This window comes from Aulostomus chinensis, chromosome 19, assembly GCF_037954235.1.
Source record: "Aulostomus chinensis isolate RoL2024-O1b breed Wild chromosome 19, RoL_Achi_v1.0, whole genome shotgun sequence".
Classification (NCBI taxonomy): domain Eukaryota; kingdom Metazoa; phylum Chordata; class Actinopteri; order Syngnathiformes; family Aulostomidae; genus Aulostomus; species Aulostomus chinensis.
In genome coordinates, this window is record NC_141338.1 from 1,296,856 (window position 1) to 1,365,704 (window position 68,849).

At 48.8% G+C, this 68,849-nt stretch overlaps 5 protein-coding genes across 11 annotated transcripts in view; 1 reads left to right on the forward strand and 4 right to left on the reverse strand.

Moving 5' to 3' along the window:
* Positions 1-2,867: 2,867 nt before the first annotated feature.
* Positions 2,868-28,233, reverse strand: vcanb (versican b). Of its 3 annotated transcripts, none has more exons than XM_086188394.1 (16): positions 28,086-28,233; positions 26,207-26,284; positions 24,874-25,227; positions 23,553-23,727; positions 23,078-23,205; positions 22,417-22,713; positions 17,857-18,504; positions 14,808-14,986; positions 13,740-14,703; positions 12,471-12,584; positions 12,267-12,380; positions 9,616-9,774; positions 7,323-7,405; positions 5,374-5,518; positions 5,104-5,286; positions 2,868-4,679 (listed from the first exon to the last, which is right to left on the reverse strand). In XM_086188394.1, exons 2-16 carry the CDS (start codon positions 26,271-26,273, stop codon positions 4,468-4,470), a joined length of 3,822 nt encoding a protein of 1,273 aa, XP_086044520.1. In that variant the 5' UTR covers positions 26,274-26,284; positions 28,086-28,233; the 3' UTR covers positions 2,868-4,467. The 3 variants fall into 3 exon arrangements, with proteins under 3 accessions (XP_086044520.1, XP_086044521.1, XP_086044519.1); XM_086188395.1 differs by lacking the exon at positions 28,086-28,233 and adding an exon at positions 27,059-27,174; XM_086188393.1 differs by lacking the exon at positions 28,086-28,233 and adding an exon at positions 26,366-26,460.
* On the reverse strand, positions 28,120-49,378 carry xrcc4 (X-ray repair complementing 4). 4 transcript variants are annotated; one of them, XM_086188397.1, is made up of 9 exons: positions 46,554-46,931; positions 46,095-46,238; positions 44,735-44,925; positions 41,258-41,424; positions 40,485-40,616; positions 39,696-39,817; positions 37,205-37,346; positions 28,465-28,482; positions 28,120-28,255 (listed from the first exon to the last, which is right to left on the reverse strand). In XM_086188397.1, exons 1-9 carry the CDS (start codon positions 46,642-46,644, stop codon positions 28,240-28,242), a joined length of 1,023 nt encoding a protein of 340 aa, XP_086044523.1. In that variant the 5' UTR covers positions 46,645-46,931; the 3' UTR covers positions 28,120-28,239. The 4 variants fall into 4 exon arrangements, with proteins under 4 accessions (XP_086044523.1, XP_086044524.1, XP_086044522.1 ...); XM_086188398.1 differs by lacking the exons at positions 28,120-28,255; positions 28,465-28,482; positions 46,554-46,931 and adding exons at positions 28,847-30,983; positions 49,268-49,378; XM_086188396.1 differs by lacking the exons at positions 28,120-28,255; positions 28,465-28,482 and adding an exon at positions 28,847-30,983 and having other exon boundaries at positions 46,554-46,928.
* A 7,597-nt stretch (positions 49,379-56,975) lies between these two features.
* zcchc9 (zinc finger, CCHC domain containing 9) lies at positions 56,976-60,778 on the reverse strand. 2 transcript variants are annotated; one of them, XM_086187232.1, is made up of 6 exons: positions 60,701-60,743; positions 59,034-59,514; positions 58,567-58,717; positions 58,370-58,462; positions 58,219-58,287; positions 56,976-57,693 (listed from the first exon to the last, which is right to left on the reverse strand). In XM_086187232.1, the coding sequence occupies exons 2-6, from the start codon at positions 59,409-59,411 to the stop codon at positions 57,581-57,583; spliced, it is 804 nt and encodes a 267-aa protein (XP_086043358.1). In that variant the 5' UTR covers positions 59,412-59,514; positions 60,701-60,743; the 3' UTR covers positions 56,976-57,580. The 2 variants fall into 2 exon arrangements, with proteins under 2 accessions (XP_086043358.1, XP_086043357.1); XM_086187231.1 differs by having other exon boundaries at positions 56,977-57,693; positions 59,034-59,432; positions 60,701-60,778.
* A 951-nt stretch (positions 60,779-61,729) lies between these two features.
* Positions 61,730-66,610, forward strand: ddx56 (DEAD (Asp-Glu-Ala-Asp) box helicase 56). The gene is made up of 14 exons (XM_086186920.1): positions 61,730-61,887; positions 62,773-62,934; positions 63,090-63,244; positions 63,435-63,605; positions 63,805-63,895; positions 64,305-64,546; positions 64,639-64,779; positions 65,193-65,306; positions 65,391-65,485; positions 65,605-65,678; positions 65,763-65,852; positions 65,931-66,036; positions 66,121-66,221; positions 66,320-66,610. The coding sequence occupies exons 1-14, from the start codon at positions 61,831-61,833 to the stop codon at positions 66,401-66,403; spliced, it is 1,683 nt and encodes a 560-aa protein (XP_086043046.1). The 5' UTR covers positions 61,730-61,830; the 3' UTR covers positions 66,404-66,610.
* Positions 66,611-67,636: 1,026 nt separating this feature from the next.
* Positions 67,637-68,849, reverse strand: part of aebp1a (AE binding protein 1a) — an 11,818-nt gene continuing 10,605 nt past the window's right edge. Inside the window, exons 20-21 of the mRNA XM_086186919.1 lie at positions 68,542-68,641; positions 67,637-68,459 (exon numbers count right to left, since the gene is read on the reverse strand). Of these exons, the coding sequence (XP_086043045.1) occupies positions 67,894-68,459; positions 68,542-68,641 (666 nt within the window). The 3' untranslated portion in view covers positions 67,637-67,893. The remainder of the gene's footprint in view (positions 68,460-68,541; positions 68,642-68,849) is intronic.

Genomic DNA, 68,849 nt, shown 5'->3' on the forward strand with positions numbered 1-68,849 from the left:
AGAAACTTCTGTGAGTCCCAACATGTTTGCAAAGCTCCTCCCCTCCTTTTGTTCCTGTATAGATAGCGTGCTAGCAAAAATAAGCTAACGGGCTATTGCTACCTCTGCGGTAATCTGACATATTTCATATGAATATTAAACATTTAAAGTTAAACATTAACCTCCCAGCTCGAGGTTACAAGCAGCCCTTTTTTAACGCCTCCCACTCCTCGTACTGTACCAGAACACCGGGTGTACGGAGACATTTTAGCACCATCTGTTTTGCATTGGGGAGCTAAAATGACAACAACCAGCAGCCTCAAAACACACAAGAAGGCACAAAGAAAACTGGTTTAACAGTTTGGATCTTCGCCGTTCGTGAGTGACAGGTAGAGTGATGACTGACTAAACCTGCTGACGTGAACCTGGTGTCCTGGCGGTAAAGGATGCCTGTCCAAGTTCTGCAGGACTCAGCTCATCTCTGATGCAGCAGGCAACCAGCCAACCTGAATGAGACAGAAATACAATCCATTCAAAATACCAATAATTCCTGCTCGCAGGCCCTTCCTCCAGGCACAGACATCCCAGGGTAAAGGGTGCACATTGATTAAGTGTTAGCTGGTTGTGCAGCCCAACCCAGCGGGCCTCCATGAGGTCATCGCTCAGGCTGAGTCAGGGTTCGCTTTATTTGGCTCCATCATCTACGAGCCACGAGTCCTGCAACACTTATCACCGAGCAACCAACTCATAAAAATAGCTCTCCGGGATGATTAGCCGCAGCCACGGAGCGCTGGTGGACATCTGTGAGGAAGCACAGTCGCAAAAGTAAAGCGTTTGTTCCTCTAACTTGTCATTCCTGTTGATTTTTAGTGTAAATCAGTCAAATGAATGGAGTGACATTTTATGGACGTAACAAATATTTAATGTCCACCAGCGTCGTCAAACATCAGTATTTGGTTGAATGTAGGATGTGGAGTCAGGTGACCAAAATTCCAGGTCGACACCTGTTGTCAACAGCAGTTTTATGTTGAACGTTGACGTGAGCGAATCTTTTGTCAGTCGTTTTCTGAAGAACTCAAAGCCAAATTTCCCCATTACATGAAATTTTAGTGTCTTTTGACGTTTATATTCTCCAACCTCTTCCAAATATTATTACATAATTGTCCAATTTTTATTTTAGCATGTTTTAAACATTGATATCTTGTTTGGTTTAAGTTCAATTTAGGGATTTAACGCCTTAGACTTTGATGTCAACTGATTGTCTTGTCCAGTGTCTCTCATGTTGAAGGTAGCCTGTGAAACCACAACTTTGACTCAACATCTCTGCTGGTGAACACAGGAAAGAAGAGCAATCCTCATTTCTGCTGTTGTCTGCTGACTGTAGCTTCGTGCCTGGTCTATCAAACAGGGTTCTAGCAGGAACCCTATTTTCCTTTCATGGTTTCAAACTAATTCATTAGGTTTTGTTCATTTGTCCGGCTAACGTTCCTCACCAGGAGTTTTGTTAATATTTGCCACATTCAAGGAAACTTTAGTGACCCAAAGACAAAGGACATTAAGACGCCGCACGAGCACCGGCCTCTTTCACAGGCGTCACCGAGTTCAGGATTATCTGAAATACATCAGGACATTTTATGAGCAATCACACTGCAGTTGCAGTAGAACCCCGGAGTCAGCAGAGTTCATGTCGGCGCGTGTAATTGACTTGGGGAAGTTTGCGGCGTGCCAGGTAGTTCCCTGGTCATGCAGTAATACGCCCGCCGCACGTCCAGAGGGAGGGGTGCTTACGCAAATGTTTTCCTGCCAGGAAGACTCAGACCATTCACCGCTCCGAGCTGAGTGAGTAACTGGAGTACAGCACGCTGCCAAAGCACACGGCTGCCATGTTGGTGACGTCTTCATGTCCCTTGCTGCTTCTTTGCTGGAGGCTGTTGGAAGGTGACGCTGTAGGTGCCACTTCAGTCAGGGTGGGAGACCGGGACACTTGATGATGTGATACTGCTGTATCTTCTCAATATGAAGGTGGGATTTATTATCAGTTCTTCACTTCCTGGTCGACCAGGAACTGAAGAACCAGGAGATCGTGGCAACCTGTGTGACAGCGTATTTTATAATCCGTTAGCTTCCGTTAGCCAACAGCTAATGGAGGACCCAGGCAAATCCTTGCTAACATTGCCGGATGTTTTATGTTAAAAAGTAAAGGGAGTGAGTTTCCATTGTGTTGGATTTCTGTCACGCCTCAGCGGCTCAGGCAGCGTTGTACCTGATCATTACTGCGCACAGACATAAATGAAACCCTGGAATGACTTTCAGAGTGATGCCCTGACCTCAGAACTGCATCGAGTCAAAGGTTGAAACTCAGGTGGGACTCAACACCCTTTCCTCTGCCTCAGAGGCGCCATCTCCTGGCAGTGTGACGGCACGGCAGCTTCAGAGGCAGAACATAGCATCAGTTGTCATCAGGTACCAGGAAACCATCAAATGGTGACTTTAGTCCACCGCTGTGTTCCAGAGTGCAGGCTGGAACCCAAGAACAGTTCCCAAGTGCCTTCAAGTCTCTTTTCCATCTTCTGCCTCTGAAACTCATTTACTTTACAAATTAAGGTTTTTGAAACACAAGAACTGATCAAACCTGGACATTCATCGTGTGTAGCTACAATTACTGCGTCTGAATACTTTGTCCCTCTGTGACACACACACACACACACACACACACACGTGATCGTTCCATCCTGCTGTCAGAAATATGGACGCACCTTCCTCATGTGGTCATTTCCTATTCTTTATATTCAGGGAACTTCCAGGAGTCAAACACGCGTGGGTTTGTTCTGGGGGGGAACGCCACACATCAGCAGGGTGAAATAAAACCGCACAACCAGGACGTGTTGTGTTTTAATTGTTCTCATTGTTGCACACACAGCTGACGGACACTCACAGTAACTTGAGATGACAATAATTTCATAAAAGCTCCAGAACTACAGATAGAGTCCATTAGCCATGTGGAGGAGGGACACAGTCACATGACACACACCACATCATACACAGCCTCAGAGGAGAGCGGACAGACGGCGTCCTCTTAAAACCCATCACATCTCTGCGGAGACGAGGACCGGACTCGTGTTTAAGCGCTCATCAGACCTGTGAGAACTCACCAGAACCGTCTCTACATTCTGGAGTCGCCTTCTGCTGCTTGTCGAGTCCAGAAAAATGAAACAAAACAACTCAGAACCGTCAGTAGAAACTGTTAGGAAGAAGCAGACTTTTTGGTGACGTAAAAAACCCCTAAAACACGCCAACATCTGGACAAATGCAGCAGATGGAGGAGGCAGCGTCACATGACTACATGAAGGAGCGCGACAGAAGGTGTAAACAGCGAGGAAGTCACCAGTAACAGAGCCTCTTTATTAATATCACAGTCCATTCTTAGATGTCCCCTACACAATAAGTTAAGTTCATATGGCTTCACGTGTCTAGAATAGAAACCCAAGAGGAAGAGCACACGCTACACATTCATGATATAGAACCGCCTCCTCGTCCAGCGCCGCCCTGTCAAACCCCCTCCTTCCCTTCAAAACTTTGCTCTGCTACAACAGTTTGTGAAAAAATCTTAACTGGAAATCAACCAGAACCACGGGTCCAAACCAGCTGCACAAATGAAACATGACAATAATTTAATTCCACTAATTAGCTACTAGCTAATGCCGGCTAAAAGCCTTCACGGTCATGCTGATAAACTCTGAGCTCTTATTTTGAAGGGCAGGGAGAGTTGAGAATCAAATCAGCCCTCGTGTGACTGGAGGACACGTTTCCATGGTTACAGACAGCACAAGGACATAGCATCATGTCAGGTAAACTGTCTCACTAAGTGTAAGAAATGGAGAGCTAGAGTTACGATGTCACTTCCTGTTTATTCTCGTTCTGGTCTGAATCTGATTTCCCAAACCACGTAGCGACCGGCGGCTACAACAGAGAGGAAAGGAGGAGGGCGACAGTGCAGACGCCTGAACGACCGGGAGGTGGTTCACTCCCTTGTGGTGATGTCACGGACGCGGGAGAAGTCGCCGAGGCGGCGCCTCAGCTGTGGAGTGGAGACCCTGCAGAGGCTGACACGACCGCCGTGGTCGTCCTCGCTGTCACAGCTCATCTGGAACTAATCAAACCTGGAGAGCTGAGAATGAAGCTCATACGTGGAAAGAGTCCGACTCCGGTCGGCGAGGCGAAGGGTTCACTCTCCCGTGATGTCACAGGAGGCGCTGAAGTTAGAGGAGCTTAAACATGCAGGAACCCGTGGGCCTGCAGGGAGTCTTGACTGTACAAAGGAAACTAAATTCTCTGGTGTTCCTGCTCAGATCTCGGCGCGTTGTGGAGTTCGGCCAATGTGCTGATGAACATCTCCGGGGTTCTGAGGAGAACCATCGACAGACAGTGCTACTGAACTGTCTGTCGATGGTTCTGGACGCGGCCGACACAGCGCTGGTCTTCGGAACCTCAGTGGTGCCTCTTCTCTCTCAGCAGCTGCTGGAAGCGGCTCTGCAGGGGGGTCCAGAGGTTCTGCAGGAGCCCATGACTCTGCTCCGGCTCTGCTTGGCTGTGTTTCGGGTGGCTCTTGGTGTGATGGGTGTGATGGGTGTACGGCTTGTGCTGCTGCTCGTCAATCTGGTTGCTGCGGCGACGGAGAGTAAACGACTGGAAGGCTGCAGCTGATGAGACACATCAGAAGAGAAAGTTAGAGGTTAGAACAGCCGCCAGCCTCCCTTCCTCTGAGGGAACGTTCTCAGAGGAAGGGAGGCTGGGATCTACAGAAGCACCGCCTTCATCGGTGCTCCCGTCTCCAGGCTGTGGGGCATAAATGTTCTACCAGGAAGAACTTGTATGAGTCGGTCCACTTAGAGAGTAAACGGGTCAGAACCCTCCTGTCATCCAGGACACCGGCTGGGGGTGGAACCCCGAGTGAGGCGTTCAGTTACGTGATTGACGGCTTGTTTTCAGACGATCACATCCAGCGCCAACAAAAGACAACAAAACTACGCGTCATTTTGCAGCTTTCAAGGTCAATGGGAAAAAAAAGAACTGAGTACAAAAAGATGAACCCTTGCAAGTACAGAACTGACAGTGAGTACTCACGACTCATGCAGGTGACTTTGGGGACGTCCCATTGGCCGTTGGGACGGCAGCGTACAGTGGGGGTGTGTCTCTGGATCAAGCCCTGTTTACAGTGATAGCGAACCAAAGAGTTGATCTCATAGCGCGGCTTCAAGGCCCCGAACACTCGCGCGTCCTTCACCACCGGAGGCTGGCCGCAGGACACTGGAGGGCAGAGAGCAGGTCAGGCCGTCTGTCAGAAACAGGAGCGGGGGGGTTAACTGGCTCTGGGAGTAGAACCCGGGTTCCTACCTGTTCCCTTCTTGCAGGTGAAGGTGAGGTGATAGTTGCAGGGAACATCGTTCCACTGTCCTCCCTCGTGCCAGATCATCACCACACAGTCCTCTCCTGACTGGAAGAAGCTGTCCGGCTGGTTGGGCCTCCAGTGCTCGTATTGCTGTGAGGACACACACTTCACTTTCACACTTTATTGTGAAACACCCAATAAAAACTCTCATAAACACGGGTTTACTGATGATCTCATTCCCCAAAACCAGAGGCCCTGCGATGCAGCGCCCCGTCAGCTGATCCTGCCACCGCTGTTCTCACAGCTGCTGTCAGAACTCGTCCAGCTGCTGAAGGCCAGGAGTCCACGCTCATCACCCTGACAACAAAGCTGGGAATAAGTTCTGATAACGCCTGGTGCTGAGACCGGATCTATGAACCAGCTGACCAGATGACCAGCACCACCAGCAGAGCTGTTGCTAAGTAACCTGGTGGATCAATGGATCCGTGGCATTTTGGCGACTATGGGAGTCGGTCAGAGTCAACAATGATGCTCTCAGATGATTGACGACATTGAAATAATCCCAAAGTTTTCATTTAAATCTCACAAATCTCAGTCAACAAACTCTCTCCTCGCTTCAACACGAGGTGGGATGATGGGAAATGTGGTCCCATCAAGAGAACGGGCCATCAAAACTGCTGCCTGACATTTGTGATCACAAGAGAGAGAAGTCTGGGATGGGACATTTTCTCATTTTCTCTGGTTGGCCGACGGCGGCGCACGGAGATCCAGTCCTTTAAATGCAGCTTTTAAACATGATAAGTAGAATCTTGCTGGCGTTGAAGTGACCTCGATACACGAGGCACTGAAGGTGTGAGGGGAGTGACATCAGCGCCTCTGAGGAGACGCTGGTAATCAAACACATGTGACTGGATGTAATTCACAGAGAGACCAGAGAGTGGCGCCACTGAGGCGAGCTGGTCTCCCCTCGCTCGGCTCCATCAGCCCACAAACGTGTTGCTGCCGTGACTTTAAAGGGAAGAGAAGAAACTACATGCAGGTGGACAGGAGTTAGCATGAGGAGAGACATGTCCTCACGTGTGGAGACAAGCGCTGCTGCTGCTGTGGGGGCGTGGCCTCCTCCTCCATGATAACACATTACAACAACCCCAGTATCAGATGTCCGGCTCTCATCCAGCCCTGTTTTCATAAGTCAGCTCACATGCTTCAGCAACTCTGTGTGTGTGTGTGTATGTGTGTGTGTGTGTGTGTGTGTATGTGTGTGTGTGTGTGTGTGTGTGTGTATGTGTGTGTGTGTATGTGTATGTGTGTGTGTGTATGTGTGTGTGTGTATGTGTGTGTGTGTTTGTGTATGTGTGTGTATGTGTGTGTGTGTGTGTGTGTGTGTGTGTGTGTGTGTCAGACGCTGTGACCCATTCAGGTAGGATGATGTCATGTAACGTTTTCAAACAAATACATGTGGAAATGTATTTGTTGGAGTCGTGCAGTGCGGCCTTGTTAACCCAGCCTCAACCCTCTGGCACACAGGATGTTCTTTATGTTCCTGCTTTGTTTCAACCAATCAGGAGAGGAGTCGAACGCCCAGAAAGGGAATCCACTCTTCCTCTGGTTGACCAACGGCGCAGGGGGAGAATGTCACTGTCAAGGTTGGCAGGGTCGGTTTAACTTGGGGTCCAGAACATGAAAAACTTTGAACTTTTGAGGTTTGAAACTTTACAATGGCACCATGGATGTCCCTCTATTTTCTCGTCTAATTCGCTCTTGAACTCGACAATGCAAAGTCTAACCAGCAGCATGTCGGAGGGATAGAGGTTCTTCTTTTAGAAGACAAGAATCTCATTTCTAGAAAGCCGTTTCTTTTATCGTTAAAACACTCAGAGTCACAAACTGTGATTGGGTCGTATCTTAGTGAGCCTGGCTTGCAATGAGAGTTTTGCGGGTCAGTGTCTCTCACCATGGGCCTGCCGTCAGTCCATCGGAAGTCCCTCTCGAACATCCTGTCGTTGAGTCCGATCCACTGGTAGTCGCTGCCCAGACCTACACAGAACACACTTGAGTCACTGCCTGAGCTTCCAGCCGCAGCAACACATGCAGATAAAACCGCGTGTGGATTCTCTGAATTGGACTTGCGGTCGGAACACGTGTGCAGCAGCGGGAGCTCGCTGGTGAATAATCAAGTGTGAACAAACAAGCGAGCAGGAAGTCTTGGGGCTGAGCTGCCGTCGGGCATGGCATGCTTCCGTTTCATCTCAGTCAGCAGCTTCCTCAATAAACCGGCGGGACGGCGTGGTGTTCCGACGCCGGCCCGTTCTGTGGAACGTCCCTGTTTAAACCGCCTTCTTTTATCTTAACAGCACTCGTCACCGGATCACAGCACAGATGTTTCCTCCAACATGGACCCTAACTAGTGGAGTCCTCCAGCTCGGAGCCTAAGTAGTCCTCTAGACCAGTCCTGGCTGAGACCGGTAGAGCCCGGTGGGACCGCCACACCGGAGGCTTTTTGCTGTTAAAGAGTCTTTGGTTGCCAAAGGTCACAATTTCTAGTTCTGAGAGCAGCTGAGCAACAGCCGCCGCGGGAGAACGGCTCCCTCCAGAGGCTTTGTGTGACGCTACGCCTGAAGGTAAAAACTTGAGAGCCCCTGAGGCGTAGCGTGACTTTGAGCCAAATAAATCAAATCTGGGGGCGGCGTGGCTCAGAGGTACAGAGGCTGTCTGGCAACCGAAGGGTCGCTGGTGGATGGGTGGGTGGATGAAGGGATAGATGAAGGGATGGATGGGTGGGTGGATGAAGGGATAGATGAAGGGATGGATGAAGGGATGGATGAAGGTATAGATGAAGGGATGGATGGATGGGTGGATGAAGGGATGGATGGATGGGTGGATGAAGGGATAGATGAAGGGATGGATGAAGGGATGGATGAAGGGATAGATGAAGGGATGGATGGGTGGGTGGATGAAGGGATAGATGAAGGGATGGATGGGTGGATGAAGGGATAGATGAAGGGATGGATGGGTGGATGAAGGGATAGATGAAGGGATGGATGGGTGGATGAAGGGATAGATGAAGGGATGGATGGGTGGATGAAGGGATAGATGAAGGGATGGATGGGTGGATGAAGGGATAGATGAAGGGATGGATGGGTGGATGAAGGGATAGATGAAGGGATGGATGGGTGGATGAAGGGATAGATGAAGGGATGGATGGGTGGATGAAGGGATAGATGAAGGGATGGATGAAGGGATGGATGGGTGGATGAAGGGATAGATGAAGGGATGGATGGGTGTTGTCACTGCTCATTCTCACCAGACTTTTCACTTACTCTGAATGCCACATTTGTATGCAAAGAGTTTGCTCAAACACGTTACCACCTGGTGGCTGCCGATGACAACTGAATCAAGAGAGCTGGAAATATATATAATAGAGTGCATTGATGAAGAATTAGACCAGTGTGTTGACACCAAGATACCTTTCTGCCAATGGATGGATGGGTGGATGAATCAAATCTGACTCAACTTAACGGGGCATGTGAGACTTCATTCATTGAACCCATAAAACCAGACTGAAAACTCCTGTTGTGGGTTGCTGACATGTTGGAGGCTCCACCAGAGGATTGTGGGTGTTGGAGGCTCCACCAGAGGATTGTGGGTGTCTCCATGATCACTCCATAAATACGACGATGCCGTCAGCTGTAAAGAATCCATCCTCCACAATGTCGCCGGGAATAAAATCTCCTATAAATCAGGCGGTGAATGAAATACAAACCAACCCCGGGGTCCAATCCTTCAGAACATGGAACTGAAACGTTTAGTGCAACACGATGATGGCGTTTTCCTTGCACGCCGCTGGGCAAAGCACAGGGACGCGCGCGGACCATGGCATAGGGCTCTAATCAGCGCCATCTCAGTGCCAGGTGCAGGCGAGCGAAAGAGACGCCAGCAAGCGGTTTCTTCATCTGCTCCACTGGTTTACCGTAGCGTGGAAGCACCGCGCAACTTTCTTATGAAGAGAGGAAAGTCACGGCTGTCGTTCTTCAGCAGCGACGAGGAAGAGGAGGGTGGCGGTTCGTGAAAACATCGTGTGGGAGTTTCCTCTCATTGGGAAGTTTTTTGTTGCGATCCTACAGATTCCCTCCTGTCAGATGCACCGTGGTGTCGTCACTCAGCCCTGCGCTCGACACAAACTCAATGAACAGGAGGCGCAGGCGCGCTGTGAAAGAGGCCTCATGCATCACGCAGCAGTCACTTACGGTTGACGTACTCCTGCTCCTCCTGCGACAGGATGCTGGCCAGGTGGGCGCCGTGCAGCCGACACTCCCTCTCAGCAGCGTCCCACGTCCGACGGTGGGTGAAGTACTTATAACAGTGAGACTGGAACTTCAGCCACCCGAATCCACACACCTCCATGTCTGCCGGGAAGGAGCGCGGACACTAGTCAACGTCTGATACGTTTGTCAACACGATGTCATCGCATGAGTAGAGGAGAGAACCATCCCACATGGAGGAATTATCATTTCCTCTATCTTAGGAGCAGCGGCCACCAACTTCTAGTCATTTGCGTTTGAGCTGGGACAACTTTGGACCCCATCAAAACCTAAAAGTGACACTTCATCAGTCTGAGCGCCAAAGCGTTTCAAAAGCGGTTTGCTTGTGGTCTCATGTACAGACATGAAGAAGCATTCACTCCTATTTTCTACAAATCAGCATCAAGATCTGGTTACTTCGGCACTTCTTTCCTATCCATTTATTGTAGTGAAGTCAAAATAAAACCAGAAATTAGAGGCAGAAGTCCGTCGGTTCCATGCGAGACTTCAATTTGAATAGAACAGTCGAACTTGTCTGACGCTGTGAGTGGGCTGGGCTTGAGTTCGGTGGCTACAGTTACATCAGTGACTGCATCTCACACAGCTGCAAACACTTTCTGGCAAAATAATAGAGCGATTATCTAATCCTGTCCATCTTTCCACTGGCAACCAGCACCAAGACGCCAGCTGTGGCTCTGCTCGTGGATGAATGAGCGACAGAGTCCACCAGAGCAGGTGGGCTTTTCATGTTCTGACCCTGACTGACAATAAGACGGAAGATGAAGCTCATTTTGCTCAACAGAGATATTTTGGTTGAGGCTGCACTTTTCAAGCATTGCAATGACAGAGACATTAAGAGCGATGACTACATGGAGACAGACGTATCGATCCTGAGAGCAGGAGAGCCGACTCCCAGGAGGGAGGAGCAAAGACACACTCACCACCTGTGTGTGTACCACCTGTGTGTGTGTGTGTGTGTGTGTGTGTGTGTGCATCCAGCTAGCTTATACATGTTTTAAAATACATAACAATTCTGAATTTTTGCTACAAAACAGCTTTGGCTATTCTTTCTAACAGTCATAAGTCATCTGACAGCTGTAGGGTGAAGAGATCAGACTGGAAACAAACCCTGTGACCTGAGTTAATGAAGCGATGACAAGAAAAAAGACGGATGAGCGGCAAAATTCAAACCTAATTTCTCCTCATCTCTGTCTTCTGCCTGATGGTCAACTAGCTAGTCAGGCTCCCCTGGGCTAGCAAGTTGACTTTTGACTTTTTTGTTGAGCAACAATGTAAACAAATTCACAGAGGAGCTTCTTTTGATTCCAAGAATTTATGTTGAGTCTATCAGATACAGGGTATGTGTAATATAATCATCATGTCATCACTGCTGCTAGCATCTGACAGCCTCTGCTAGCTCATCGGGAGTGCTGCTAGCTAATTACTGCTGCTGCGAGCTAATTACTGCTGCTGCGAGCTCATCAGGAGTGCTGCTAGCTCATCAGGAGTGCTGCGAGCTAATTACTGCTGCTGCGAGCTCATCAGGAGTGCTGCTAGCTCATCAGGAGTGCTGCGAGCTAATTACTGCTGCTGCGAGCTCATCAGGAGTGCTGCGAGCTCATCAGGAGTGCTGCGAGCTCATCAGGAGTGCTGCGAGCTCATCAGAAGTGCTGCTAGCTCATCAGGAGTGCTGCGAGCTAATTACTGCTGCTGCGAGCTCATCAGGAGTGCTGCTAGCTCGTCAGGAGTGCTGCTAGCTCATCAGGAGTGCTGCTAGCTCATCAGGAGTGCTGCTAGCTCATCAGGGGTGATGCTAGCTCATCAGGAGTGCTGCTAGCTAATTACTGCTGCTGCGAGCTCATCAGGAGTGCTGCTTGCTCATCAGGAGTGCTGCTAGCTCGTCAGGAGTGCTGCTAGCTCATCAGGAGTGCTGCTAGCTAATTACTGCTGCTGCGAGCTCATCAGGAGTGCTGCTTGCTCGTCAGGAGTGCTGCTAGCTCATCAGGAGTGCTGCTAGCTAATTACTGCTGCTGCTAGCTAATTACTGCTGCTGCGAGCTAATTACTGCTGCTGCGAGCTCATCAGGAGTGCTGCTAGCTAATTACTGCTGCTGCGAGCTCATCAGGAGTGCTGCTAGCTCGTCAGGAGTGCTGCTAGCTCATCAGGAGTGCTGCTAGCTAATTACTGCTGCTGCTAGCTAATTACTGCTGCTGCGAGCTAATTACTGCTGCTGCGAGCTCATCAGGAGTGCTGCTAGCTAATTACTGCTGCTGCTAGCTAATTACTGCTGCTGCGAGCTAATTACTGCTGCTGCGAGCTCATCAGGAGTGCTGCTAGCTAATTACTGCTGCTGCGAGCTCATCAGGAGTGCTGCTTGCTCATCAGGAGTGCTGCTAGCTCATCAGGAGTGCTGCTAGCTCATCAGGAGTGCTGCTAGCTAATTACTGCTGCTGCTAGCTCATCAGGAGTGCTGCTAGCTCATCAGGGGTGATGCTAGCTGCTGACTGCTGATAACCCTAACAAGGCATAACTGGAGTTACTAAATGAGGCTTCATTGTGTTTTCATCTGATGATGTCAGACTTCAGGGGCGACTCACCTTGCTCACAGCGCTCCCCGGTGTAGCTGGGCAGGCAGAGACAGGTGAAGGAGTTGACTCCGTCCAGACAGGTGCCTCCATTCTGACACTGGTTGGACTGGCACTCGTCGACATCTGCAAACACAGACCTCAAGCCTAAATATCTCCACGCCATACGTCTGTCAGTCTGGGGTCAATGTGGCGTGTTAACTAAGAGGAGCTCACCTGTTTCACAGTGCTGACCAGCGTATCCAGGTGCACAGACACAGATACTTTCAAGTCTATTCTCGTAGCACGAGCCTCCATTCTGACACACGTTGGTGGAACAAGGCAGGAGATCTACACAAATACAACGGAAGGAACTCACTGAAAGTGTCGGCAGTGCTGCAGCTCCCGAAGAGTAAAGAGACCAAACAGTTCATTGAGCTGCAGCTTTAAAGAACAACTTTAGCTCTGCCAGCAAATATCAAGTGAATAAAGTGTTCATGTAGGACCCTTTTAAAGTGAGTTAGCTGGCTTTTGGTGTTTGCATCGATGAGCCAGCTAGGTTGCTGTCTACATATCAGAAAGTTGCTCTTGATGATGTTGCTCCGTCAAGAGCGACGATGCTACGGAATGTAACTCTTCCACCTGTATCATTGTAAACTGCTCATGTTTCAAGTTACAGTGGAAAGTTCAACAGGTGTGAATTTAATGAAGGGAGGCGTCTCCAACATTCAGCAGCTGGTTTCACTTACCAACCCAGTAAATCATCACCTGGAGCTGAAAAGTCAAACTACTAATGACAGACACTATAAGAAACTGGTGACCCGGATTCGTGGATCTGGTTACCCTGGAATCAGTTTCCGATATTTTGCCATTGTGAAGCCGCTAAGATATTTACTGAGTACAGAGAGCTGATGCCAATTCGTCTAACCCTCCTCTGATGAACTCCTTCAGGGAACTACTGGAGTTCACATGGAGACATTTTGTAGCTGCTGGGCTCAAATGCTCATTTGTGTGAGATAAAAGGACAAGATGGAGGTTCAGGATGGAGGCAACAAGCGGCTGACTTTGGTTGCTGTTAAACGTCTCCCACAGTTTTGTATCTGTTCCCTTGTTCCAGCTTTTGTGTCACAAGAAGCTAAACTGCTAAGCTACTGCAACAAATATTCGATATGCTCAGGCACAGAATCGTTGTAATAACTGATGCGAACAGAGGAGAGAGCCGAGGGACACTGGCCACTCACTGGTCAAAGGTTTCCTTCTGTTCACTGACTAACTGTGTGTCTGGATGTTGTTCTTTTTTTACTCAGCACCCATTAAGGGATGTGCGTGTTCCTGAAATACTTGACGAAAGAAGGGTTGGACTTGTTAGACTCTGCTCCTCGTACTCAGTGAGAGATGTACAAGCTTGTCGTTGGCAAAAGACAGAGGCTGACAACAGGAACTATGTTCTGAGCTGAGTAGCTCACTGATCAAAGTCGTCTTTTTCTTTCGTGTGAAACATTCTACCTCTGACATTCACGGTGCGAGCCTCCACCGGGTACACTATCTGTGGTTGCTCTGTGGCGGCGTGCTCCTCAAGAATCTCAGGATGTTTTCCTGGCTCCATCAAATGAGGAATGATCTCTCTGTCCATGAAATTCTCCTCTGGGAGCGGCGTGGCATCCGGGTCAGGGATCAGTGCCCACTGAGGGACGGAGTGGGTGTTGTGGTCGAAGGTGTACAAATGTGAGGTGGTGGAAAATATGGAGCTTGTGGTGGTCTCCTGGGGGTCACGGTGAGGCTCTTGAGGGTGGTGGGCTGCCTCCCCAGGAACCAGGCTGCCCCGCTCTTCAGAAACCTCCCTCTCCCCAGACAGCTGGTCTGCACCTGAGTCTGCCTCTCTGACCCGGTCAACAGCTGGTCCAGCTACCAAGACTTGCTCCGCTGGAGGTGGCGCCTGCTGTGGGTGAAGGGAAGAGTAAATTGAGGGTGGAGTGCTGGTGAGCTTGGGCATCTCTGCTGGGTCAACATCTTGCCCGGAATCCTCATCCTCCCCAGATGTAGACCCTTCCACATCCTCCGTCTGGCTCTGGGACGGGGTCTCCTCTGATTGTGCTACTGGTACAGAAGTAGGAGGCTCCGTCCCCCCGATTTCTGTCTCGTCAGTCCTCACAACAGACTGGCTGTCTGAAGCTGGGGTGGTGGGAAAAGCGGTGTCAGCAGATCCCTCGTTGTCCTCGTTGGTGGAGCCAGCAGGGCCTGATGATGTGGCACCGTGGGTGGCGGCATCATAGAAGGAATCAGAGGCTGTCAGAGTATCTGGATGATGAGTGATGGCCTCCGCAGGTGTGTCCTCGCTGTGGACCTCGATGGTGCCGTAGTCAAAGGCCGACATGCTGTCTTCCCCCTCCCTCATTTCCACTCTAACTGGAGTGGCCGTCTCAAACTGATCCCCTCGGGCTTCTTCTGGCATCTTGGGTTCAAATTTTACCTGATTGGATCAAAAGTACAGGAAGGAGTCAAAACGTCTCCACTGATCAATGCCTCATCAATCCCCGCAATTGGTGCTAAGTAAAAAGAGTGAATTATCTCCACCTCGTGTTTTCCATTGACAAAGCTGACAGTTGGAGGCAGGTGGAAGTGAGAGTCCGCATCTCCGCTGCTGTGGACGGTGTCACTGATCACCTGTGACAGGTCGGTCATTTGGGGGAAGTTGGACTGCGAGCCATCGATGGCGTTACCAGGCTTGTTGAGGAGCTCCAGGATGTGGTCAACTGGAGACAAACCAAAGAGGAAAGTTAGATCCCACCAAGGAGTCCAAAAACCAGGAGCTAATTAACACTGGCTTGACACATATTCATGTTTTATTGTACGCATTCACGTACATCAGTAAACAGCACACGGACTAGAGGGGTGGATCGATAGGACTAAATGAAAAAAGCATCATTGTGAAACGGATGAAAGCACAATTATCGTTTGTCTTGATTATCTGGTTTGCAAAACGATAACTGAGATGAGGCGAATCACCCAATCAAGTCTCCAGGAGCACATCTGGATGGTCAGGGGTCGGTGGGGTCTGGACCGAGGTCCCTTGGTGCAGCTCATGCATGTGTACCTTGGTTACGACCCCACAGTGCAGATGGAAGCTCCATCAGAGGAAACGGCAGTAAAACGCAGACCAGCACTGAGCTGGGAGTATTTATCTTGTGCGAGGACGCGCTCCGACTCATGCTGTGACCAGGCGGCAAGCTCCCCTTTGAACTGGGCACATTTAACTAGCTAACCTGCGTTAGCCACAACATGGAGCCCAATGTCAAAAAGCCCTCGGAGTGACTCAGACCCTGAGACAGAAACAGGAAGACGCTTCATCAAAGCACTCGGCGCTTCGATTTCCCCTGGAACGAGTGAGCCGGTGGGCCTCACACCAAGCGGCGCTCGCTTTACCTGATGATGTATGACCTCTGCAACAGAACTCCCCCCAGTACTTCAACAATAAACAAAGCTCCTGGAGGATGGGTCCACTTGGACCGGCGGGGGTGTGTGTGTGTGTGTGTGTGTGTGTGTGTGTGTGTGTGTGTGTGTGTATGTGTGTGTGTGTGGCAACAAACACGTGTATTGTGATGAGAGTGAGTGTAATGGGGGTTGAGATAGACGACATCAGCTGGGCTCAGGTGACTTCCTGGAGTCTCTGTTGCCTGGCAACCAGTAAGTCTGGTGAACTTGTTGGTTCAGACACAGAAGCATCAGAGAAGAAGCTTTTCCAGCCTTTTGTGGATTTATGGGCGTGACGCTAATTGAACAGCACCAAACTGTTAAGAAATAAGAACTCATGCTTAGAGCTTCTGTTGGTTTTCCGAGACGTTCCAGCACGTGTTTTTTTTTCTACAACGGATGTTTCAGGAATTGAACTCTGGGTTGAACCTGTCACTGTGACAAATGAAGCGTCGGCGGTTGTTGCTTTCTGTCTTTTTTCAAAGCTGATTTGTGATTTTACACCCATTAAATTCCCTTGGTTTCTTACACAATCATGGGAAAACAGGCCATCAAATTTAGGAAATGATCCGAAAATTATTCTGGAAGACCCCCCGCCCACTTCAGGGAACATAACCTTCTATGATGGTTGCAGATTTACATTTAGTAGAAGAGTGAGTGAAAGTTCTGAAACTCACGACCGTGCTCCCTTGCAGAGGTAAATAATATCACAGGATCTGGAGAAATGTTAAAAACCTCCCTCAGAGGTTCTGCTCCGGGGCCCCCGAGCCTTTGGGCCCCCGTCAGTAATCCATCCATGTTGGTGACATAAATGTGGGGAGGAGGGAGAGGAGGAGAGTGTAGTGATGAAACTGTTGGTCGCGGTAGTTCAGGCAGCTCCCCGGAGAACAGCCAGTGAGGTTCAACAATCTGTGGTTTGTTCCAGTTCTGTCCTCTGATATACAGAGCAGAACGCAGAACACTTAGACGTCCGAGGAATCACTTCATCGCACCACCAGTTTGTATTTATGTGTGAGGGAGACAGAGAGGTAAGGAGAAAGGACAAGTTTGAGTATTCATGAGGTTGGGCGGCGTTCCCAGCCGAGACCCTCGGATGGGTTTGCAACATGTTCAGCTAGAAAGTTGGCCGAAGCCGAGACGGCTGACCTCATCACATCTGCAACTCTTTCTGTGTGAGTCTGTCATCACACAAGCAACTAGCGAGGTACCTTTAGCTGCTCCCTACAGGAGGACTGCACAGGTTACAGGAACATTCATGAGAGAACAACAAAAGGAACACGAGGTTCCTCAGACAGATGAAGGTTCCTTGCAACTGAAACGTTTCGGGGGGAAAGTTGAGACTGTGACATCCCAAAGCACAAAGGGCTCGTCAAAAAAATGGAGAGAGAGAGAGGAGCGAGCACAGCAAGAATCAGTGGAAACGTGAGTTCAGTCAAGGTAACAGATTAGACGGCCACGTTTGTCATGTGATCGCACACTGGGGGTCCAGACCTGGTCAGCTTTCATAGGACAGTTTGTGCTTTTCCTTGTTACATTTATTGTGTAACAAACTGAATTCTCAGTAAAGATGTGAGAAAGTTTAAAACCAGAGGACAATCTGGTGACTTCACACTGCAGATTTGTAGCCATCAGCCATGATGGAGGAGCGTATCATCAGCTGTGATGTCATAACCATCCCAGGTCCCTTCACCGCCGGTAAGCGGGTAGAAGACTCACATTGGTGGGATATTTTTACTCAACTGGTCGCTGCCAGACACTTTTTCTTGAGTTCTAGCAGACGAGAAATGGTGAGGATGTTGCAACCCTTTTGATAGCATCAGTTACAAGTTAGCTACCAGCAACACAAGGAGGCAGTTGGGCACAAATCAAGTTCTTCTAAACAATGTAAGATAATTACGTTCAGTCTTGCAGCTGTGCCTTTTGCTCTGTTTATTGTTGAGTTTTTTGTTCTGACTCAAATGTTTTACAAATGTTTTGCTGAAACTTGAGTGGAGGAATTGGAATATTCTTCCAGAAGCGGAGCCGCTCTGGAGGTGGGCGGTCCCCGCTGAGCTCAACCAACCAGGAGCCCTGAAGTCTGTTTCATGAAACACGCATTTTGGTTTGAGTCAGAATTTGCTGCTTGTGACGTAGCTCCAGGAATCAGACTCACCTGACTGATTCTGGCTGTTCACATTGACGATGATGACATGGACAGGTGGTTTGGCCGATGACTCCACGTCACCAGGAAGCACCAGTTGCTGGTCCACGTTGAAGGTTAGAGAATCTCCAGGTGGGACGTCCTCTTTGAACACCACTGCAGGACGACGTGGGTCCACCTCTGGAGGCACCTCTCGGTGAGACAACGGCCCAGACGTGCCCTCCACTCCCAGCTGTACGGGGGGAATCACAGCCACCACCTCGGCTCCGCTTGAGCCGTCATCGCTGCTGCCTCCCTCCCCGCTGCTCTCGCCTCGGCTTGACCCCCCATGGGAGATGTCCAGGTGCGCTGGCTGCGAGCGGGTGGTGGGTAAGGATGGGAGCTGCATGGGGGACAAGATGTCTCCTCTAACTGGTACCGACACCTCCTTGTCAAAGTGGACAAACTGTTGAATGTCGAAGTCATCTGACGCGGTGGTGAGCGCCCCTGGGGTGGGGGTGTGACCCGTCTCTGGTGTGGCTGTTGGCCAAGATACGACTGGTCTTCTTGCTTGAATTTCAGCTCTGTCGGGGTCTGAGGGCGGCCCAGCGTGGGGAACGCTGGGGGTCCCGTCAGGATGGTACAAAGGAGCTTGAGTTGTAGTTGCTTCTGGTAGTTTAGCTGCAGAAGAAGAAGAAGAAGGGCTTGAGGATCATTGTGTACGTTGTAAAGAAATTCATCTTCTACAAAATTGAACCCGTTTCCAGAGATGTAGGAGTGACTTGCTATGATTGAGGATGTGAGCGTGATGCTGGCGCGGAACCACCGAGGTATTAACCTCAGTGTGGACCTCGTGGCGCTCCAGCAGCCAGAAATCTGTCGTCAGCCTCGATGTCCCTGCAGCGGTCAAATATGAAAGCCTGCCAAGTTCGTTGTGACTCCTTTAATGCTCATTAGGCTGGTCCTTTATTCAACAACAACCCTTCAAATGAGAGACGCACTCAGAACCTGAGAACGCCTGAGAACTCTGCTTTCAAAACAGAGAGACAAACTTTATATCGAAGAAAAATGTTTACAGACTGAGTCAGTTTTGTCATGACTCATCAAAAAGAAAACTGTACTATCTGGAGAAGGCTAATCATTCAGCTGTCAGGCTGCTGTTAGCTGAGAGTGGCTATAAAAGGAAACAGAGCAGCTTTGATTTTTGAAACATGAAGTCACCTGCCTGGAAACGAGTCACATCGACCTGAACTGGCAGAGGAGACGAGAGGGGAACTCAGGCCTGAGCCGACCTGACTGGCCAGCACAAGTCAACCCACAGAGGCAGATTACATGGAAGTAGTTTGTCTTCCTAGAGCCTGAATTTATCCTCTCGTTCCACTCCAAACATGCACTAATTACAATTCTGAGCAGACCACAGGGGCTTTGGCCTGCGATGTAGCAAAGATTTCTATCTCATTATAATGGAATACATACCATATGAGAAAAGACAGGAAATAGACTCCCAAACACACACACAATGCTCTCCTTTGTGCTGAGCTGGTATAGTTAGCGTCCTGGGAGCAGGTTTGGAACGTCACTGACATAATGCTTTAATAAACGCTTCATAATTGACTTCCCTCCATGCTGCCTGTTCGGAACACGTATGGACGGACGGGCGGGGTTCTTCTGCTGTTTACAGGCGGTTCTATGCTGCTAAATTTCTAAGTTTCTGCGGGAAACATCACTTCATGTAATTTACAGCTGTCGCAATAAACATATGAAGAACTTCAAGAGTAATGTTTCCCAGACACTCTTGCTGGCAGCCTCTCACGACATCGGCCTGGTTGGGGTTCCCCGTCACATCCCATTTTCCTCTTTTTCCTTGATGTCCTTCATAATTTCACATACACGTTCGGTTCTGTTGGGCTGCCTCAGTTCCCCCTGCAGATCCACTACTGATTCTGACACTGAGACACTTGAGATATTGTGATCTAGAAATACAGGATTATGATTGGATACCTTTGTCAGGCGGCACCTCTGACCACCAAAGTCTTGTCACCTCACATCAGACCTAAATATGAGCACGAGGGGGCGACTACACCTGCTAGTGGCTGCAGCAATGATGACGGAGCGCGATGTCATCCATGGTTACGGCTGCGTCAAGAAGGCGTGGGTTAAGAAGGTGTTTTTCTGGAGGAGAATTTGAAAACAGACGTTTCTGGACACTTAAACTGTTGTTAGCCATCAGTCTCAATTAGCTTCAAGCTAATTACCTGTTGCTGGCTCTTTCTGCATTCTGGAATCACAAAAAAATGATGAGTGCGAGTGCAACACACCAGTTAATGAGTCGTTGTAACGATCACTTTGATGTCGAATCCAGGTACTACTGTCGGTGTAGGGAGGAGGGTCAACAAAACACAGCTGCAAGTTTCACAGTTCCAGCCATGAGTCAAGGATGCCGAAACATTAACCATGTGGTAACCATAACAACCAAGGTTCCCCTAACCTCAGGGAATTAACCATAACTATGTAGTATTCAGTATTCCCAGTTGAGGACGACCAAAGCCCTGGAACCCTGAAGTTCCAGTGGAAAACCCGGTGGATTCCGAACTAAACAGCAGTGGTTGCTGGTGAGTTGAAGACACTCTGACACCTTCCTGAGAGAGAGGCAACGTGCTCTGCATGGACCGACTCAGCTGTGCTCTGGTCTGGTCTTTGGCATCATGACCCTGGCTGCGTGTACTGCCCCGCCCAGATATGATGTCATGAGTTTGGCGAGGCGCAGCCATCTGGCGGGGCTGGGGTCTGTCCTCAAACTGTCAGTTTACTGTACATTAACTCTGCCACTTAAAGCTGAGCAGAACACAACTTTCGCGTTGAGAAAGCACCTTCTTGCTGCCAGACGTGTGATTGTTCGCAATTACATCTGTCAAGAGTCGAAACACGAGCGGCCCTCCAGTCCTCGCTGCTCTCACTGACTGATCTCCTGTTTTTAATGATGATGTTACTGATGGGATCTGCTGTCTCCCTCTCCTCTGTCTGTGTTTGGGAAGCATCCAGCTGGGAAGCATTAGGAACCCGTCCTGTTCCTGCAGTATCTGTGTTAGAGTTGGGTTTTCCCCTCATAAAAAAGTGTGCCCCTCCATAAACAGGGCAGTGGGAGTTGATTCTTCCCTTGTTTGGGTTGGACTAGCTTTGTTTTCTCTCTGTTACTACCTCTTTTATATGGATGCAGACTGTGGCTTGTTCGAGCTGCAACACACCTCAGCCTTTGTTTTCCCATCAACGTGTCAGTGATGTCACAGACCTACATCAGCAAATAAAGCTGCAGGACCATCTGACGACCGACTCCACGGAATGGACAGACACCAGGCTGCCATCAGGACCTGCAGCTTGTTTTTTTTTGTCCTGGAGGCAAGAAAATAACAAATAATAAACGACTGAATATAGTCGTCGATACCAGACACACGTGCGGCTTGGCTTCCACGGTAAAGATCGACATTCGTTCAAAGTGAGTAATTACACAGGAAAGGGAAGCATCTTTCAAAATTGGCAATTTCGATGCAAAGACTACAGATGGAGAAGCCCGATGCTGATACTTGTCTTTACGTGAACCCACTTCTCCTTTGCAGTACGAGGAGGTGCCGCAGCGGACAAAAAGCTCTGGTAAAGCTGCCGATCATCCGGACACTTTTGAGGCTTTTGAAGTGGATCTTTAAAGAGATTTGCCACAAAAATGTGTATTTTAGCTACTAAGTACTCACTGATAGGGGCCTTCACTTCACAAAGATGATTTTCCCCCCTATTGCATGACTTCTTTATGACTGCAGAATGCAGAAAAAGCCAGCCATGTATATTTAGCTTGAAACTAAACTGGCTTGAGTCTATGGATGGACTTGTAAGGTAAACCAAAGACAAGGGAGTTGCATCGATCCAGGCGGGATGTGAGCAGGTGTGGACCAAAACAGAAGTACCGTTGGGGGTGAGGGACGGGCAGAGATGAGAGATGTTACGTAGACAGAAGTGCTAACGAAGATGACACCCAAACTCTTAACTTGGGGGGTTCTGTCAATGAGAAGAACGTCTATGTTGTCACCGTTAGTTTTGAGAATGTTACCGGAGAACCAGGATCTGACTTCCTGTTGGCAGTCAGAGAGGGAAGCTCAGGGAGAGCTGGGTGTCATCGGCGTAGCGACAAAACTAGAAGTCATACTTCTGGAATGAGTTGCCAGGAGGGAGGAGGTAGATGATAAACAGGAGGGGCCCAAGGACAGAACTTTGTGGAACACCAGAGGAGGGGGGGGGCGGCTGGGAAGTGCATGATTTTAACTGGATAAACTGAGTACAGCCAGAGAGATAAGAAATACATCAGTCCAGGGGCGTGTCTGTCGATGAGGTAGAAGCGGAATTGTTTCAAAGGCTGCAGTCAAAGCCAGGAGGATGAGGATGATAAGCAGTCCAGAGTCAGCAGCCATAAGGAGGTCATCGGCGATAACGAGAGCTGCTTCAGAGCTATGTAGCGGGCGAAGAAACAGACTTGAACTGTTCAGATAAACTATTGTACTGTACCAACACAGAGAGCAGAGGTCGTGACCTCAGTTTAAGCCTGACCTTTGAAGCAGTACGCTCCGTGTTCCTCTCTCGGGTCTGGGTAGCCTGTTTGGTTCTCGTACTTGTAGAGCGTTCGAACCCCCAGCACACCTCTGCCACACTGAGGTTTGGCGACATTGATGGGGTAGCGGACACTGCCGTCAGAGAGCCAGCCATAGTCACAGCGGTTTAGTCCCGCCCTCCAGGCAGCAAACAGCTGACCGGGCGAGGCCAGCACGGCATTGTTCTTCTCACACTCTTCTCTGGCCTGCTGCAGGGTGAGCTTATCATTGAGGGACGGAGGGTAGAAGACCTCGCCTTGAACAGAGAGGACACCATACTGGGTCAGCCTCAGATCATACTGAAGAATGAGGAGCAGGATAAGAATGTTCATATTACTTCATAACAATAGGAAAAGCGTCCAGGGGTCACATGATCAACCAGTCTTCTCAGAACTTTTCACTAAATGAACACCGCTAGTTTCTCTCCTGCTGCTCTGTTTTGGTTTGTTCAATTAAAAAAAGAGTGACTGAGGAGAGAACATAAATAGGAAGCTAACAAGCTAACTTAGCTAGCCGGCAGCACACGTCAAACCCAGTGGAAGGTGTGTGAACACTGCTGGTCCTACGTTGGGTCTCCAGTCTCAGTTACGTTAAACTGATGTGATTGACAGCATGTTTACCCTCCAGTCTGTCGGTGTAGCAGTACACGTCGTATTTCTCCGTGAAGTCACGGATGCCGTATGTCCTCACTCCTGGTCTGCTCTTCAGGTCCCCTTCACATCCGGGGCGAGGATCAATGATGGGGTACCTGACAAAATCAATAAAGGTTTGAAATGATCAATATTTTCCAAATATACATGGATTATTTCACCACAGCAGACACTCATCTGTTCATCCGCTGTTGAATAAGTCAGAACGCTGGTGTGGTCGCTGCGTCGTTCCATCAGTTCTCCCGGACCTCATGGTATCACCCACCCGCTCATGCAGGGATGTAGTTTTCTATCTACTTGACACTTGTTCTGGTTCAAGAGCGGACCCCCCTCCAGGCTGTCTCCGTGGTGGAGACTGATGGACGTCTACCAACTTGGTCAAGTAAAAAGTACCTGTTTTTCTCAGACGATACCCGACAGTGAGGAGATGTGGGGAGTGACGCACCTGACCGACTGGTCGGCGAGCCAGCCTGCATCACATTGGTCGAGGCCGTCCTCAAAAGCAGCCATCAGCTGTTGCGGCGTAGCGATGGAGGCGCCCGCGGAGCGACATGCCGCCACGGCTGCAGCATAATCCAGAGTGTAGCGGCTGGAGCTGGCCCGGTAGTGGAACACCACACCTGAGGAAGCCACGTGAACCGTCAGTGGAGCAGAGAGAGCTGTGCTGCTAGGCTGCTACAAACAAGAGGAAGCTGTGACTCTGACATCAGATAAAGAGTCATTTCAGAGAAACTGGAGAGCTCTGAGGAGAGAGAGCCCATCGTTGGAGGACCGTATAGAGAAACACAAGCCCGTTGGTGATTCCAGCCTTCCTCCACCAACTATATATAGTTGTCTGGAGTCATTAGCTCCTTTATGTTCAGCTGGATGGGAGGATTATCTTGCAGGGCGACGTGAATAGACAACTGGGCTGTTAAATGGAGAGTTGTGTGTCACTCATAGGCAGCGTCTTTGTCTGGAGCTGCAGGACAAAGACATCCGTTCAGTATTAATGTGGAATCTGTGTAAATGTCCCCTGGCTCGGTTGTGGGACCCCACATGTCTGTGAGGTTTCCCCGGAATGAACTCTGATGGAGAACAAGTGTCTGGTTATTGACTACAGTTCAATGAACTGAGACGGTCAGACACATGTTTATACCAGAGGTTCTTCAACCACCTCATGTTCCGCACCCCTGATCTGCCCCCTGTAGCTCAGCAGGGCCCCTTAGAGCAAGAGATGTTTAGGTGGCTGTCAAGACGCCTCTCACCTAAACACCAGGAATCTAAACCAGAATTAGGATAGAAATCTCCACTTATATTTTAGGATAATGCCAAATATTCCATTTTTTTATTTCAGCTTGTCGCAATTTTTCCGAGCGGATTTACTTGTTTTTCCAATTCATATTCAAAACCATGGGGAAAAGCTGGGAGGAAATTGGCAGGAAGTTACCAGAACGTTGTCAAGAATTTAACAAGAAATTCCCTGAAGATCAGCAAGAAGCGACCTGCAACGTCGAGAAGGAACCCGAGGAGCACTGAGACATCGCCGGAAACGCAGCCAGACATTTCCAGAACATTCATCTCTGGACACTGTACTTTGGCCTCAAAAGTTTTGGAAGCCTTCCAAAAAGAACTCAGTATTTAAACAAACAAACAAACAAACAAAAAAAGCAGCCTATTTCCTCATGAATTTGGATCGATTAATTGGCAACAATGATTGGACCCGGCGGCGGTGTATCGAGCAATTGTGGACTGATGGCTGTTAGTTGGAGCAGGACGCTACTCACCGCTGACCCGGAGGCTGACGGCAGCCTGGGTGTCCTCCATCCCGTCCATGACCTCACAGCGGTACAGCCCGGTGTCACTGGCCCGGAGTCGCAGCATTGTCAGAGATGCATCCCTGACCACCAGGGGACGTCGGGGCACCGACACCCTGTTGATATACTGCTGTCCCATCTTCACCACCCCTCCCTGGGCGACCAGCACCACCTTCTCCACCTCCCCCTCCAGCTTGGTCCACTTGATCCTGAGCTGCTCAGCCGGGCCGGAGGTGTGAGCTGGGGTGACGGAGAAGTGGCATGGCAGCACCACCCGACCTGCTAGTGAGCCACTTGCATCCACCCCTCTGTTCTCCGACGGCTCTGGAAAACGGCATTCAGCATATTTAGAGGTGTATTAAAGTAGTAGTATACTGTAAGTACTACGATCTATACCAGGGACGTGCTGGGACCAAAATCCAGCCTGGGAAAAATATCTGGGTAGGCCCTCCAGGCGCGCCGCCGCACGCCACATGTTGTTTGTTGCTTTGTGAAATTATGCAGGCTGCTAGTGCTACCTAGCTAACTGGAAATTATATAGGCATTAAAAAAAAAAACTCCCGACGGCCGATCCGGCCCGGGGAGGGTTCAGCCGTTCGGCAAATGTCCCGAATTTCCCAGTGGCCAGCCCGTCCCTGATCTATACCTGCTTATGGCACAAACGTGTCAGCAGCCCATCTCTAATCATTATACTTGTGCTAACAGGCATCTAGAGGAGCCTAAAGAGGTCCTGGAGGTCATTAAAGGTCATCAGGGGGAAACACAAGAAGCCTGAAGCTTAGTGGTGGTGACCTTGAAGTCACGTGACCCTGGTCATCCTTCCTAGGCTGACGTTAGCTTAGCACTGCTACCGTAGCATCCAGGCTTCCAGCATCATCAGAGGGTTCATTAGTGAAGACGATCTTGATGAACAAGGAACTTATTTACTGTGTTATGACTCATTTCTTGCGTTTTTACTGGAGATTTGATTTGTGGATCCAATTTCTTGGTACTGGTGATGACTGCAGCTCAGGGTCAGGACCAAGACTGCACTATGCTAGTATCTTATGGTATTTAAAGGCATTGGGTGACATGCTAACAATTATCTTTTTAATCATTTATCCATACAAGAACAGAAAAACTAATATTACGTCACCAATCAGATGTTTTCTTTCTTCATGTGCCACATGACACTAATGCACACCTCTGATGCAGGCAGCTGTGAGTGAGTGAGTGTGTGTGCGTGTGTGTGTGTAACCAGGGAAAACATGAAGTAACAATCACTTTCCACTTCTCAAGTAAAAAGAATTCCCACTTGACTCACCTGGTTGGGAATGACCAGCACACAGACACACGGAGCAGAGCAGGAGGGCGACCACATGAGGAATCATCGTGACTCGGCCTGAGGGAAAACAGATACTTCAGATTTAAACGTCTCAGAGGAAAACCACACTACATTTACACACTGTCGTGAAATACAAACGCGACATCCATGAAGAAAGTAAAATCAGCTCCCTCTCCTCCAGATACATTCAGTTACTTCAATTGAAGTTCTAAGATGATTCTTCCTTGTTCCAGATTGGTCGATCTGGACACAGACGTCTTGCGCTTCACTGTCAAGTCCACCTTAGCTTCACGCGACACTTTAGCCTTGACTGGCTAAAGCTAGTTGTGATGTCACAAATCCTCAAATTCAGTTTGTAAGGTGAATGTTTCACTTTGAGCAGGTGAAAACAGACACCGACATCCAAAATAGTAACAAAATACACAGCTAGACAGTGAAGCTTAATCTGAGGGAGTAGCAGCTAAGCTAACGGTGCAGCTAATGGTGGCTGTGGAGGAGCTAGCAGCAACCAAAGAGCTTCATCATGTCTGAGATTGTCTTTCCAACTTTCTCCTCAAATTCTGTCCAAGACGATCCAAAAATGCTAATTTTGACACATGTAAGGCACAAGTTAGCTGCCAGGGTTTGGACTGAGAAAGAAATGGTTTGAGATATTTTGGGGGTCTAAACTGGAGGCTAGCACCTTATCTAAATGATAAATTCATTTTGCTGATGACATAGTTTCACATTTTCTGAAGGAGAAAAGTTTATCTGCACAAATCAAAGTTTTACATGTCCATACAAGTGTTAAAATACAGGACGCTGAAGTAAATTTGGGAAGTATTGCAGTACCTCAGTATGCCTTTCAAAGACAAATATCAAAAGTTCCGTGTGTGACAGGAACCAGCAATTGAATGTTGACCAGAAACTATCAACGGTCAAAGACAGCGAGCTAAACAGGACAACAGTGTCCAAAGGGGTGTTAGCTAACTAGCATGAGCTCTGTTAGCTAACAGGAGCTTCTGACCGTTAGCTCAAATACAGATGAGGGTCCTGAGCTCCATGCGCTTCACAGGTAAAATGATGGTGAAACTGTAAATTAAAGCTAAAATGATTGTGTAATGTTGCTTTAATAAGGCAGACTCATTAATTATTTTCTATATTAGAAAGACTTTTACTCAAAAACACCTGTTACAGCTTCTCTATAAACAACATTCAGACTTAAATGAAGGTTTATTTGATCCAAAAAATCTTTTTCACTTAACCTGCTGTCCATAGCTTCGATTAGGCTGATCAAGTCCTTTCATTCATTTCTATTTTTCAAGGAAAAAGAGTTCACACTGGCAAATATTTGCTTAGCAAAGAAAGTTGACAAAGAGCAGACATTTATGACTGCAATCTTTGAAAAGTTTGTCAGTAAAAGTTTGTAGTTAATTCTTCGTATCAGTAAAACTCAGCAATATACAATATTGAGTTCATGCAAGGGAAAGTAGCAAATTCAGCTAAAATCCGGTCATTTCACTGCACATCCACCCACGTATTTATTACAGTTTTGAACGTAGAGTTCCACTGCTCCTTCAAACCCCTGACTGACATTTGGTGTCCCAACAGACGGAACTTCAGTTTCAAGCTGATGCCGTTTGGCATCCGCGTCTCTGAGGGTCCGCAGCTGCAGGTCAGAACCTTGTCAGCGGAGAAGGAGAGGGGACCCAAGTCGCCCGGGACTCGGGTTCATCGAGGAGTTCTTATCACTTTCTCAGTGTGGGAACGTTCCTGCCCTCCTTAGAACCCCGCCAGCAGCGAACCACACTCCACCGACTGGTAGCGGTTCCTGCTGCACTCACCTGAAGTTGACCTGCGTCTCCTTCCAAACACCTACCTCGCAAATCCCTGACAAGTGCACGAATCCAAGTTTATCACTCAGAACTTCCCCGGGAGAATTCCAGGATTCCCCCCCAAACCAGTGGATGCAGCGGCAGCGGCTCCTGGACTTGTGCGCTCCGATCTGGAAGTTCAAGTCCACCTCACACCCGCTAATATTCCGCAACACTAGCGAGAGGAGGGGCGCACATGTAGCGCAAACCCCGGAGAATACACCGCCCAGTGCGGGGGGGGGGAGGGGAGGAGAAACAACGGGGGAGTGACAGTTTAACAACAATCAAAAGTGAAAATACAATAAATGTTGAAGGGCATTTGCACCCACAGATCATTCAGAGAAGAACCTGAACACTGAAGAACTGCTGCTTCAATCAACTCACCAGGCATCAGGTTCCACCCTGAGAATGTACAGAACTTTAGAACACAGAGGAAAAAAGTATCAAGGCAACATTTCTCAAAGAGTATTTTGTCTCTCAAGTACTCTCTAATAGGAGTCTTGCACTCACAAAGAGGTTTTCTCCCTCCTGCGTCACTCCTTTGTGAACCCAGAACGCAGGAAGAACCAGCCACGTACATTTAGCCTGAAGCTAACGAGACTTCCGGCTAACAACAGCTAAACTGTCCAGAGACGTCCCTTTACTCACTGTCCAGGTCGCCGACCGTTATAATCCAGGTCAGACATGCGGTCAGGAAATGAGGAGAACCCTTCCAGCTAGAACATTCAGTTGAACCCGCCCCCCCCCCCCCCCCTGTAAAACTACAAAAGGTTAAAGAAAGACACCGTAGAACTCACAACTTACATAATTACATGATTTATTTGGTACAAACATATGTAGAAAAGATAATCCATCACCAACTCATGAATCACATGACATCGGGAGAACGTTCCCCGCTGTTAAAGAATTGATGTCTGCTAAATTACAGACAGGGGAACCCAACTGCATCCAGATGCTTCCAGACAGAAGAACGTCAGCGGGAGATTTAGGTACAGTGACGTGTCAGGGTTCTCCGGCACCATCATTCAAGATTCAAGAACGTTCCACAGTGGTGCAGCTGTTCTGGGGGCTGGCGGTGGAACGAGAAGTGATGGGTTTTCATTTGTCAGCTGTGTGCGTGTGTTTTAGTTACAGTTCTTTAAAGTACTGTATCCGTCCATCCTGTATGAAAACAGCAGAACTTCATCAATAAAAATCTGTGCCAAGATCATTTTGTTCTCAGTACAAACATGAGTCAGATGTAAGGTACTAAAACTGGGGTTCAAGTGGCCCTTCAGAACGTTCTAAGGGTTATTAGGGTGGTCAAGTGGTCATTTGTTCATCCTTTCAGGAGCTCCCCTTTACCAGACCTATCCAAGACTTTATGGTTCATTTAACTGTTCTATGCCACCTTCAGATGGTTCTACCAGTAATTCTGTGGCTGAGTTTCACTGAGTGGTTCTAATGGATCTACCAGGGATTGTGTAGCTAATTTAGGTGGCTCAACTGAACTTTTGGGACGTTTAAGGTTCCTTTAGGTGTTTTCAGGCAATACTTTTCTATCTAGTTCCATTAGATCTAATAGAGATTCGAAGGTTCCTCTTGGCGGTTCTATTGGATTTAAGGGATTTTCTACAGGTTCTTTAAATGGTTCTAGCAATGCTTCTAGGTCTGGGTTTCCTTATGTGGTTCTATTAGAAATAGAAGTAGAAATTAATTTAGGTGGTTCTATGATTCCTTTAGGTGGTTGCCCTTTATTATAGAACCCTTATTCTAGATTTTGAGGTTCTTTTTCAAAAGTTTTATTGATTTTTCTGGATGTTCTTAGGTTCCTTACTGTGTTTCTAGTGATATTTTCTTGTGTTTGTTTAGTGGTTCTGACAGATCTAAAAAGACTGTGCAGTTGCTTAGGGTGCTTTATAGATACTAAAAGTATCTATAGTATAAAGTAAAGTTCTTGTGTTTGATGTTGTTCTTGATGTTCTGTCAATCCAAAGTCATTCATCTGGACCTGAAAGACATTCCAGGGTTCTTTCAGGTAGTTTAGTGATCCTTCAGGGGGTTCTTGCCTGACAATTTAGGGTTTTCTATGGTTCCCTTAGGTAGTTCAAGTGGGACTGTGCATTACGTTGTTGGGTTTGCATTGTTGGTTCTGATGAACACTTGTAGTACAGTTCTCTTCGGCGGTTCTGATAGGTGTGAGCTGTTGGGGTTGTTCAGGATTATTACAAATTCAAGTAATATTTCATTGGATTCTTGGGAGAACTGAAGTGGTTCTAGTGGACATACAGAGATTATACGGTTCCTTCAGGTTCTTCAGTGATCTAAAGGAGGTTCTTGTGGTGTTTCTTGTGACTCCATTTTCAGGTCCAATAGAGTTATTATGGTTTATAGGCAGTTAAAAAAATATTGTTCTAGTTCTACAGTTCTCAACTGGTTCCAGTTTTGTCTACAGAGTGTATGTTTCTTTCAGTGACCCTTCGGAGGTTGTTCCATTTACTGAGGTGGTTCCACTGACTAATAAGGATGTCGGCATTCCTTCAGATGGGTTTGGTTAGCTTAATGCGATTTTGGGAACCCTTGAGTGGTTCTAGAGAGAATGTGTGGTGCCATGAGGTTCTTCAGTTATCCTTTAGGAGGTTGTTGCATTTGCTTGAGTGGTTCTAATGACTCTGTAGGTACTTCAGGCACTCTCATGGGGCTCGAGAGCTCCCAGGGTTTCTTAAGTCCATTCCTCCATTTGTGTGAGGTAAAATCGGCGGAACGTCTCTGACATCAACCAGCGTTCTAAGCACTTTCGTCCTCTGGAAGTCAAAGATCAGAAGTCATCAAAAAGGTCGTCAACTGCTGAACTGGCAGCTTCAGCGTTGGAGCTGCACTGCTGCTGTGTCTGCTGCTTACTGGCTGCTGCAGGGCAGTCGTTCCTACACACACACACACACACACACACACACACACACACACAGAGCAGGTCAGTGGGCTAATGAAGCAGGTTTACAGGAGAGTTTTCCTGTAGAGACAGGAAGTGGATCATGTGGCTAAGAGGGGGGAAGACTAGAAACACATGTGCAACTTTTAAACCTGCAAGCGTGTGCGTGTGGGGGAGGGGGAGGGGGGTGCAGCGGCACAGTGACTGGTCTATATCAACAGTTGGACGTTGCTCCACTGCGGTCGACAGAACAGAAGCTCGTAACGTGAATTCAAGGCTGTGTGGTGTTTAACAGCTCCAGGGGTGAAGATCAGAGATGGGAGGATGGTCGCGGATCAAGAGGACGCAGGACGAGGGAGGGACGGATGAATGGAAACAAATGTGGACCAACTGGTAGACAGATGGTCGTCCTTCAGTCTTGAGTGAGCAGTGTGAAATGACGCACTGATGCTTTTCTTATTCGCCACCGTTCGCTGCTGGCTTAGCTCAGCATAATTTAGCTTAGCTTAGCACAAAGACAGCAACCACATCAAAAACAGGTTCATTCCTTCTGTCGCTGCTGGACCGTTGGAGGCCGAGTGCCTGACGAGGCTGCTCTTAACAGGACATCTTTTGCTGTACACTGACGACGCACATGTGACAATAACGACTTCTTCTTCTTCTTCTTGTCGAGCAAAGTTTAAACGAACTGAATAAATGTACAGCAGGCAAGTTTGCGTCGTCTGGTGAATATGAAAGTTCAGTGTCATCAGAAGATGGCAGTAGAGGCAGTTTGACTTGTAAGGGACAGCAAGAGTGGAAGAAGAATTGGGAGGTCCTGATGAGTCTCCTCCAGTTGGACTCGCACTAGTTCTTTAGTACCAGCTGGCATCGGCCCCGACTGACGACCACGAGAGGACGACGGCGGAGGAAAGAGCGTCTCAGTCGTGCCGGTTGAAGACCGTCCACATCTGAGTGCATTTTGCCCTTTGACCTTTCATTATGCGTCAGTATGGGCTGAGAGAAACGCAGCTATCAGCTACTGAGCTGGACCACAATGACTGGACTGGTCGTTTACATTCACGTTCATAGAACATTCCTCATATTTAGAGGCATCAGATTAAGTGTAATCACTGAAGACACGCCCACCTGAGGACCTGAGACCTGAGGACCTGAGAGCTGAGACCTGAGACCCGAGGGCCAGAGACCTGAGACCTGAGACCACCCACCACCCAGGAAAGTACCTTAAGATGCTTCTAAAGAACTTGAACACTTCTCAGGCCAAACAGATCCTCCTGTTGGGGTGCGGGGGGTTTGTTTAAATCATTGCCAACTGTATGACCCCCCCCCCCCCCCCCCACGGCCTGGAACCAGTTAGGATGAAATTGGAGACGTGTTCATCCGGGGGGGGGGGGGGGGGGGGGGGTCTGTGCAGCTCTGCCATGGAGGACCACCTCAGACCTGAACACATGTCAGAGGGGGACGTGACAAGAACCCTTAGAGGTGAGGTTAAGCCCCCGTCGGGGACACCAGGAGCCCCCACACTGAGACGCTCCGGTGACATACAAGGGCGCCAACATGGACGCCAATTATGGGCAGGTTAAACTAAACAGAGCCTCAGTTGGGCAGAGGGAGGGCCTGAGTCAGGGGGTCCCCATGTCCAGGACCCCCAAGCTGACGAAGCAGTAGACCACCAGGTACCCAGCCGACCTACAAACCTCAGACACACTCCGACGTACAGATACACGTAAAGTGCAGCGCTGTTCTCCAGTTCCACTTGTTCTTCCCATCAGAGTTGGTCTAGTCTACTTTCAGACGTTCCATGTCAACACTTGTTTTGTTGTTCTTGTCACTCCCTCACTTACAGTTTGTACCCTTCCTTCATTTTTTAGGCAAATTCAAACAATTCATGAACCGTCTGAAGTCTGCAGAGATTCTTGGATGGCGCCTGCGCAAGTTTTCTTACTGAGGCTTCACTTCAGGAAGAAAATGTTCAGAAGTGGATCGTTGTGATTCCACCGGTCAGCTGTAAAACCAACTGCACGTCCCTGATGACATCATACAGAACAGTCTGTGCTGCTTCACCCCGGAGCAGCAGACGCCAGCAAGAGACGCCAACACGCGGCCCACTGACGTATGTGACACACATACATACATACATATATATAAATAAATATTTATATATATGTATGTGTGTATGGAGTGGAACTCCATACACACATACATATATATAAATATATATATGTATGTGTGTATGTATTACGTATGTATGTATGTCTATTTATATTCACATCAGAGTGGAACTCCATGTCTTGTTGTGATTATCTGTGATCGCCAGCAGCAATGTTTAATAGTTTACAGAGCCTGTGTGTGTGTGTGTGTGTGTGTGTGTGTGTGTGTGTGTGTGTTTTACAGTAGGTCCCACTTGGTTTCGTCGTTTCATGGCAAGAACAGCACCAGAGTATACAAGCACTTAGATCTTAGACGCATTCAAAAGAACTAGAAGGATCCAAAGATGCGGATGTGAAGATCAGGACATCCAGATGTTAAACGCTGGTTTCAGTTTATGAGGAAGTTTTGAACTCAGAGCCTCGTTTTGTCAAAAGAAGATTTGTGGGTCAGAGACTGAACCCAGGGTGGAAGCGGCAGCTCGACTACACACTACACCGTACTTTCCTATACTCAAATACACCAGGATGTTTAATCACACCCTGCAAACTATTTCTTGATGATCACCAGCTCATCTATCGACCTTCTGTCCTGTTCCAGCTACCAGGCGTGTTATTCATCGTCTGTTAACCAAACAGCGCGGTCGGCATCGATTCAGTCGTGTGTTAAGGCCCCAAGCTGAAGTCAAAGAGTTAAAGGAACCGCGTTCCCCTTTGTAGTCACCAGCTGAACGTTCCTCTGCTGGACTCACGATGGACAGTTTTGACGAGCTGCACAACAGAGCTGGTTATCGTCCTCAGAACCTGGTGCCTACATTACCCACAATCCCACTGGATTCCCTCAAAATGAGCTGCGTTTCTGTTTATCTGTCGATCAAATTTGAAACTGTGGAACTGTTGCAGAAAAGGAAATTAAGTGGGTTTCCATCAGCTGGTTCTGAGCACATAAACTAGGCTTGGTACCGCTGCCAGAGGGGGGCAGTGTAGACGACACGGCGACCGAGCAGAGGAGGAGCGGTCCACCAGCGGGAAATGGAGCGAGGCCTTGAGGAACCTTCAGACGTGTTGTCTTGGAGTTACGCTAGCAGTGCTAATGCCGACTGGAGCTCCTGTAACTTCACTTCTCTCCAACTCCACAACTCCAGATTGTTTTCATTCTCGGACTCTCGGAGCCCCGACCAAGGCTGACTTGGGTGACAGCATCAGTGACATCATCTGTTCCCTCCAGTGCTACTAAAGCCTTAAAAACCAACACTATACTTTCGAATAAAACACCTGGCAACCTGATGTGGAAAATCAGTGGACTCACTGATCTCGAAAAAACAAATCGTTCCCTAAATGTTCCCGACTGCTGATAGGTTCTGCTGCTGCTTGACATTGATGACCTGCACGCACAGAAACATGGAGGAAACCAGGGAGGGCAAATGTGTCGAGTGATGGAAATGGAAAAACAACAATAGGCTGGTGTGGGACTGCCAACAGCTCCGGACCCCCCTATGTTCACAGCCACCTCTCAGACAAAGACTTCTCTCTTGTAGCCGGCGTTTGCCAGCTCAGAGGGAGGCGATCGAACCTCCAGCCAGCCACACATGCTCGTCAGCTCACTGCTGCTTCTTGTTGCAGCAGAGGTGGTAATAAGAGCCTGTAATGGGCGCCACCACCGGCTCCTGACAGCAGCTGGGGATGGATGGCACCACTCAGCGCCATCTGCATGTGGCACAGTTACAGCGCCTGGCACTCGGCGAAGGTTGGACCATGTTCACCCTCGGCTGGAAGAGTTTTGCTTCAAGCGTGGTCAAACAAGGTCAGATTGAGACATATCTTTGGAATCGGGTCTGAATGACCACATCCAAAAAGAAACTGCCACGCAGGAGACGAGTGAACAAGAGGACCAGTATTGGGAGCAGGCTGTCTGTGGCCCACCGGTTCTAGAACCCCCGCTACTTGCAGGAAATGACAGAGTCAGTACATCAGAGTACGGTCGGGTCCACTCCCTACTCACCATCCCAGCGGGTCGGTCACTTATGACATCATTAAGGCGTGTACACACCTAACATGATTGGCGTGATTGAGTGGACAGATTACATACAAAAGCAATGCACATATGTGATCTGACGGCGGGCGACTTCAGCCTCAAAGATCAAAACTACAGATGTGGAGGATTTGTTAGACGCCATGTTGGAGGCGTGTCCGTGTGGCTTTGAGTTGTATAAACCTTTACATGTTTGTTAGCACGTGACTCGAAGCCCAGAACTCAATCGGTCAGAGCTGATCGATGCGTGAGCAGGTTCTCTACGGCGGTGACAAGCGGGCAGAGACGCCCAGAGGAGTAACCGCTCCACTGCTAAATCAGAATTCGCCGCCACTTTAAACAGAAAGAATGTTCTATAATGTACTTGGTCATCTTGTCTGACGTTCTATAGATGTCCAAAATGCCGGCAGTGTGGTTGTCCAGCAACAGATTTTCTCCTCCGGGACCACGGGTCTTTTTGTCCCGAGGCGTCCCTACAGCAGAGCTTCAGACAGGGGACAGACCGGGGGCGTGGACGCCAGTGGACTGGAGCTGGAGTTGACGTTCCCTCTCACGACTGCTGGAAGTGTGATCTCGCCCTCGAGCTGTCCAGCTGGGCTGCAACTGCTCCACCTTCACTGAGCTCTTTTGTTGCCTAATGTGATGTTTGTGAGTTCAACATCCTAGAATCAAACGATAACTGTTTATGATGCTGCTTTTAACATTGAGGTCGCGATTATGAACCATAAACATCTAGAGAGCTGGTAGGAGCCTTATTACTGATTCATTACTGCTCATCACATGGACACGACCTCGGGCTGTGGAATCAGAGGACCTGCAGCTCTGTGAGGACTTCGGTTCACAGCTCAGAACGGAGGACGCCAAGGACACATTTCTCGCCACATCCCTTCACACGTTTACGTCCCCGGTCAATCAGCCGTTTACAGCCTGGCGCTAGCACACAAGGGAGCGCGGCTGTGCTGCCACAGAACCCTTGTGCGTACTTCCCGTGCTGGGGGGCGACCGGCTCCAGAGGTTAGCAGGTTAAACTGCAGGCTGGGTGTGATTGCCTGACAAAAAGAAGATTCCTGACAGGGGTCTTTTATGACGTTTGACTATCCCACTGACCAGGAAAGGGGGGGGGGGGGGGTCTCCCAGCCTGGCCGAACCATCACTAAGCACCATTTATCATCAGTCATCATCACGCCAGTTTCTGATGCTGACGACACACACTTGTGCATCTCTGTTTCCCCAGAACGAACCCAATGGACTTTATTGGCCAAATTCCTGTGCAGAACCAGGTGGACGTTATTCCAGGATGTTCTTCCATGAACGGCAACGAGCAGATGAGAAAATTCAATGGATTGAGGGGGATTTTAATCTCTGACTTAAATCTGAATTTGTATTTTCACAATATCACACAAACCGAAGTATTTAAGAACATTTAACTGAGAAAACATCTGGATAAAGAACAGACGACGACCTGGAGAATTTGTAAATAGACGTTCTTAGACAGTTAAACTGTTGTTAGCCGTCTCTCCTTTAGCTCTGGGCTAACTACACGTGGCTGGCTCCTTCCACAGCTTTAAATGACCAAGGTGCTCCCAACATCAGAGACACTCAACTAAAGTTCCCCACGACTGTTCTTTTAAATGTTCCTGATGTTTCTCATAAAAGCAGCAGAGAGGACGCCTCCTGGTTTAACGTCTCCAACTCGCTGCCTCTGGGTATTCGCAGCGATCTGTGCACTCTTACAGGATTTTTAAGTCTGGATTTTCTTCTGCTTCGTCTCAGTTTTCATGTTTTCATTGCAGCCCAATTTATTGAATGTTCTTCCCCAGCAGAGAAGAGCGGTGGACTTGAGATCATAAAGTACATTTACATAGGATGAGTGTTTTTATGAGGTATTTTGAGTTGGAGGTGTCCCGCCCAGGCTAGCAGGATGACAGTATCAACAGTTTACTGGCCTCGGAGGCAGCGATGAGCGCCAACACACGCCATAGAAAGGGAGGAGCTACTTTTCACACTCTGTCCAAACAGAAGCCATGTAGCCGCTACCTTGTCCTCTGGGAGTTCTGTGGGTGAGGTCGCTTCACCGCCGCGTCTGTGGCCCCGAGATGGCGGAAACGCCTCTTCCGGCAGGGTGCCACATCTGTGATGTCACTCAAGCTGTCGTCCAATGGGCTCGGAGTGGAGGAGGCTGAGGAGAACAGGATTCATGCGGGTCAGACAAGTAGCAACTACATAACTTCAGCTAGATTCACCATGTGGTCTCACAGCTACAGGATGGTCACGTAGTGATGGCCGCCATGACAAAATGTCCAGAAAATGAATCCTCATGACTCCAGTGGCTCTTCATGTACGTGGTCATACTGTGTCTTCTTCTTTCTGTTTTTGTGATTGAGAGTTTGTGTGTTTTATTATGAAAATCTACCGGATTCACAACGCCAATTTTGTGTGGGGACTTCCTGTCTCCAGCTCTTATTGCTGCCATAACGCCTCACGCTCACCTCGGCAGGGGAGTGATGATGTTGTTGTTGTTGTTTTTTACCAGGTGAGACCACAAACAGAAAATTATGCAGACTTGCGTGGCCAGAAGAGACGAAGGAGTCCTTTTCCAAGCATCACATGGTGGTGGAAGTCTCACACCGATGCACACAAGCAACCAAACAACACAATTCCTACAACAACCCGCCCCCCTCCCCCCTCCCACTGTGTATCTGCTGATCCTCACTGGCAGCATGCAGCTGTGAGTCATTGTCGTAGCAACAGGAACAACACAAATTCTGCAAGTTTTTCCTAATCAGACGGAGGAGCAGGACCTGGGAAAGGGGGACACCTACTCCGCCCAAAAACCTTGACGTATCAAAGCAACCCAACCTGGCGGCGGAGGGGTTCCAGAGTGAGAAAGTGGAAAAATGAGGGACATAAACAGCTGAGAGGAGGGTGAAAACTCCTGTGACAACCTCTCTCAGCTCCATGACAGGTAATGTATGTTCGACACTACACATTACACACCAACGCATGCACACACACACACACACACACACACACACACACCAGCACCCGCTGATGGCACATTAATCATCAGCAGGCCATCAGGGAGCAGGAGTCTGGAGGTTGATGGAGTGGAATGTCAGCGGTGGAGCTGCTTGGATTTAAAGGTGTTTGGGGCGTCCGTCCACGAGGGCCCCACTACTCCGGATTACATAACTGCTCAATGATGTCATGCTTAGTTGCCTGGCATGAAAAACAGCAGACGTCACGGCCGCGCTGCAAACACTCTCAGCTCCCATGACAACACCCCCCAAAAATATCAGACGCCACAAATTTATGTGGCAAAAATTGATCACCTAAACTAACACTGCTGGTTTTACAAAGGTGTTTGGAAGTGAGAGAAGCCTTCGGCATGGAGGATATTCTGACTGTGGCGCCTTCACCCGTGATGTCACGACAGGTGTTTTCCATCCACAGTCACAGGCTGAGGACGTGCAACACCAACATTCTGCTCAGTGAGATTTGATGTTGATGCACCGTTCGGATGACAAGATCAGTAAAGTTCCTGTCTCAGTCCATTACTACCACTTCCTTTGTAGCGATGGAGACAAATCTTTTTGCTGGCACGTCCGCCAGTGCAGCGGTCTACTGTGACGTCACCAACATCAGTTGCTGGTTCGGTTCCCTATGTTTCCTCCAGCTTGGTTAACGTCGGCACAACCACAGCTGTTGATGTGGGCAGGAGGTCTAATGAGGGCGTGTGTCCGGGTCGCTGCACTAGCGCCTCGACTGGTCAGACGGGGACGACGACGATGAGGATGAAGATGATGACGACTCCGGTGGCTCCTAAGTGGAACACAGGGCAGCGCACCGGTGAAACTCCTAACCATGAGGTGAAAGTTGCTGCCGATGACTCCACATTTGACGAGGGAAGCATAGGATAGACCGCGGTGGTACCGAAGGCAACAGAGGAGGCGGAGCAACAACCAGGAAATGACCCAGAAAGCAAGTTTAAAGCAGCATTCAGTGGACGAGAAATGTTAACCGGCCTTCCATCAGATCAGATGATGACTGCATTCTGGGTGAATGTCCGTTTGAGGTCACATGGGCCTCAGGGTCGGAGAGTGTGACGGCTCATTTTGGGTTCACTTCCGATTAGCTGGCCCACCTTTACAGAACCTCTGTGTAGTGCAGAGATCAGCTGCTTGTTTGACACCTGGACTGGAACCAGGGTCGCGTTCCTCCAGTCCCCGGAGTCGGAGGATCGAAGATAAATGTGGCCGATGCGTGAGAGCAGATGAGAGGATGTCGATGGGATCCAGATCAGAAACCTGGAGATAAAGGATCTGAGTTGTGAGAGGAGGGCACGTTTAATTTGAAAGGATTCGAGAGTTCACAAGCAGATATTCACCCACCCAGCTGTCTATGATGCCGGTGTGTTGGAGTCATGAAATCTTAGCTCCTCCACACTCATCGGCCCAGCTTAACTGTTTATGACCCGAAGGTTAACAGGTGTCAGATGGTGAAGAAAACGTGTCAGAGCTTCACTTACCGCGAGCAGGTGGAGCGGAGGCCGCCGTCGCCTGCACTTCCTCTGGCTCCTCATCGGTGCTTCCTCCATATTCATCCTCCTCGGCTGCTGTCGGGTCAGAGGTCTTCTGTCCCTCAGAGCTCCTGAACCCAGAGGACACGGCATGCTAGTCAGTATTAGTATAGTCTGTATTTCCCCCATCTGAGTCGTTAAAAACTGGCTGATGCAGAGTCCCGATCCCCCACACGGGAGCAGAGTTGCCATGGACCACTTCAAGTACAGCAGTTATAGAGTCTTTGATTTTCTTTCTTTTTCCTATTCAGTAACTGATGCACATGTCACTTCATCCAAGAGACAACAGAGAAACGTCACGGTAGAACGATGACCCTCCTGGAGAGCAATAACGAATGATCAGTTGTTTACAAAGGAAAGAAAGGGGCTGCATCGTAGATTAGTTACTAAATCAGTCTGTTTGATACGCATGATGATTACATGACGAGCACGAGCGACCTCAGCTGCTCCTTCATTGATTTTATATGCTGTCTTTTTGTTTTAGGTTGTTTTTTTTAAATAACCCCGAAACTATAAATCGGTTATGAAAATTGCTGTTTTTTTTTTTTTTTTAAAAGCTCGTCTCAGTTCCATGTGGCATTAATGTTAAATACAATAATTCAGATTCAGCTAAAGATGCTTAGATTGAGACGTCTGCAATGATGACATCATTTAAAATCACCTTTGTGGACACACAGCGGTCAATGATTCGCCAATAACGAAACTACGCTAGAGAAAGTAGCAGCAGCAGCAGCGTACCTCACTTCCTGTAGGTCTTTGATGGCTTCCTGCAGACTGCGGAGTTTAGCTTTCTTCTCATTCAGGACCAGAACAAATCGAGAGTACAGCTCCGCCTCCAGGGCCTCCTTACCGCCAGTGTAGCGCTTTAGCCTGAAATGAACGTCACACCACCGTCACTGATCGATGACGATTATTGGAGGTGAGAAAGTCACCAAAAGGTCATTAATTCTTCAAGACGGCTCCCTCATTCATGCTCCTGTCTGTCGTCAACCAGGATGTTTGAATATTGTGCATAAAGGAGTGTATAAAGCCCTGCCATGGACTGGCAACCTGTCCAGGGTGGCCCCGCCTCTCACCCAGTGACAACTGGGACAGGCTCCAGTCCCCTGCCCCCCTTTGCTATTTGCAGCAATTTGCTAAAGTTGCTGAAGTTTCTATGTTGTTAAATATTTCAGAATTTTAAAAAAGAGGAAAAGAGTCAGACAACAAGAAGAAGAAGACACAATAAAAGACTCCAGAGTTCGACTGAGGCTCAGTTACATCATGCACTCAGTGTTTGCTGGCTCTCATCAGAGGGAGAAGATCTCTCCAGCTCAGATCATCTTGAGGCCTGGATTTTGTCTCATGGATGTGTTTTTATCTTTCCCGTGTGTTCTCATGTCAGCTGTTTGCTTGGTTAAAGTCATGCTTTATATCAGCGTCGAGCAGAAACATGATGGTCTTCTTCATCTGACCTAAAATACTCCTTTAAATGAACCGAGCCAAGTCAGACGTTCTCGCTGCACTCGTACTCGCTCGTGATGCGCTGGTGCTCTCGTCTCAGTTTGTGGTTCTCCTCCTCTAGGTTCTGGTTCTGGTGCTCCAGTTTGTTTCCTCGCTCCAGACTGTGAGTCAGCAACCCTCTCACTGCCTCCGCCGGCTCCGGTACCACGGTCAGAGAAACCGAACCCAACCTGAACTGGACCAGGGAAACACAGTACAGGTGAGAGGCAGCGACATCTGCTCCTCATCAGAGACCTTGATGATGTCATCACCGCTTGATATTTCCAACCAATAATTGCTGATGAACACCAAGTTGGCAAACCTCATGTCATTTGGTGTCACCGAATTTTACCTGTTGCCATGCAAATGCATCTCTCAGCACCAGCTCGACGCGTCAAGCTTTCAAAGCATTTGTTCAGTTTCATACAGGCGCGTTTCTACGTCGCCTACATTTATGGTGATGTACATTTCCGTCTAATATCCTGTCAGCTTGAATGTGACCACCATCTCAGTTGAGCGTGCTAGCATGCAGCCATCGGACACTTGGCTCTTCACATGAAGTGCAGCTGAGGCTGGTGAGCATAAGACAGATTCCAGACCTGACCTCATGTGGCTCATATGAAAAATATGAATATGAACATAATTATTCCAAACGATGACATTATTCTCTGAACCACTTCCACAACAGTCTGTTCAACAGCTGTGGACGCGTCCAGTGTGTGCGAGTTTGGTTCAAGGGTTCTATGACCAAGACTGAATCGTTTCTGACTGAATGAAGCCTCCACTGGCTTCCTCTAACCAGTGAGCGCCTGCTGGTGGTGCCGCTCGTGCTCCAACACCACTGGGATGAAGATGGGCCTGAACCTTCGTCTGCTAATCTCGGCTCCAGGCTATTCTAGTCTTCCCTCCTGTGTGCTTCTAGTCATGTTGGCTTACTCACCCGTGTCTAGTATTTGCCAGCGATGACTTCACTGCCTCAAAGAAAGTCAATAAGCTCAGACTAAACAGAATAACACGCTGCTCCAAGTGGAAATACCTCCTTGGAGCTCCTGCTCCCCTAAACACCTCCCGCTGTTGCCTCATCGTACACTCAGAGAGAATTAACGCTTCTCAGATGTACCCCAACCAGCACCTCAGCTGCCACCTGACCACTCGCATTAGCGCTCTGGCTCTGGGGAGCCGGGTGCTGTCAAGCCGTCTGACACAGCAGCTTGTTGGCTGTACCGCTGTTGATGTGGGCAGAAGTGGCTGGTGTTGTCATAGAGACGCTACTGTTTCAAAAGCCGTTTCTGACTCACACTAATTAGCTGCTGGGCACGTTTATTTGGGGAGAAACCTCCGCGCGCGCCACCACCTACTCTGCTTTTACTGCCAGCGCTGGTGCCAATATAGAGAAGGACAACGTTAAAGTCATTAAAGGGCAACTTCGCACATTTTCCGGGAGTGTTAAAGTCGCCTGAACAGTCTTTTTGCAGCTCCTCAGGGACGTGTGATGCTAACAGCATGTAGGGGTGCAGCCACTGTGATATTCTGGGCCAGAATTGATGGATAAACCATTTGGCTCATCGCTGATGCCCAAACTAAGACTTTTTTGTTGACATTTCAATCCTCTCTCTTGTGCCAGGGTTACAAAGAAATCATCAGAAAAAACAACCCTTTATCAGACGGTTCTAATCTCTCGTCTGTGAGGCTCACCAGATTATCAGAATCAGAATACTTTATTAATCCCGGGGGGAAATTCTGTTGTTCCAGTTATTAAAGCTCTCACAGTACGATGAAGTAAGAAATTACAATTACAATAACTAGAAAAGTGCAGACTTTAAGAAATAAGAAATAAGATAAAGGGTAAGAGCAAAGCACAGTAGTTATGACAAAGAGGATTGCTCAGTTCAGTAATGACATGAGGTCCACTGCAGAATGTGTGAATCCCTCAGAGGGAGGAGTCAAAGAGTTTGATGGCCACAGGTGAGAATGACTTCCTGTGGCGCTCTGTGGTGCATTTAGGTGGGCTGAGTCTAGCACTGAATGTGCTCCTGTGTTGAACCAGGACTTGATGGAGGGGTGGTGGATGCTGTCCAAGACTGTGTGGAGTTTAGACAACATCCTCCTCTCTGTCCCCACCGTCAGAGTCCAGCTTTGCCCCTACAACGTCACTGGCGTTCCGGATTAGCTGTCAAACCAACGGTTAAAAAAACCCAAATCACTCAAAAACACACCTTATGGTTGTGGCCCTTCGCCGACCAGTTCAGCTAAAGTTTGCCAGACTCACAATAAAAGAAATGTAGGAAATGTTTCAAGTGTATTTTTGGCGAACTAGAACTCCTCATTGTGTCCTCATGGGGTCACTGACAGGGCTTTTCCACTGAGACGCTTGCTGATACCTGAGCTTGCCTATGGCTCGTTGTTAAATATGTAAATCAAACGCTAGCAGAGTCTAGATCCAACCAGGCCTGCAGTGGGGCCTCATCTCTGGGTTCAGACTCCTGCCACGGTGTGGAACATCGGAGGTGGAACTCAGCAGAGCAACAGAACACCAGACACACACATGCTTGGGATGCCGCCCACGGCAGGTAACACCTGCACCTGTCAGAGGGACCTCTGGGTTCTCCCGGTGTTTTGCAGTGTGAATGAGAGCTGTGATTAGAGGGAACGGTAGAACAAAGTCTTTCATTATGACTCATCGCCGTATGACACATGACTTAGTGTTTTGGTTTTTTTAATGTTGAGCAAGAAAACGGTGACACAACACAGCACACTTCTGTAAATTCAAACTTTCGATTTAAAAAAACTCTCCAACAGACACATTTGGGTTTCCACTCTGTCATAATCACCATGGCAACAGTGGCTTTGTGTCGGAATCAGGACTGGATGTGTTGACATACGTGACCCTGGACGGAGAACACTCATCCGGTTGCTAAACACACTCATCCTGTTGTCTCACAGCTAAATCACATCAGTTTTCTATGACTGATGAACCGACTGATCAGATTCTCTATAAAACAGAAGAACGTTCTCAGTCTGGGGCTGAGGGACATGGCTTCTGTCACCGGGACATTGGTTCTCAAGAGATACTTTCCTCCGTACCGACCACACAGAACAAAAGGAGAAATAATCTCAGGTTTCCAGGCACTTGCCATTTTCACGCCCAAAACAGATTCCTAACCTTTGTTTTTTCTTCATTCATTGAGAAAATGATGGAAAAACAGAGACAGAGACTGAATGAAACTTGTTTAAAGTTTGTGTCAATGTGTAAAGAAGCAGCCATTTATAGAAGTCAAACTCTGGTAAAGTTCAAAAATGAAAAAAAGATTTGAACTTTAGATTCACTGCTTTAAATGGAGACTTAACCATCAATGATGTTGATGCCAAAACCGATCAGGAAAATAGGACAATGAGGCGTGACGAAGGACGGATCCTGCCTGGCAACACCAATCAGCTCCATTTACACAACATGACCACTGCAGACAACGTTTGACGCTGAAGTCCAGCTTGCGTCTTCGACTCACCGAGATGTCCTTCTGAACCTTCTCGTACGTCAGCGTGAAAGTGGAGCAGTGCTTCGGTGGAGACGGCGTCAGGGTGAAGCTGTAAGAGGCGGAGCTTTCTGTCCCCATCAGCGCCTGCTGGAGGTCCTGGATGTACTTCTCCATTTGCATCTCCAGCTCCTCCGCCTCCTCACACACTGCCACGTCACTCACTGCAAGGACAAACCATGAAAAAGACCTGAATTAATGCACAGACATGAAATCATGGAAGTGAAATGGAAATGTGCGTGAGCGATGGACCAGCCCGTCGTGAGAGCGATAACGTTGAGCTCTTTGTGCTGTGGGCGTGTCTGTAATTTCAATTACAGGACTTTAAGAGCTCATCTGCAGTTGCTATAGTGATGCCACTAAAATTTGCCTCACTGGAACTACAATACCGGCACAATCCACTGATTATCTTTTCCAGTTCCGATGTATCCAATGCAACAATACTAACCTCCACAGGAACCAACTGTCTTGCTGTCCTCACACCTAAACCACGCCCCTGACACCAACTCCTCCCTAAAACACTGATTGGCTTCACCAGTTTTGATGCAGAAACAAATACATGACCTGAGGCCTGGCGAGATGGGTTCTCGCGTTATCGCCTGAATCCAGCTGACTCACAAAGCAACTGTCAGACTCAGTCTGCAGTAAAATCAGTGGTTTTCTAAAGGGAGTCTGGTCTAGAGGAATGACATAAGGACTCTCTGATGACTGATGTGAAACAGAGGCGTTTTAATGGATCTGCACTGGAACTCCAAACACACAACACGCCCCCTGCAGGTGAAACACCCGTAAATACAGCTGTGAGAACGTCAATGACAACACACACTTGACAGCATCATCCAGAACAGCTCGATCCTGCTGCAAGAGCAGAAACCGATCTGAAGCACCAACCCTTGACCGCTGCACGGTCAACCTGACTGATTCACTCACTTCAGGTTTCTAGTTTGGCCCGGTTCTAGTCCAGATAGTCTCAAATCTCATCTGGACTTTACCTGGTCAGGAGACACTTGACAGTGATGGGATGTAAATGAGGCGTAGGAGCTGTCAAGATATCAGACAGATAAAGTTTGACAGTTTTGTGTCCCTCAGGGAGGTTTTCCTAGTGACCCTCACCTGAGCGTTCAGGCTGCTGTAGGTTTAGTGTCATAAATCTTCCCCAGATTGCAGCGGTCAGTGCAGCTGAAAAGGTCAACGACGGTTCACACTTAAACGTGCATGGGCGGCGTGAGGAAAGTGTGTGTGGTCACACAGGTGAGGCTGTCCAAGCATCAGTGGAGCATAAATCTGTCAGGTTGGACGTGGAGGTCAAGAGGTCAAGCTGGCTGAGTTTTACCTTCTCCTCTCCAAGCAGATTGGCCGTCAGTGAGCAGCAGCTGGAAGCCTGACCCTAAGCCCCGCCCCCTCATGTCCACTTGCAGGAAGTAAGAGGAGTCAGGAATTGAGGAGATGTGGATTTTATGAACCGACGTGTGCATCCCTGCAGAACAAACACAGACACAAGAGACAGAACAAACTCAGAATCAACAATCAGATCTCCTGGATCTGTGTGAATAGCTGACCGCTAATTAGCTTCGCACATCTAATGGTAGTGAGTGGGAAGTGTTAGCATCAACTAGCTCAGGTTCAAGAAGTTGGTGTGTCCAGCAGTAGTCGTCAACAGACTAGAGAAGGTTCTAGGTCTTCCTGTCTGCTTCTGGAGGACGATGGGCAATAAGATGTTCCCAAACAGCTGATGTGTTCTTTTAAGCGGGTTCGCCAAAAAATAATGGAAGTGGTCCACTACAGATATTACCCAGAATCCTCAAGGCCAACTTGTTGACAAGCTCGTGTCTGGCAGTGCCGGCGGTCGGTCCTGACTGCTGGAGGGGTTTCAGAAATGTCATAACGCCACAGCTGTTCTGACATCATGTTCCTGGCACCATCATCATCATCACCTCCCTCACAGCGGTGACCCCCGTCCAGCTAAACCTCCTGTCATCATCGCCATCATCATCATCACACTTCCGAATAAGCAAATATGGTTAAATTGCTGCTATTGGACGACAGAACTTTAGTTTGCATGGATAAAACCCTTGATCATCAAAGGTGTGTGTTACTGCTGAGCAAGGTGAGTGTGTGGTGGAGCCCAGCCTTCAAACATCTGCAGCTGCTGGGAACCACACGCCTGATTTCAGCTCACTGACTTGGAGACGAGGGTACCAGATGTTCTACTAGGAGAACACATTCCTGTGTTTTTAAGGTGGAACGCAGCTGCTGTCAGAATTCCCAAGCTAAGCTGAGCAGAGAACAGCTCCCTCCTCAGCGGGGGGGCGGGCCCTGCCAGTATGGATCAGGCTATGGTGATGATTCGTCATAAACTGGGGCATGCTGGGAGATGACCCTGAAACACTTGGGGGAAGCAGAGCTCCTGAATGTGTTTCTGGTTTTACAGCAGCAACTGTGACGTGCTAAGGGTTGATGTGTGCAGGAGGCCGAGTTATTGTTCCGGAGAGAATGGAAGTCATAATGGAGCCTCTGGAGGGGGAACGGATCTGTAACCCATCAGAGACCCCATAAGGCTTGGCCAGGAGCTAGAAGGCTCCCCCAGAGAACACAAGCCAGGCCTCACAGCTTCAGATGACTTGACAACACCACACACTTCAGACTCTGGGAAGGTGGGAGACAGTCAACCACTGTATGTCTGAACATTCTCCTCATTCAGAGCTTGTCCTCCACGATGTCCTTTACGGTAACATTCCTGCACTTCCAGTCACTGAGCCTCCCACTCTGGAAACTTCTGCACCAACGTGGAGACAGTATGTGGAAGGAGCAGCGCGCGAGCACACAGCTGCTGCACTGAAAGCCGTTGTATTCATGTTGTAAACCAGGGGCACCAATGCCAGGGAGGCGGAGGGAGGGGGGCACAATGGTAGGACGCAGGCCAGAAGCAAACCAAGATCCCACGTTCCCTAAATTCGATCATATTCAAGGCTGGTCGAATTATGACAAAATCAAACATTTAGAAATAGAATATCAAAAAAGAAAAACACATGGCAAATGAGAACCTCGGTAGAAAAACACTACATGGCGTGGAGAAGTCAGAGATGCTCTGACATGTAGATTGATCCAGTAATGTTGCTACTGGCCAGGTGACATGAACCCCACAGGGCAGCTCGAAGGATCCAGTAACCGTTACGTAATTGTTTAAACACCAGCTGCCTTCGCCGGTGTAACGAGCGACGTGAGCGGAGCTGCTGTCAGTGATTATTCCGGCGTGGAGCAACCGTGTCATCACGCCTCTGGAAGTACGACTCAACCTCTCATCAGCTGTAAGTACAGGTAGCCGACACGTCTGTTACCTGGATGCTAATGACCAGACACATGTTTCATCTTTAACAACATCCCTCTCACACCTGCTTCACCCAGAAATACCCACGCGGCTGCAGGAACTCCCCGTTTGATGAGCAGGTACAGGAGAGACGCTGGTCACCACTTCAGCCCAGCTGAGGCAGCCCCAGGACGGCCTGTGGGATGATCACATCACCTGAGCAGAGGGAGCACCAGGCCCCGACTGACAGCTCCACTCATCCTCATCAAACATGGCTTGGTTACACAAACTACAGCTGCACCAGTCGGCATCATCAGCTAACAAAGTCTGCACTGGTTTTCACTAAGAGGAATGAGTGCGTTTCTAACGGCATCCATCAGGACACTCGCGCAGCCCTCTGAGCTCTGACTACCAGCACACGCAGGAAATCAACTCTTCTTCTCTGCTCTGAAACTGCATCGTACACAGGAAATTGAGCAGCTCCTCCACTGAGTGTTTAGGATCAACGTGGTATCACATCCGTGTCCTGCAGGTTGAGACATCAGAGCAAGCAAAAGACAACATAACACCTGAATATCTCTGATTCCTACGGTGTGTACTTCTACACAGGTGAGACTATTCTTGGTAATTATGCTCATCTACAAAGAAAACTAACTTACCACTACTTGTACCATGTATGTTGTATCTACTTAAAATGACAACAACGACCTCTTCTAATGGTGAATCGCAAAACCTGTGGAAATGCAGCTCAAACCGAACCAAACATTGTGACAGAGAGAAGTTCCGAGGTCCATGTCAGCTGTGGTTTAGTTCTGATGACTTGGTCTGAACTCAGTTCAGGTGTCCACAGTGGAAGGCGCTCTGGACCTCAGTAGGGGGGTCTGACGTCCCGCTGCTAGCTGCTAACTGCTAACACGCAAACAGACCGACGAGCTGGCTTGGCGGAGCTGGCAGGAACAAATCAGCTGACACCGACAAACACAAGCCGGGATTCAGTTGTTAGAAATCAAACGAACGCTTTCAGAAAATACCCAGCGCGAAGAACAGGAACGAGAGTCGATTCTGATAAACACAGCGGGAGCTAGCTTAGCCTAGCTTAGCCTGGCTAACCGTGTAAACATTGCAGTTCCACCGGGTGAAGAAAAGCCCGTCAACACCTGTAACACACATGTAAAACTGGCTGATTATTTCTAGCAAACCTTCAACTTTCGCCGACAGGGTCCGCCGCCTTCTCTGGTGAAGAAATTTAAACTTCTCTGAGCGAAAAACACCAGAGCAGAACCGGGGCGTACGTCATCATCAGGCGACACATTTATGACTTTTTTTTCCCTCAAACCTTTATTGCAAATGGTTAATATGTACAGTACTGACAGAAAATTACGGAATACTGATCAAACAGTAGTATTTTGCTTATTCAGTATTCATCTTTGACCCCTTTGGATTCACTTGATGTCTTTCAGCAACACAGAAAATGCCAAGAAATATCAGAACATCTGTCAGCAATTTGTGACAAACCAAATATTGGAGAGCAAAAAGATGCAAACCATATTCCTGTGGGAGGAAGCCAGAGTACCGGAGAGAACCCACGCAGGCACAGGGAGAACATGCAGACTCACCCAGACAGACCCTGTGCTCCAGCCGGGGCTCCAAGCCAGAAACCTTTTACAATCATTTAATAAAAGTATTACTTACTCTGCTGCTTTGGTTTAGCAATAAAGTAATAAAATAAGCACCAAAAAAAAACCAAAACCCCTTTACTGAGAATTCCAGTGCAGGTGTTTGCTTTGACGATAAAACACAAACATGAAATCCATCAATCTGTATATTGGCACACATTTTCTTGGCTGTGAAATGCAGGGGGTTGATCGCTTCATGGATCCCAGTGTTTGTGACATGGTGATTCAGGTTGGACAAAAACATTCCGGGGTCAACTTGTGAACATATTCAGAGGAGCAACAGCGAAGCGAAGACGTCTGTCTCTCACTGTTTGGTTTTCCTGGTCAGAGAGGCTAAAGCAACATTATGGGTGCCACATGTAGCTGAGAGGGAAATGAAGGGATTACTGCTAAACAACACTCTCCATCCAGGAATAATTGCTTCAGGAGGCTGCTGTCCCAGCGCTGAAGTAGCGTTTATGAAGGAAACACACACCGGCGCCCACGTTAGCTGATGATCCACAGGGATTTATGCTGCATGTGTGGATGAGTGCCACACGCATGACTGCAGACTAACCTGCAGCTCTCAGGTGGCCTCACATGTTTCAGAGCATCTCAGAACAAATTCTGACTTGTTGTCACAAACAGGGCCAAGGACTGAGAGTTAAGCCCCTCCCAGCATCACAGCTCAGCAACTCCAAGTACAAGACGCACAACTAAAGCTGTGTTTACATGCATCTTTTCTTGTGTTGGCTCGTGGTTTTGCTGGCCCACCAAAATGATCCCTTGCTGTTTATCTTCTTGTATTTCCCATCATGCGCTAAGAATACACTCTTTCTTTTTGCAGTTTCTTTCCAAGATCAACCACAACTGAAATAAGTACACAGCTATTCTGCACCGGTAGAAGTCCCACCAGAACCGCCAACAAGTCTGTGACATCATCTGATTTGGCTGAAATGATGTCACAGACAACTCCAGGAATTAATTAAAATATATTGATTAGAATAATGTCAAATTAACAGCATCATAATGCGGATTTGTACAAACTGATGCTTTGAGATGCTCACTTCCTACCCACTACCATTCATTGTGCTAAGCTAACTAGCGTGGGTTTAAGGAAGGTCTTCATCTTCTTGTCTGTCTCTGGGGACAATGGACACTAAGAGACTTTCCCTAAATGTTGGCATGTTGCTTTAAATGCTTTCAGGCAGCGGGTAACGTTGGGTTATCTCCATGTTTAAAAAGAGCTGCTGATACAGAAGGGTTCTGGACTCAGCTGTGGTCCCACATGCACCTCCAGGCCTTCATAATCCAGCCTCCATCAGTCGACCCAACCGGCCTCCAGACGTCTACGTAAACACATCTCTGGGCGCATTGTTATTGTTTTTATGAGTTTGGGTTGTTGACGTTGGTACGGTCCACTAATCAGTCCACTGTGGCTGTTAAAACTGAGGAAGAAAATGGCGAGCGTTGTTTGGAGACGGAGATGATCCTTTTATAAATCTTTTATGTCCACATGTGTCTGAAAATGGACAGCAGCTCTTCAAAATAAAAGGGTTCTTGACAGAGTCAAAGGCTGGTTGGTGTTGGCGGACCTCTGGGGAGCTGCTGATAGAGAAGGTCAACAACCCAGAACTGTGTCCAGGGCCGGCTGTGTTTACACTGGCGTCGGAAGGATTCTGGTGTGTAGGAGGTGTCGATGGGAACAAGGAGGATTGGGTCTGGAGTGTTTTTAGCTGCGGGAGCTGCACAGCAGCACAGGACCGGCCTTTTTCCAGAAGAGTCCATTCATGAGCCAGAGATTCGACCCTCAGGAAAAAAAAAGTTGATGATGGTTTAGCATGTAGCATTCTAGTCTTCTGTGGTTTCTTGAGCTGGGGGGGGGGGGGGGTGCCAGGGCTGGGTGTTTATGTACCACTGATCGATGAAGATTTTGTATTCCCAGGCGCTCTCATTTGATCGACTCTGTCATGGTTGTTTCGATGCCAGCTAGGATGAAGGCCAAAGTGCGGGGGAGCAAAGTCTAGAGACCAGAGACCAGAGAGGTACAGCAGGACGGCGAGGAGTCGCACTCAGGCCAGGAAGTGCTTGTTAGCCGCGGATGGAGGGGGGAAGTCATTAGTGCCTGACTCAGGTTCGTGCACATCTGTCTGCTGGAGACTATTAGGGACAGGCAATGGTAAAGATGGAAGGATCCCCGAGTAGGAGGGAGAGATGAAAGTGAAGCATTTCAGTTAATGACCGAGGAGAGCGGAGCAGAAACCAAAGGCCAGGATCTATTGGAGCTAATAAGGCTGCTTGGAGCCTCCGGTGATGCTGGGAGCTGCTGTGAAACCTGCTTCTGTTTAACTGATGTGTCCTCACAAGCTTCAAGGACATTATAGAACACTGTGGACCAGTCTGTCACGATGCCAGATCACTTTGGTGAGCACACAGAGACGTTGCTGCACATCCTTGATCTCTGTCCACTTTGTGCTGCATCTTTCATCACCTTTCAATCTCAAACATTCCATTAATTCATTGTAGCCAAGCCTTTGATCCCTTTTGCTTCCGTCCTCGCTAGCGATCAACCCACAACTCAAAAACACACAGATAAAGGATTGTTTTGGAACCGATGAATGTGTCCTTTTTTAACTTGGATTATTTCCTTAAACTGACCTGTAAATCTGTTTAGTGAAAGCACATCGTCTGGTACAATCAGCAATAGCCTGTTAGCTCACTTGTAGCCTGTTAGCTTGATTTTGCGAGCACATGTCTTCAATCTATCAAAAATCTGCCGCAACTTTCTTATCTTACTACTGGATCCCAAACACATCAGAGATGGTGGAGGTTTCCATGGCGAATGGATGAACCTCTGATGAGTTCCACAGAGTTCCAGATAGCAGACATGTTGGAATGAAGCCTGCCTGGACACCTAAAAGCGTCACACTGCACCGCTTGCCCATCTTTCTCGTCTTTCTCCGGCTCCACTTTGCTCAGGTGACGAACTCAGATTTCAGGCCTGTGGGTCAAGACTTGTTGCAGAAGAAGCAGGAATCTTCCTGGTCCGTCTCTGGTGTCTCTTACAGCATAAACGACTTAAACCAGAGTACATAAATGTGGGCAGTGCGTTCATTAGGGCTGGCCTACTTCTGGAGGCACACGTCTCTGAGTGAGGCCTGGGGCCCACAGATGGATGGAGGTCTTGGGACAAGGCAGGATTACAGATATTTACTGTCGGAGGGACCCTGATGAGCCGCTTCAGAGGGGCTGGGCTTTCCAGCAACCGTCCTGAAGAGTTGAGCAGTGGACGAATCAGCATCCTGCTTCAGCACCACCACACAACACACCTCACTGCTCGAATTTTTCAAATAATACGCGAGTGTTTCCAGGTGTTTCAGGAGAGACCTCTTTAGCTTCAAACACCCGAATTGCATCACAGCCAACATCTGGAGCGCGACGGACCGCCAGCTGGGCAACCACTGCTCTGGGCTACAACGCCATCCAGGCCAGGTTCTGCTACCAGGACATTTCTGATGAGGGATGAAAGATGGCGTCGGCAGAAAGTCGCCGGTTGTAAAACCCACCCACCCACTCGCCATACCTCCTCCTCCACACAGCTCAGGCGCCATCGCCCACTTGGATTTTGCTCTCCTCTGCTTGTTCCAGGGTTCTACTTTGATGTTTCTACACATCGTCAGTGTCAACAGAGGCATTATGGGAACAGGTCCAGCTCTTGCTAACACAACATCATTCACCACAAACGCCACCTGAGACGACGATGACGATGATGGGCGAGGACCTGAGCTTAGGTTAAATGGTGTTACCATGGTTACAACTGCAGTAACTGCAGGTCAGATCTTTGATGAGATTCCTGAGGATGTTTATGAGGTGAGTTTCAGTCGTAGCGCCACCCGGTGGTTACAGGAAGTGAGTCTGATGGAACAAACATCACGTGACTCTGTTGACTTCACCTGATGTATCACACACAGGAAGTGTGTTCTCTTGCACCACCTAGTGGAGGCAGCAGTAGTCAGCTTCTTCATGTAAAAATCCAGATATCAGGTTCACCTCCCTCTCGCTCTCTCTCTCTCTCTCTCTCTCTCTCACACAGGTTTGTGTAGCTATCCTTATTAGGACATTCCATTGGCTTCCAGTCATGTGAATATCCTCACCCTAACCCTAATCTTAATCCTAACCCTCACCAGTTGATGCCTCACCTCAACCTCAAGCTAACTGCAGTTTACACCTTCACTCTACCTTTGACCAGGTGTTCATGAATGAAGTTCTGCCGCATCAGGACCAGGTCTTTGGTCCCTGTGAGGACTAGGGGTCCTGATAAGGTTAGTGTTTATATCAGAAAAGGTCTCCAGAAGATAACAAAAACCAAGTACACACACACACTCACACTCACACAGAGTGACCCAAGCACCAGACAGCCAGGGGTTGGGTTCTCCTCGCTGGACGTCTGAGCTCTCTCTGATTCCTGATTTGTTGTTTTATTAAAATAAAACTTGTTCTTTCTTGGCCTCATTCGCTCCGATCTCTGGTTTTAGCTTCAAGAGGCTGACAGCAGATGGTCAGGTGGCTGTTGATGATACGCACGTGTGCACAGGAGAAGACGGTGAGAGGACGAGGGCTGCGTGTTGGGCAACAGAAAGACGGAGGCTTGAAGACCCCTCTGGGCTTCTAAATGGGAACCAGGAGACATCCCTGAATGAGGCCTCTGTGCTTTTGTTATGAGGCGCACACACACATAAACATACGTTGTGCGGGTGAATTGTGTAATAGTCCTCAGCGTGCTGGCAACGTGCAGCCGTCTGGCTCCACTCCTGATCACTGCTGCAGTTTCATTTTGCTTCCATGTGAACGCATAAAACAAGATGGGGGGGGGGGGCTCCAAAGACCCCCCCACACGTCCTACTCCCCATTCGTAAACTTCACTCTTACTCAACCAGGGAGGAAGACTTGAACAATAGCCATGAAATGGTTGGCAGTGAGATGATTGAATAAATGCTGTGGCGTTTCCTCGCTGGTCCAGTTCCCCGCATGTGAAGTGAGGGGGCGGAGTTAACTCCAGACAGTATTTGGATGTTATCAAATGACGCAACTCTTCAGCAAGAAGTCTGTCCAAGTTCTTCATCAGAGGGAAATCAGGAGAACAAAGGGGAACTGTTGTCATTAGACGTGATTCAGTCCGTTTCTGATGGAGCCAGCAGTTGCGAGCTTCTGCATCATGAGTGATGTCAGAGCTCTTTAATGCTGTCCAGGAGAACACGCTGACACAACGGCCTCACGCGGGGATTTCTGCTCCGCACCAGGAGAGGCAGAGCTTCATCTTCTTTGACTAAATTTGGCCAGAAAGCAAAAGTGATAGAGACATTTGTGCGCTGATGATGAGGCTTCGGAGTCTTCAGGGTCGGTGTCAGATGAAGAGGACGACTCAGAACCGTTCCTCCTACTGAGAACCACAAACAGACCACCGCCTTAGCACATTGGTCCAGATCTGAAACGTCCTGAAAGAGGAAAAAGATGTTCTTAATCCACGGTGAGAGCCTGCAGGACAACAGCACTGAACAAAGGCTGCGTTTACGGGACAATCAAGACAGGAACGTGATGAAGACATGAGTAAGACATCGCCATGGAAACAGCATTTTCTAATGGTCTTCACTTTTCGTTGATAGTGAGAGTTTTCACAGCGTTTTGGGATGCAAACAGCAGTTAGCAGCTTTATGAGGCTTGTCCAGCTTCCAGCGAGTTACAACCTGAGCTCAATGAACTGTTTTATTAGCAAGAAAACATTCAAAAATGATCCAACATGGCCGACGCGGTTCTCACGACTAACAAGCCCAGTATTTAGTATCTCAGGAGCCTCGACTGACGAGCCCCCAGCATTCGAGACTTCGTCACGGCTGTCACACCATTGTGGATGAGTCTGGAAGGAAACTCAGAACCCACTGGTGTGATGTGGACGTCAGCCTGACGTCTGTCGCAGGAAAACAGGAATATCAATAGAATGGTCTAGAACAGGGGTCTCAGACTGGTCCAGTAGAGGGCCGTGTGGCAGAAGCAACACCTGAGCCAACAACTGAGCTGTGAGGACGCAGCTACGTTGATTCACGTAGAATCGGGTGTTGCTTCTGCTGGGTTGGAATGAAAACCTGCAGCCACACGGCGCTGTACTGGACCAGTCTGAGACCCCTGATCTGGAAGAAACACCTCAATCTGATGAAACTCGTGATGATTTTGCTAAATAAACCTGGAAAATCCCATCCAGACCAACTGGAAGCTGTTCCTAAACCAGTTGCACCACGACGGGTTTTGCTAAACAGAATCTGAGTGAGTTCTCCTGACACCGAGTAGAAGACTGAGCAGAGAAAATTAATCATTTAATCTTGCCTGCATTTCCTCATGGAAATCTGTCAAACAGATGCCAGCAGCTGGACTGAGCCCCAGCATCAAGAACGACCTCATCAAGGCTCTGATTTCATAGAACACCAGTGTTTCACTCATGTTTTTCCTCACCGTACATCCAGGTGGCTCAGGGTGGGTCAAAGGTCCTTCCTCACACCACTGAGATCTAAATCCAGAACCGCCGTCGGGTCAAATACCTGCACCCATGCGGTCCTCCCACCCATGAACAAGCCCCCGCTGGGACCATCTGAGTCTGGTTCAGTTCAGGTACCAAAACAGGAGAGATCCTGCTCTGGGTTCAAGTGAGAACCGCTCACCGGTCGCCGGCCCCCAGATGGCAGTAGTCACACACACGACTGCTGGTTCTCTGGGTGAACATCCATCCCTCCCTCCATCCCTCCATGTTCTCCCTCTTCTCCTGTTGAGGGTGGTGGGGGTGGAGCCTATCCCAGCAGCCTTCCCCCTGGACAGGTCACCAGTCCATGGCAGGGCCAACACATAGAGACAGACAACCATTGGCTCTCCCAGCCACGCCTACGGTCAATTTAGAGTCTGGATTAACCTGGTCCCTCTTGATGTCTTTGGACTGTGGAGGAAGCTGGAGTACCAGAGAGAACCCAGCAGGAACAGGGAGAACATGGAGACTCACCCAGAAAGACCCCGTGCTCCTTCCGGGAATCGAACCAGGAACCTTCTTGCAGTGAGGAGACAGTGCTGACCACTGCTCCACCGCGCTGCACTGGGAGAACGTTCTTACTGTAAAACTTAGCGTTTTGTGCTAATGTGCTGATATTAACTTACAAACCTGTCAAGCTTGAACCAAATATGGCACAAACTTTTTGTGCAAATATTCCAAACAAAGTCAATGAACCAGCAGGAGCAGAGGCATATTTATGCAGAAGCACCAGCACAAAAACATAGTGAGCGAGATTTTTCTGTTACAAACCTGCAAAACTGAGACAGGGACATAAACTATAAAAGGTCTGTACACGCAATCATTTCACTGAGTGAAGAGTGAGCAGGTTCAGCCGGCAGGTAGGAAGTCAGCCGGCAGGTAGGAAGTCAGCCGGCAGGTAGGAAGTCAGCCGGAAGGTAGGAAGTCAGCCGGAAGGTAGGAAGTCAGCCGGCAGGTAGGAAGTCAGCCTGCTTGCCAAACCGATCTGGTTTGGCTGCATCTCAGCAGCAGGAGGCTGAGATCCTGCAGCTGCTTCAGTGAGAGCGACGCTACCTCCTAGTGGCCGAGTCTTCACCTTACAGCTGCAACAAGACTGATGACCTCAGGAGGTCTGATGATGTCACTGACTCATCTGATGAGTTTGAGTTCAAATGTCCATAACGTGTAACTAGACAGCAGTAAAGTTCAACTGAAGAGACAATCTTTACACGCCAAAAGATCCAGAATGTAAGGAGTCTGTGAAGCAGCTGGCGATGACATCACTGCTGCTCAGGCAATGGGAGGCGGAGCTAGAAAACCACCACTTTTGTCTGCTTGGCTTTGACTTTCTTCACTGGAACGTGCACCTCCTCGTGGTCTGCACTCATGTTGTTGGACAACCATCCCAGAGTCACAGAGTTACCTGGAGGACCACAGACATGCAGCCTTTACACCAGAGAAGAAGAAGCAGTTTCATCCTCATTGTACAGATTACAAGAAGGTGCAGCAAAAGTGTAGTGAAGGTGTATTGAAGGTGTAGTGAAGGTGTAGTGAAGGTGTGGTGAAGGTGTAGTGAAGGTGTAGTGAAGGTGTAGTGAAGGTGTGGTGAAGGTGTATTGAAGGTGTGGTGAAGGTGTGATGAAGGTGTATTGAAGGTGTAGTGAAGGTGTGGTGAAGGTGTAGTGAAGGTGTAGTGAAATCACAGTCACAGTTTAAGTTTGGTCTCTTCTCATTGCTTTCCAATATTTCATGATGGCAGCTCATCTGCTCGCTTGTGCGTCTACCAGGATTCCTGAACCATCGACTGAGACCACAAACAGCAAAGATAGTCCAGGACCAGAGAGTTGAAAAACTGGTGGTCACGGAGAAACATCAGCAGAGAGTTAGCAGCTCTGCTGATGTTAGCGTCAAGCTAACGGTACTCTGACAAACGAAGAGGAGGACTCACTGGAGGCCTGGTGTTCGGGGCAGTCCTTCTGGAAATGTTCCACTGAGCCACAGACACGACAGCAGCCGCCTGCAGAGACACGAGCAAAAGACAGTCAAACCACCGTTCATTTACGGTGGAGGTGAGGTGAGGTGAGGTGGGGGTGGTGTACCCTGAGCGTAGAGTCCTTTAGGGTTATCAGGGCATGAGCGAGACAGATGTCCAGTCTGACCACAGATGAAGCATTTGGCGTAGGGGTGCTCACCTGGACCAGACACAGAGTGAACATTACATCATGTAATATTTATTTTATCATCATGATTAACATAAAGGTGTGATGGTGTGAAGGTGTAGTGGGGAGGCACTCACCGAGGGCGGGGTCGACTTTAGCCCGACATCTCTGGATTTCATGTTCAGTGGAGCCGCAGCGGTAGCAGATACCTCGGCCCATCTCCTCGTCTCGGTCCGCCTCGGGACAGTCGGCCAGGCCGTGACCCGGCTTCCTGCAGTTAAAGCACAGCTGTGGGGGTGGAGATCACACACACACACACACACACACACACACACACACACACACACACACACACACACACACACACACACACACACACACACACACACAAAATCATTTACAGTTCCAGAACCTCAGAAGCTTTGTGTGTAAACGCTCCCCAAAACACATAACCAAACAATAAAAGAACAAAACTTATTGTTCTACATTTATGAAAAAAATTGGCAAAAAAACTGAAATGAGAATCGGACTCACGTCTCTGTACTGACTTCATGTTCTTAACGACACTTCTCTGGCGTGTCGGACCAAGTCACAAGTCTCTCACCATTTTATGCTTCTTGTCCGTCTGCCTCTTGAGCCTTCTCTCCTCTCTCCTCCGGTCTTTCTTCAGGGCCACCCCCACCTCCTCCATCAGCTCTCGCTCCCCCTCCCTCGGTCCTCGCTGCCCGGCAGGAAGTGGCTGTCCGCTCTGCTGCAGGTACTCCAGGAAGCCGTTCACGTCCTCGTTGGTGTAGTCCTTCTTCTTACGATTGGGCTTCTTCACAGCAGAGCCCCCCGGCTCAGTCCGTCTCACATGGTCCCTCGAAGGTCCTTGTCTGGAGCCCCCTGGGGGACCTCCCCCTGCTCCTCTCAGCTGGCTCCACGGGGTCGCTTCTGCTGGTTTGTTTTTGTGGACATTGTTGGCTCTCGCCCACCTGGTCATGGCTGTACTGCCCTGCACAGGCTGAACACACACACACACACCTAATTACCGCTGCTGGTTTGATGATGTCATGAAGGTGTGGTGAAGGTCCACTTCAAAGCAGCTAACAGGGTGATAAACAACAAAGACGAAACAACAAAACACCACCATCAGCCGAGGTCTTCAACCACTGATATCAGCCAACAACCACCGCACCCCAAAACTACAACCACCGCACCCTCAAACTACAACCACCGCACCCCAAAACTACAACCCACCGCACCCCAAAACTACAACCCACCGCACCCTCAAACTACAACCACCGCACCCCAAAACTACAACCACCGCACCCCAAAACTACAACCGACGCACACCAAAACTACAACCCACCGCACCATCAAACTACAACCACCGCACCATCAAACTACAACCCACCGCACCATCAAACTACAACCACCGCACCCCAAAACTACAACCCACCGCACCATCAAACTACAACCACCGCACCCCAAAACTACAACCACCGCACCATCAAACTACAACCCACCGCACCATCAAACTACAACCACCGCACCCCAAAACTACAACCACCACACCCCAAAACTACAACCCACCGCACCATCAAACTACAACCCACCGCACCATCAAACTACAACCACCGCACCCCAAAACTACAACCACCGCACCATCAAACTACAACCACCGCACCCCAAAACTACAACCACCACACCCCAAAACTACAACCACCGCACCCTCAAACTACAACCACCGCACCCCTTAAAGTACAACCACAGTTTTAGAGAATCCCTTTAGTTTTGTAGTTGGACCAACATTCTGTTTTCAATCTTACACTGTAACTTGATAGCTTAATAGTAGTGGAAAAGCCTCGGAACAAGGATCTCTAAATTCTATCTCAGTACACCTGAATCAACGGATGTGACATCACTACAACCTGTGTCTGCCTGTCTCAAGCGTTTCAAATGCCACATTTATAACGTCGGATGATAAAACATCGAAGCGCGTTTGTTGGTATAACTTTGCCTTCTGGTTGTTGACATGTTGATGTTTCGTTTCAGAGTCGCTGAGAGAAGTTTGAAGACTAATGACGAGTGACAAGGAATACGCCGCCCGGGTGATACCGTCACGTTAGCCTGTTAGCATCTGTTTTAGCATGCTAGCTACATTAGAGTTTCCGGCATGAAAGCAGCAACGTCACTGAATAAACTGAAAACCAGTGACCCCAGACTATAAAGGAGGTTGTTGGCTATTTATTCCGTTGTTTAACAGTAAGAACAGTCTACAATACTCACATCACGGTCCCATGTGTTTCCCCCCCCCAAAAAACAAAGACTTTCTCTTCTTCCCTTTCTTGAATGGCGGAAGGCAAATCAGCGCGAGGGCGCTCTGCCGCCACCTGCTGGCTGAGAGTCAGCATCGCAGATTAAATTCACCAGATTCCTCCATAACCAAAGCCTGACCGCTCCTTCCCCAGTAAAAACCAGTGATTCACAGGAACAACGTAGGATTCTTCCAGACCAGATAAACGACCGGAGTTCTCATCTCTCTGTTTCTCAACACTTTCCCGTTGTTGCTCAAATGTGTGTATATTTTAATATAACAACATCTGCAATAATAATAATAATAGTAATATGATACTCCTCCTCCTCCCACTACGACTACAACTACTACTACTAATTATAATCATAATAAAAAAGAACAAAAACTATTATCAATTATTATTATTCTACAAATAAGGTTATGTGATTTTTTTAATTAAAGAGATAACAATCAATAAAATGTATTTGTTCACAAAACTGAACAAGGCATCATAATTCCAGGCAAACAAACAATCAAAAAACTACAGAATAAACATATTTCATTGCATTTCAGAAAATACAACTCAGGGCAATTATATTTCTTTAAATATAGTTTGAATTATACAAACACATCTTTTGCATTTTTTAATCTTCAATTATTTCTAGAGACTCAGTATCTCTTACATCAATACAGAACTTAAAGGGAGGGAGAGTTCTGGAGAACTTAGTTTTATGGATCCGGCACGTGGCAATCATGACAAGTAGGTTAACTAAGTCGTCAGTATCATGAGAATTCTCTTCAAAGTAAAACACCCGGGGCAGCGACCTGCAGCTCATGGTGCGTTTGTGAGGTGCAGCGTGTTGGAGTGTTTCCTCCTCCAGAGGAGTAGTGAAGGTGTATTGAGACTTCTCAATCTGGACGGAAGCTTTGGATGGACAAATGCAGAGTGAGAACTTGTGCTGAGTTTCCTTCACGTCAGGAGAAGTGACATATTTAGAGGTGGGAAGCCAGGCATCGCTCCAGTTCGTGATTGACAGCAGAGGAGGTTGTTATGTGGGGGGGGGGGCACATGGAGGCTCGCTGACGTCTAATTCCTGCGACGCACGTGTGCCTCACAAGGAAGATGGCTACCGAGAGGTTGCAATTTCATGAAATGGGCCTGGACGACCGTCTGTTGAAGGTAACCAGCTTCTTTCTGGTTTGAAAATATTGACTAAAATGTAGTCGAGGAGATCAGCCGTTAGCTGGAGCCGCGACGGCGACGTGAACACGGTTGTCTGACGTCACCAGACGCGTCCGTCGGTAAGACTTTACGCAGAAGCTTTGAAAGGAAGAGAAACGCAGCTGAAACTAAAACAACTCCACCTTTACGTGGTGAATCGAATGTCACTAGAGTCGCGCCACAAGTGAAAGAGTGACGCGGGTCGGAGAACAGCAGTAGGAGTACACGTTAGCCTAGCTTAGCCTCACCGGAGACGAACATGAGACCCCAGCAGGGTTCCTACATGGATTCTAGAGCCTCATCTAGACCCATGTGAAGGAACCTGGCTGCGGGGGGGTTCAGCCCACACACCTCCACACCTCAGAGCCCCAGGATTGAGAGCTTACATACGGACATGTTGTGGTGTTTCCACATCTCTAGAGGCTGAATGTAACGATGTCCTCATTTAATAACATGTTTTTACCAATAAATCTGCTGGGCGTGTTTAAACGCCAAGAATGAGCCAGCAAGGATCTGAACCACTGCTGCTTTAAAAACAGCGAAGAAAAACGCCCTCAAAGAGAAGATGAGGATGTTTGACCAGCGAGTCGAGAGGGCGAACGTCACAAATGTGTTGACGAAGAAACGTCGTCGTGTACACGTTCAGTGACTTGTCAAACATGGAAGCACAAGACTGTTGAGTATGTAGTTCTACACCTATGGATGAAGTAGTAAAACTTCCTAACGCACCAGCTGGGAGCAGGCGTAGTGGACTAGAAAGTTCTGCAGGAACCAGAACCGTCGCTCAGGTGAGATAAACGTTGTGGCTGCTCTCACTCAGCTCCGGTGGCGTTCTGTTCTCAGGCAGTCGCAGATCTGGGTTGGTCCCAGCCAACCCTGATCCAGGAGAAGGCTGTCCCTCTGGCTCTGGACGGGAAGGACCTGCTGGCCCGAGCCCGGACCGGTTCTGGAAAGACGGCTGCCTACGCCATTCCGGTGATCCAGCGCATCCTGACCGCCAAGCAGGTGAGCGAGAGCCAAACGGACGAGTCTCAGCTAGTTAGCTTGGACAAGAAGAGACGTTCACTAAAGTGGGCGTGTCCCTGCAACACCAGTCGATATCATGACTCTTACCTCCAGATTAAGAGTCTGTCTCTCAGCCGTCTCCTCCGTGTCTTCAGAGCGTTGGCGAGCAGGCCGTCAGAGCCCTGATCCTGGTCCCCACCAAAGAACTGGGCCAGCAGGTCCAGACCATGATGAGGCAGCTGACAGCGTTCTGCTCCAGAGACGTCCGCGTGGCCGACATCTCCAGCAAAGCTGACCTGTCGGCGCAGAGGTGAGGCGCTGCTCGCGAGTCGGACGGAGAAGCCCAGTCCTGGCCACTCCCACTTGTGATGTCACTCCTCAGTACATTTAAACATCAGCGCACCTCTACGACCTGACATCATTCATGTCAGATTGTTACCATCTTAGATGGAACGTTTCATTTTGGATTGTGGGGGAGTTCTGATGTTGTGTCTGGACAGGCCGGTGCTGATGGAGAAGCCTGACGTGGTGGTGGGGACGCCATCCCGCGTGCTGGCCCACCTCAACGCCCAGAACCTGGTCCTGCACTCCACGCTGGAGATGCTGGTGGTGGATGAGGCCGACCTGCTCTTCTCCTTCGGCTTTGAAGCCGACCTTAAGAACCTGCTGTGGTGAGAACACACGCACGCACACAGAACAGTCGGAGATGACACTCTGTTAACATCAAGAACCAGAGTGCTGACGACCTCATTGCTATTTAACAATCGTCGTTCACTAATCAGAACATGAGGAGGAAAACAGAACCGCACCTCCACACGGAGTCGACAGAAGAACCAGAACCAGATCTCACGCGTCTCTGTGTTCTAACAGCCATTTACCCAAAATCTACCAGTCGTTCCTGATGTCAGCGACGTTCACAGAGGACGTCCAGGCCTTGAAGGAGCTGCTGCTGCACAACGCTGTAAGAACACACACACACACACACACACACACACACACAGTGTAGTTATCTCATAAACTCACATTTAGGAATTTTTAAATGTTTGTGTTGATGTTTGCTGGTTTACCCATCATCATGTTAGTAATACATTTTTAAATTGAGGAAATTTATGAAGAAACACAAAATTAGAACATAATACGTATAATACTACATATACATACATAGTACATGTATTTATACTGACTGTTGCCGACTTTCTACAACTGCTCAGAAGTGACAGTCAAACAATCTCATACGAGGAACAAAGTACTCTAAAAACATTGAAATCTCTGTTTGGTGAAACTCTCGCCGCACGTCTGTTGGCGGCTCTGCGCTAGCATCTCATGGCTAACAGCTGGCGTGGTCTTCCTGCGGTGACGCGGTCCCTCAGGTGACGCTGAAGCTCCAGGGCTCTCAGCTGCCCGACAGCAGCCAGCTGCAGCAGTTCAGCATCAGGTGTGAGGAGGAGGACAAGTTCCTGCTGGTCTACACGCTGCTGAAGCTGCGGCTGGTGCAGGGAAAGACGCTGGTCTTTGTGGGCTCAGTGGACCGATGCTACCGACTCAAACTCTTCCTGGAACAATTCAGTATTCCTGCCTGCGTGCTCAACTCAGAGCTGCCTGTCCAGTCCAGGTGAGGAGGGACCCGGAGTCCTGACATCAGTCCTGCTGCACCGGTTTATCCAGACCCATGACCCCCCTCTTGTCCCCTCCGTTCTGCTGCAGGTGCCACATCATCACCCAGTTTAACCAGGGATTCTACGACTACATCATCGCCACTGATGAACAGAGTGTGGCGGACCCGGCGGTCGGCGGAGCTGCCGCCGGCAAAGGGAAGAAGAAGAAGGCAGCAGAGACAGGAGGAAGGTGAGTCTGCTTCGATGCTTCATGATATGTAACGTCATAATCTGGAGTTCATCTCAAGAATCGATCTGCACTCTGGTTTACTGAGGGATGAAAGCTTGGCAACTGAATCAGACCTGGTGCCCAGTCACTCCCAGTGTTCCCATTACAGGATAGAAAGGGGATTAGAAGAACACGCCCACTTTTAGGGAATTTAACTGTCGTTCCCAGACCCGGATGAGACGATAGAGAGACTTTTCTATGGCGCTAGTTAGCTTAGCACAATGAATGCTAGTGCGGGGGAAGTGTAAGAGTCCTGTGAGTGTCAGTAGAAGCAAAATAAGAGTTTTCTTTGTGAATGTGGTCTTGACTTTCGCCAGGTAAGGGGGTCAGAGGCTTGCTGGTCTGGGCTGACATTGACTGTCGTGTTTTTTCAGGACTAAGGACAAGGAGTACGGTGTCTCCAGAGGTGTGGACTTCCAAAACGTTGCCAACGTCATCAACTTTGATTTCCCCCCAACTGTGGAGTCGTACATTCATCGAGTGGGACGGTAAATCCTGCTTCCCTCCTGCAGCGCCTCTTTGATGCTTTGATGACGACCAAAACGCTAATAGATGCTTTGTTGATGTGGTAGGACGGCGAGAGCAGACAACCCCGGCACAGCTCTGTCCTTCATCTCTCACACCGAGCTGGCTCTGCTGTCGGAGGTGGAGGAGACGCTCACGGGAGGTAACGGGCAGGAATCACGTCCCCCTCAGTTCAAACAACCTCAGCTGATGGTTTCCTGCAGGGCAGAATTCTTCCTCCATCCAGATGTTCTTGTCACCAGTAACTGTACATGTTTGCAGAGAACGCTGAGTCGGCCCTGAAACCGTACAAGTTTAAGATGGAGGAGATCGAGGGCTTCAGGTACCGCTGCAGGGTGAGTCTCCCGCTCACACCTGTCGGTTGAGGGATTCAAGTGCAGGGAGTTGTGAGGGTGAATCTCTGTGGTGGGTGTTTGTAGGACGCCATGCGTTCAGTGACCAAGCAGGCGGTGAGGGAGGCCAGACTGAAGGAGATCAAGCAGGAGCTGCTGAACTCAGACAAACTGAAGGTGAGTAACCCTCCCGCCTCCAGAGACGTAAACAGAGGCGGAGCTGTGCTCTGATTGGATCTGTGTGCTGTCGCTCAGACCTATTTTGAGGACAACCCTCGAGATCTGCAGCTGCTCCGCCATGACCAAGATCTCCATCCCGCTGTCATCAAGCCTCACCTGAAGAACGTCCCTGAGTACCTCAGTGAGACACGCGTTTCTTACGTCACTGTGGTTGTAAAGATGGTGGACGGTGGTAAATACAATTGTTTCCATTTTGTTCCTCCAGTTCCTGAGACGCTGCGGGGGCTGGTGAATCCTCTGTCCAGCAGGAGGCGACGCAAGAGGAGAGACAAGTCCAAGCCAGGAGTTGTCCAGGCCAGCTTCAAGGTGAGGCTCCAAAAATGTGAAATCTGAACTTTCAAACCTGTTTGAATGAGCTGATGCGTCACGCCAGCTGTTGGCTAAACTCCTTTCTTTATTTGTAGAAGAAAATCCAGGGCAGGAACCCCCTCAAGAGTTTCCGTTACACCGGAGGCAGAAACAAGACGAGAAAATCCAGCCAGTCATAGACATTTGCACCCTCTAAGCTTCGCTGGGCGCCGCTGCACCCCAGTATGAACTTTACCCTTAATACTGAGGCTAACTGGGTCACGGATGCTGGTGACGCAACTTTCTGTGGATTCGTGGAACCCTGCAAGGAACATTTATCCCTCTGGTCTCATCTTCAACATCTCTGCCCAGAAAATGTTTATTCTAATAAAAAAGTTTGATTTCTAGTTCCAGTGAGTCCTACTTACAATGCTAAAATGCTAATATTTAGCAGACAGCATGTTAGCTAATAGCATAGAGAGCAGCTGAGGATGAGGTAGGCCGGTGTTGAAGTGAAATTAAGAAGTTGACCTCTTGATGGCGCTAGCTGACATGTTCAGGGACCAACGGAGGTTCCTGTCCTGAGGGACATGGGGGGCTGAGGCCAGGTGCGAAAGAGACGGCCGGTACTAATTAGACCTAAGATGGTGATGCTCAAGTTTTGGCCTTTGGGTTCTGATTTCTTGCAAGTAAAAAGTCAAGTCAGTTTTATTTGTGTGTCACCAAACCCCAACCAAAGTTCTGTCCTGACTCTGTCCAAGTAGAGCAGGTCCAGCACCTCCCTCCTTCAATGAACCTCCACCCAACAATTCTCCATCAGCAGCACATCCTGCAACAGCAGCCACCAGAACCTTCCTTTACCAGCAGGAAGGTGGAGCAGATCCAGGATCAGTGGGGACGGAGAGAGAGCAGGAGAGCAGGACAGAGACAAAGACAGAGAATGGAGGAAGACAGAGAGACAGAAGGAAAGAGGGACAGAGATAAAGAGAGAGAGAAAGGAGGAGAGACTGATGGACAGAGACAAAGAGAGAATGGAGGAAGACAGACAGAAGGAAAGAGAGGGACAGAGATGAAGAGAGAGAGAAAGGAGGAGAGACTGATGGACAGAGACAAAGACAGAGAGACAGAAGGAAAGAGAGGGACAGAAAGAGAAAGGAGGAGAGACTGATGGACAGACAAAGACAGAATGGAGGAAGACAGAGAGACAGAAGGAAAGAGGGACAGATAAAGAGACTGATGGACAGAGACAAAGACAGAGAGACAGAAGGAAAGAGAGGGACAGAGATGAAGTGGGAGAGACAGGAGGAGAGACTGATGGACAGACGGGGACGTCTGCATGCTCTCCCTGTGCCTGTGCGGGTTCTCACTGGGAAGATAAATGTGAAGATGGATATGAACCACAAAATGACTGAAAGACTCCATCTTTTTATATAAAAAGTCTTTAATTTCAACAAATGCACCCAGCAGTACATGATCAGTTAAACAGATACATAGACGTCTTATGTGAGGAACCAAATCTTATCCGTGTTGTTAATGTGACACATTTTATGGTTTTATTGGCTGTAAAGCCGATTAGTTGTGTGTTCTCGAGTCTCTGCTCAGCAAAAGCTCATTTCCAGAACTTCCTAAAAACATTCCTCTACTCTCCTACTCTAAAGGTGAGCCGCACAGGTGACCCGGGCCAAGTGATTCAGTCGATGGTGAACTCAAATGGGTAGTCCTGCGTGGGGAACGAGTCGAAGATGACGCTGTCAAACGGGTTCTCGGTTGACCAGCTGTCCACAGGAAACCAGGAGTCGTACCAGGAGGTTGTGCTCTCGGTTTGCAGTATTGTTGTGGGGGCTGTTGTTGCGGTTGTAGTTGTTGTTGACGGTGTTGTCGTTGTGGGGGTGGTACTCAGGCCGCCTCGTTGCCTCTGCAGACGCAGCCGACGCAAACGCATGAGTCGCAAACGCCTGCGTCGCTCTGCGTTCTGGGCGATGGCGTGAGCGTCCGCTGTGTTGGGGACCTCTGTCGTGCTCGGCGCCGTGGGTTTCACCACGATTTTGGGGACGAGCCGAATGGGCCTCCCGCCATGGAGCGCCATGATTTGCTTGATGCGATCCCAGTTGGATTTGGCCAAATTGAAGCTGCAGGGAGTGGCGCCGGAGTCGTAGCCCACCAGGCAGAGCCGGGTCTGAGGGGTGTAGCCGTCTGCCTTAGCCGTGACCTTGTACTCTCCAGGATTCAGCAGCCGCCAGTAATCACCTCCTGCAGCTGGAGAGCAACATCTGGTTACAATCTCTCTCCAAAATGGAAGGAAAAAGCAAAGCAGTCGTCATGAATAATATCTGCATACCAGTTCTGACATCATGGTGTATTCCCTCCACCGTCACGGTGGCATTCGACAGTGGAGTTCCCTCCATGTCTCTCACTACACCCTTTATCCCGCGATGGACCTGCAGAGGAAGCAGAATTCTTTACCCTTCATCACAACCAGCATCCATGTTGGTGTACTAGCACATGCACAATGGATCATGAGAGCAAGCCTCATGTTCCTCCAGATATTTGGGGAGAATTTGCAGTCCGTTGGAATTCCCCTGCTTGAAGTTGTCGATTTAATTTGAGAGTCATCACTACGATGAGGCAAGATGGACTCACGAAAGC

Excerpts from the sequence above, each read along its gene's own strand:
- xrcc4 (XM_086188396.1), bottom strand. The coding sequence starts at position 46,644 with ATGACATTTCTGAAACCCCTCCAGCAGTCAGGACCGACCGCCGGCACT. Across the intron at positions 41,425-44,734 it reads AGGTTCAGAAGGACATCTCG|TTCAGGTTGGGTTCGGTTTC; the intron begins GTGAGTCGAAGA and ends TCCCTGGTCCAG. Across the intron at positions 30,984-37,204 it reads CAGAACTCCCAGAGGACAAG|GAACGACTGCCCTGCAGCAG; the intron begins GTAGCGGCTACA and ends GTGTGTGTGTAG.
- vcanb (XM_086188393.1), bottom strand. The coding sequence starts at position 26,414 with ATGTATCTGGAGGAGAGGGAGCTGATTTTACTTTCTTCATGGATGTCG. Across the intron at positions 14,704-14,807 it reads TTGTCAATGGAAAACACGAG|GTAAAATTTGAACCCAAGAT; the intron begins GTGGAGATAATT and ends TGATCCAATCAG. Across the intron at positions 12,585-13,739 it reads TCGCACCGTGAATGTCAGAG|ATCTCCTGCCTTGTTCCACC; the intron begins GTAGAATGTTTC and ends GTATTTGTGTAG.
- ddx56 (XM_086186920.1), top strand. The coding sequence starts at position 61,831 with ATGGCTACCGAGAGGTTGCAATTTCATGAAATGGGCCTGGACGACCGT. Across the intron at positions 63,606-63,804 it reads GACCTTAAGAACCTGCTGTG|CCATTTACCCAAAATCTACC; the intron begins GTGAGAACACAC and ends GTGTTCTAACAG. Across the intron at positions 63,896-64,304 it reads AGCTGCTGCTGCACAACGCT|GTGACGCTGAAGCTCCAGGG; the intron begins GTAAGAACACAC and ends GCGGTCCCTCAG.
- zcchc9 (XM_086187232.1), bottom strand. The coding sequence starts at position 59,411 with ATGACCAGGTGGGCGAGAGCCAACAATGTCCACAAAAACAAACCAGCA. Across the intron at positions 58,718-59,033 it reads CGGACAAGAAGCATAAAATG|CTGTGCTTTAACTGCAGGAA; the intron begins GTGAGAGACTTG and ends CCACCCCCACAG. Across the intron at positions 58,463-58,566 it reads TAAAGTCGACCCCGCCCTCG|GTGAGCACCCCTACGCCAAA; the intron begins GTGAGTGCCTCC and ends TGTCTGGTCCAG.